This window comes from Gorilla gorilla, chromosome X (genome assembly GCF_029281585.2).
Source record: "Gorilla gorilla gorilla isolate KB3781 chromosome X, NHGRI_mGorGor1-v2.1_pri, whole genome shotgun sequence".
Lineage (NCBI taxonomy): Eukaryota > Metazoa > Chordata > Mammalia > Primates > Hominidae > Gorilla > Gorilla gorilla.
Window position 1 is genome coordinate 117,952,909 of NC_073247.2, and position 72,089 is coordinate 118,024,997.

Consider the following 72,089-nt stretch of genomic DNA (forward strand, 5'->3'; position numbering starts at 1 on the left):
TTTGTGACACATGCCTTTGTGACTGTCACAATGAAAGTTGCAAGACTGACAGGTTTGGGTTGATTTAGTAGAGCGATTGAATATATCAGATAGAGGAGCATGGATTTCCCTATTGGGTATAATACATATACGGACCTAACCATGACCTTTTCTTAAGGACAAAAAACCAAACACCGCATGTTCTCACTCATAGGTGGGAATTGAACAATGAGAACACATGGACACAGGAAGGGGAACATCACACTCCGGGGACTGTTGTGGGGTGGGGTGAGGGGGGAGGGATAGCATTAGGAGATATATCTAATGTTAAATGACGAGTTAATGGGTGCAGCACACCAACATGGCACATGTATACATATGTAACAAACCTGCATATTGTGCACATGTACCCTAAAACTTAAAGTGTAACAATAATAAAATTAAAAAAAAATTTCCAAAAATTGAAAAAAAAAAGAATTTAGGTAACAATTACCATAAGTAAGTTTAAGTCAGTCAGTCTATGTTTTATGGACTGTGATTGGCAAATCTACTTTATAAACCTTCCTATAAAGTGTGGACCACAATTACCACTAAAAAGCAAGGAATAAGAACCTAGGAATGAAATCTGATAATGTACATCAATTTGTAAAATGTTATTGTGTCAGCATGTATACATGAATAAGAGCATGCTTATATCTATCTGAAAAAGATACAGTCAGTGAAACATTTATATCAATAGCCCTTTACCTATACAAAATTAATCTAGGAGAGGCTGATTTTCTTTTTTTGATTTGGCAGTTTTTCCAAAATGTGTGTCTAAAAAGAGATAGTCGTTCTTCTATCACTAAATCTACTTATAAAATAGCATGCCAAATATACCTAAGTATATTTTCATCCCTTCTTTTATTAGGTGAGGGAGTATGCCTTTTGTATTATTTTCTAGCCATCTGAAAACTGCCAAAGATGATTTGGGTGTATAAGACAATGGAACAATTTAGGGTTAAAGACAATTTAGGGTTAGGCCAGGCGTGGTGGCTCATGCCTCTAATCCCAGCACTTTGGGAGGCTGAGGAGGGAGGATTGCCTGAGGCCAGGAGTCTGAGACCAAACTGGCTGACATAGTGAGATCCCGTCTCTACAAAAAATAAATTGGTAATTAATTAATTAAAGATAAAATTTGGGGGAAGAAAATAACTAAAGAGTCTACTAGAGGAAATCAGCTGCTTAATTAAAATTAGAAAATACACACCTAAGAGGAAGAAACAGTTTTATCCATGGATATCTCATTAACTATAGTGACAATGCAATATTTAAAATAAACATAACAGAAAGAAGCACAACAATAAATAAAAATTTAGCTCTTCCTGAAATGAAGACTCTGTGAGCACAAGAGGTAGCACAAAAGCATATGAATAACCTCGTGTGGATTGAAAATGTACATGAAGGTGAGGCATATTAAATATTTTGCTATCATGATAGAATATATGAAATGTAAATAATAAGTTTATGCCGGGCGCGGTGGCTCACATCTGTAATCCCAGCACTTTGGGAGGCCAAGGCAGGTGAATCACTAGAGGTCAGGAGTTAGAGACTAGTCTGGTCAACACGGCGAAACCCCGTCTCTACCGAAAATACAAAACGCCGGGCATGATGGTGCATGCCTGTAATCCCAGCTACTCAGGAGGCTGAGGACTTGAGCCAGGGAAGCGGAGGTTGCAGTGCGCTGAGAAAGCGCCATTGCACTCCAGCCTGGGCAACAGAGGGAAACTCTGTCTCAATAAATAAATAAATAAATAAATAAAATAATAATAATAAGTTTATATAATCTCATTTTGAGGTCAGATTACATGTTCTAAAATCATTATTCATTTTAGTTATTTAATCCTCTCTATTGTTCCTAAATTACTCTTATTTAAATTAATGTACCATTATATGTGTATATTTAAACACAGACCCAAATACACACACATAAACACATATCATAGAAAGGTGTAAATATGAGCTTTAAAATACAATTAACCTCTCAACATATTAGTAGATGATACACATACAATATTGATTTTACTGTTTTATTTTGAGCTTTATAAAAATACTTTTATATGTAAGTAAGAATCTAAATAAAAATTGTTAATTGGAATTTGGTATGTTTGATGCTTTGTGTTTATGAATTCTGATTTTCTTAGGAATTGTCCAGATATCCAAAAAAATTTACTCATTATTTTCAAGGTCTCAAAGTCAATTACAGAACTAAGAAATTAAATTTAGGTTGACGTTAAAGAAAAATACAATCACTGTTGGTATTAGAATTTTGGTTTTATGCAAGCCGGGCTCAATACCTAGGTGATAGTTTGACAGATGCAGCAAACCACCATGGCACACATTTACCTATGTAACAAACCTGCACATCCTGCACTTGTACCCTTGAACTTAAAACAAATAATTTTGGCTTTATAATATTACAGTGAAAACACTTACATAGTCCAAATAGAATAACTGTATACCCACATATTTTGTGGCTTTACCTGAAGTTTGAGAGAACCAATAATTTTGCAAAGACATGGCTTACTGTAATTCAGTTTCTCATGATTACCTTAAACATTTAATGAGAGTAACGTTAGCTTACCTGAGCAGTGAAAGCAGTATACAGGAAATTTAGCAAGTTCAGCTTAATTAGTCTTTTATGAGAAAATAATCCCAAACCATGCAAATGGTTTGGGAAAGGACAAGTGGGAAGGCTATGTGGGGTGTGAGTGCCATAAAGCAGAGATGTCCACATACATTTTTATCACCATTGTAAAAAAAATTTGACACCTCCCAATTGTTCGATATTTTTATAAACTATGTAATACATTATAGTATTTATTATGTGCGTTTAACATATTTATAAGTAGAAGCTTATAAAATAAATCAAAATGAAAGAAATTGAATTTTAAACATTAACTTTCTATGTCCCACTGGATCATCTGGGTACCCATAGGTCTCTGTGGAGACCATTTCTCTATTACCAATTTGGATATTCCACTCTGCTACTTAAAGCACTAAATGGTTTTCTCTTAACCTCTATAATGCTCAGCTTTAGGCAAATAGTGCCAAAACAGTTCCCAAAATGTGAGTTCCAATTTACATTTCTGTAAAAAGTGTATGAACCTTCCAATTGCTCCTTATCCTTATCAATATTTGGTATTTTCAACATTTTATACTTTGGTATGTTTATGTTCTACAACCACTGGTTTTTTTTTATTTTTTATTTTTATTTTTTTATTTTTTTTATTATACTTTAAGTTTTAGGGTACATGTGCACATTGTGCAGGTTAGTTACATATGTATACATGTGCCATGCTGGTGCGCTGCACCCACTAATTCGTCATCTAGCATTAGGTATATCTCACAATGCTATCCCTCCCCCCTCCCCCCATCCCACCACAGTCCCCAGAGTGTGATATTCCCCTTCCTGTGTCCATGTGATCTCATTGTTCAATTCCCACCTATGAGTGAGAATATGCGGTGTTTGGTTTTTTGTTCTTGCGATAGTTTACTGAGAATGATGCTTTCCAATTTCATCCATGTCCCTACAAAGGACATGAACTCATCATTTTTTATGGCTGCATAGTATTCCATGGTGTATATGTGCCACATTTTCTTAATCCAGTCTATCATTGTTGGACATTTGGGTTGGTTCCAAGTCTTTGCTATTGTGAATAATGCCGCAATAAACATACGTGTGCATGTGTCTTTATAGCAGCATGATTTAGAGTTCTTTGGGTATATACCCAGTAATGGGATGGCTGGGTCAAATGGTATTTCTAGTTCTAGATCCCTGAGGAATTGCCACGCTGACTTCCACAATGGTTGAACTAGTTTACAGTCCCACCAACAGTGTAAAAGTGTTCCTATTTCTCCACATCCTCTCCAGCACCTGTTGTTTCCTGACTTTTTAATGATTGCCATTCTAACTGGTGCAACCACTGGTTTTTTAGAGCACTTTTTAATACCAAAGAAAATAAAAGTAATGTCAACAATAATAAAAAAGCGACACTTTAGAGTAGAGTCTTTTCATTCTGAATAGCAATGTTTCTCAAGGTCTTGTGACTTTATAGAACACAGTTTATCAGTTCTCTGTTCTTGATGTTGTTATATTTCAATAAACTATTATTCTTAGTATTATGTCCTTGTTACACATTAGCAGAATTTGTCCCACAATTTTGCAGAATGTTTCATGAACAGAAGCAGTTTTTATAGAGTTGCAATACTGAGAAGCTTTGAGCTTTGAAATTATATCAGAGCTCTTGAGATAACTTGCTATTAGAAATCACATGAATAAACAAGTGGGACTACATCAAACTAAAGTTTCTGCACAACAAAGAAAATAATCAACAGAATGAAAAGGTAACCCATGGAATGGGAGAAAATATTTGCAAACCATGCATCCAATAAGGAGTCAATATCCACAATTAGAAACTTATAAAATTAATACCCACAATAAGAAACATAAAATTCAATGTCAAGAAAAACCTAGCAAGTAACCTGATTTTAAAAATGAGTAAAAGACACTGGGTAGTTATTTTTTCCAAAGAAAACGTGCAAATGGTCAAAAGGTACATGAAAAGGTGACTGTAGTTAATAATATGTAATGTATATTTGAAATTTGCTAAGAAGGTAGATCTAAAGCGTTCTCATCTCACACGAAATGGTAACTATGTGAGGTGATGGATATGTTACTTGGCTTGATCGTGGTAATCATTTCACAGTGTACACATATATCAAATCATTACATTACCCATCTTGAATATATATAATTTTTGTCAATTGTACAAAAAAATCACATTCCAAGACCAAAATAAACAGACATTAATCTGGGAGAGATCGAAGTACTTTGTAGGTAAAAGAGCCTCAGGAGGAGGCACTGACCACCAGTTCCTTTTACTTCTATAAGAGCTAATCAAATTTTTCTTACTTGCCCAATAATGTATTTCTATCCATTTTTGCATTATTATACATTTTGAGGTAATCTCGTGGGTACAAAAAGTTTACAATTGTCATATCTTAAAAATAATGAAGAAAATGTGGTAAAAATAAATTGAATAGCAGATGAAACCAAAATTGTCAGCTTTATTAAGAGGGGAAGATAAATTGCAGGACTTTGCTTGTGAGAGTGAAATGAGACTAACAGAACTCCAGACTTAAGGAAAACTATCCATCAGCCTAGAAGCATATTTCTCTAGTCTAGAAGACACAGAGAGCCTTCAAGTTACACTGCTTTGAGCTTTCTTCACAGTGAAGTAAATATCAGGAATAGGGAAGGACGTTGGGAATTCTCTGCTTGTGTTCTTTGCCCCTTTCTCTACTTTGTTGTTCATTTCTTTCTTATTGAAATGAAAGAACTAGCTTGGGTATATTTTTGTTTATCTAATCATACGGACAAACAAAAGCACTTGAAAAGCACTCCTAAGTTTGCGGCTGATTTTTTAACTTGGCCTATGGTGATTTTATGCTTAATACATTTTTTTTTCAATTTCAGTATAATCAGATTTTGTCTGAGGATTTTTCTTTGGAAATGACCTAAGGAAAGAAGTATAAGAAACTTGAATAAAAGGAGAGATATATTATGTCCCAGGTTCAGATTCAAAATTGTAAAGAATTAATTCTACCTAAAATAAAGTATTAATTCACTGTAATCCAAATCAAAATACTTAGCGTATGTTTTTTTGTGAAGTTTGGCCAGTAGGTCTTAAATTTACCAGAAATAAAGTACAAAAGAGGATCAGAAAAAATATATGTAAGGAACGTTTTAACCACATCTTTATTATATGAAAGATTTGCTGTTGCTTCTCTTTTTCCATTAAAACACCTATCCTAGGGGGTTGAATGGAAATTGAACAGACATAGGTTACCATTACACTTTAAAGTACTTTAAGAGGAACATTTCTTCCCTTTAACTGTATTTCGGTTTAAGTTGGTCATTTTTCTCCTAAGTGAAGGAAGAACCTCGTGCTTTCCCCATCACGGAGAGGGGGCGGAGCATCCTCTAGGAGCTTGGAAGAAAGCTGCGCCCAGCCAGTCTTCGGGGAGGAGCTGCATTACACACAGGCTTCGGAGGCTTCCGTGGAGAAGCTTGGAGGTAATGGCTGTCGTAAATGCTAGTTATTTTCAGAGAGTTCTCGAAGATTTGGAATAAAGGTGAGAAAAGAAGAGAGTGCTGCTTAGGAATAACGGGAAAGGAGTGTCGTTCTGTGAGGGTCGTTGTTTCTGTGAGGGAATTAATATCTGTGTTTTGTGTTCCTTCAGATTATTTTAAAAGTCCACAGTCGGGGAGGTGGTAATCAACATTACACCTGTGGAAAAATATTCTTAAAGAGGTAGCAAAAGCTAACTTTTTAATAGAGCATTTTATGTTTCCATCAAAAGGCAGTGGTGGCTGAGATAAATGATGAAACAAAACTTGGGAGGTTAATCTTCCTTATTTTGAAAAAGGTTGTAATAGTCTTAAAGGAAAAATTAAGTTGTTGGGGATGTTGGTTTTTTATATTACTTTGAATGTGTTGTGTTTCTAACAAATCTTACTGTTTTGGTGGAATATGTTAGTAATTTAAAGTAATGCATAACTGCAAATTCGAGTATCTCTGAGAATTAGTTTGGTTATTTGTCAAGGGATACACAATGACTTAATATAATAGCTTTTTAAATAATGTGCAAAATATGATCTTTGTCTGTACTTCCACCTATCTCTCAAGAGAATTGTACATTCCTATTTGTACTGCAATGGAAAAAATCTAAAAGATCATAACAATAACAGACATGCATTAGTATAATAAAACACAACAAACAATATACTTAGTAATAAAGGATGCCTGATAAAAAAGGATGTCAGGGGAAAAAAGAGGAAATTTTCCACTTCTTTCTTCCACATTTTACTTAGCATGTAGTTTCTATGTCGGCATAGAAACTGAGATGAGAACTTAAAATCATGGGGAAAAGCTACTTTCCCCAAAATAGCGTAAACTCATATATAAACAGGGAAAGGTGTTCAAATATGTGGCTAAATAAATGTAATTTTAAATAGTATATTCAAACATGTATGTGATGAGGAAAAAAATAAAAAGGATTAGACATCAAATGTATGCCGTGAACAACTCAGGGTTTGAGTACTGATGATGTGTATTTTCATCTTTAGATTTTTATGTACTTTTAGATTCTTTTGGAAATGATAATGGAGCTGAAAAGGGAATAATCACTTTTGTTACAGACACTTGAGCAAATAGCCACACACACATTCCATTGTCTTCAGCTGCAGTAGGATTTTTCTATGGGTCTGAGAAGGCTCATTACCTGATTGCTTGTGCTTTTCTTGCAATTCAACTATTGAGGCTATAGTCCAGACTCTGGTTCAAGCAGAACATATTTATTTTTATACTCCTGAGGAATAATTCATAAAATGTTTTAAACATATTATGACATAGTCATATAGGATAGTATATCTATAATGTTGAATACTACGCAGCTGTAAAAGGAATGAGTTAACTCTAAATGCAATGATTAGAATAAATGTCCAAGGTAGTTTCTAAAAATAAGCAAATTGAAGAATGGCCTGTATCATGTAATCCTATTTGTTTACCAAAAAGAATGTGCATGCATTAGTACAGTGTATGCAATAAAAACCTGGAAATATACATGCTACTTTATTAATTGGAGAAATCTGGAAATAATACATGCCACTTTATTAATTGGAGATATAAGTGTTCTTATATCTCCACACATATCTCCAATTAATAGACAGAATATTTTAACCTTCTATGTATTACATTTCCCCATTTTAAAAATTTCATTTTGAAAAGAGCAAGCCTGAATAATTTTCATCATGAGAAAAACATAAAATTTTAGAAATGTGGAAAAAATTTTGTAAAGCAATTCACAAAAAGATGATATGGAAAATAATTATTGGTATGGAAAGATGTTCAAATATATTACTGGAGGAATAAAGGGTCTAGTTTCAAAAAGCTTCCACATTGATAAGTCTCTACATAAAAAAATCTAGAAATATACAGAGCAAATCATTACATTTTGACCATTGTTGTGGAGATTTCCTTTCTTCTTTGGAAATCCAAAAGATGTAGAAAGATATATACAATTTGCATGAGAGATATTATGATGAAAAATATTAAAACGAGAACATTATGATCCCATTTTTGTATAACACATGCACAGAACTCTTAAACTGAGAATGAAAAATTCTGGAAGCCTGAGTGTCTGCAGTTCTGGTTCTGGTCACAAGATGGTGCTTGCCAGGTTTCCTAAGCTTCGTCCAGGCAAATATTTTTATGAAGTGGACAAAGCAATGAAATGTGTTTTGTATTAGCTGACTATGAGAGAGCATGTAGAGTGTGATTGAAATTCCATTCAAAATATTGTAAATATCTAGAAGAAAAATCCCCACCAATAACTGACATGAAGACTCACACAGAAATCATAAAAAATGCTGCTACATAGAGTCTGGCCCATAGTAGAAACAAGTCAATTGTTCTTTCCCTTCTCTCTTTTCTCCACCTCATAATTTTCCTGAAGGATATGATTTTAGCATGAACGAAATAACATAACTGACCCAGAGAGCATTTCATATTATAATAACATGAAGGAAAATAGATGGCATCTACATCACAGATGAGATTTTGCCTCATTCCTGTGTTTTGGAATGACAGCCTGTTAGAGTTTAGGTAGGGAAATTTATTTACACCTTTTCCATTTCATTGGTTTGATTCCCTGCCAGCCAAGCCCCAGAAAGACAGGTCAACCACAGAAGTGCTGAGCCAGGTAAAGACCCTGCTGGACAAGCAGCTGGAGTGAGAATCAAGACAGCTGGACCACAGGACCAGACCCAGCAGGATCCATGTGACAGTGAGTAAGACTCTTCCCATTTCACAAAACATTTCACGGTATAAACATGTTGAGAACTTGGAGAACAATGTATTTTGCTTCCGGCTCTACAGTCATCATAGCATTTTAAATTAAAAGCCACATTTCATGTAAGGATTATGTTAGGTTGAGAATTTGGGGTGTACTTCATTTTGTTTCCTGTTCTACAGCTATCATGTTTGTAATTAAAAGTCATAACTTCCAGTTTTTGGAAAGAATCCATATATTATACCACTATGAAGAAATCATGCAAGAGGCTATGCAGGTGTCTCCCTGAGGCCTAACTCTGTAGTCCTTGACAACTATACTAGGTTGTCATACCATAAACTAGATAACATAGTTATAAAGGTTTCTTAGAACCTGCTTAAGGTCTTATGACCTTCTTGAATCACCTGTACAGTCATGCATGGCTTAACGATGGGGACATATTCTGAGAAATGCTTCAATAGGCGATTTTATCTGAGAACATTATAGAGTGTACTTGCACGAACTTAGATGGTATAGCCTACTACACACTTAGGCTATATGGTATAGCCTATTGCTCCTATACCACAAACCTGTATACCATGTTACTGTACTGAATACTATAAGCAGTTGCAACACAACTGCCTACAGTGGTGAATACTGAATACTGTAGGCAGTTGCAACACAACTGCCTACAACATGGTGCTGTTGTCTCCTAGAATAACAATGCCCTTTTCTGGAATACCCCCTGAAAGACCTACTCTGTGCCTATTTTACGATTAACATTTTTTTTTTTAAGTTGAAGGAATATACTAAAATAAGATTAAAAAGTATAGTAAGTACATAAACCAATAACAGTCATTTATTATCATTATAATAGTATTTGTATATCCAAACATATCTAAATATAGAGAAGTTACAGTAAAAATATGACATAAAAGACAAAAAATGGTATACCTGTATAGGGGAATTACCATGAATGGAGCTTGCAGGACTGGAAGTTACTTTGGGTGAGTCAGTGAGTGAGTGGTGAGTGAAAGTGAAGGCCTAGAACATTATGTATACTACTGTAGCTTGAACACTTAGGCTACACTAAATTTATAAAAAAATATATTTTTTTAATGATAAATTAACCTTAGCTTATGGTAACATTTTACTTTATAAATGTTTACATTTTTAAATCTTTTAACACTTTTGTAATAATACCTTAAAGCACTAACACATTGTACAGCAGTAAAAAAAATAAAATAAAATAATTTCTGTCTTTATATCCTTGTTCTATAAGCTTTTTTCCTATTTTAAAAAATTTTTTATTTTTTTTCTTTTCAAACTTTTTTTTGTTAAACACCAACACACATATTAGCCTAGGCCTACGCAGGGTCAAGATCATCAATATCACTGTCCTCCATTTACACATCTCGTCCCACTGGAAGGTCTTCAGGGGCAGTAACACTCATGGTGCTGTTGTCTCCTAGAATAACAATGCCCTTTTCTAGAATACCCCCTGAATCAAGACCTGCTCTGTGGCTATTTTACGGTTAGCATTTTTTTTTTTTCTAAGTAGAAGGAATATACTAAAATAAGATTAAAAAGTATAGTAAGTACATAAACCAATAACAGTCATTTATTATCATTATCAAGTATTAGGTACGTCACATAATTGTATGTGCTATACTTTTATGCCACTATTAGTGTAGTAGGTTGTTTACACCAGCAGCACCACAAACAGGTGAGTCATGAATTGTGCTTCAGTGTTACAATGGCTGTGACCGACATCACTAGGCAACAGGAATTTTGCAGCTTTATTATAATCTTACAGGAACATCGTCATATATGCAGTTTGTCATTGACTGAAATGTCACTATGCACGACATGACTATATTCTCTTAAATAATGTTTTGTAGTGGTTTAACAAACTTAATTCTTTCCCAGCAACCATCACAAATCCGTGCCTCATAACGCTGTGCTGTCAGTGAGATTGTTGATGCTGAGCCTCATTGTGTCCGTGAGCTCTCCTTTGGTTGCCTTGGATAGAGAGGGCAGTGGTGGCAGCTTAGAAAAGATTAGAACCCAGCATTCACTTACGATAACTCAGAGGGTTGCAAAAGGCCAAATTATCCAAGAACAAAAACAATGTCCCTGATACTGTCAAAGCTCCTCCCACACAATTCCTTTTTTATTACACAACAGAGAAAATAACGATGGGATATTGGGTTTGTGTTATAATACTTCTCTTTTTTGTACCCCCCCAAATATATTCCACACATCTAACCCGACCTATCTGATACCCATTATTCGTTCTTCTGACTTGTATCTTGTCTATATTCTCATCGTCTACCTTCATGCTACTTAGGAAAGTAAATTTTTTATCTGATCTCTTTTCTTCTTTGCCATGTTTTAATGCAATCCAATTATCACCCATTGAAAATACTTTATTCAAGCTACTTTGTGAAGGTTCAGGGGGATAAAAGAGGCTACAACAGACCAGAACCATTTACTATCCCCAGAGCAATAGAATGAGGCTTCTTAAAAAACAAAAACAAAAAACAGCTTTTCTAGACAACTAAGTACATAAAACTCTTTTTATTATTGTATTTTTAAATATATTAATGGCTTAATATTTAATATTTGGACAATCTAGGTTAATATAGAGATACAGGTGACCCATGCATCCTTGCTGACTATGCTATCTAGGATATGGGAGATGACAACCTAGCATTGTTGTCAAGGATTGGACAGTTTTTCTCCGCTGAGCTAATAAAGGTTTCAAACCCACACTGTCTGATTTTTTGGCTGTCTGAAAAATTCAGAAACATAACCATGTCATAATGCCTTGGTGATAAACTCTTACAAGCTAAACATTGGGTCCTGCCAACAGAAATCCATATCTCACCAAAGAACTCTGTGTCATTTTAAAGTTGCTTACCAGGAAAATTTTGACCCAGGCTGACCCTTCTGTTATGAGTCTCTGGAAGAATGATGGCTTCTTTCTTTAGAGTCCCCAACGCAGACAGTTTTCTTTTATTCCATTTGATCATTACAGGAAGAGATGTGTCAAATGCAGCTCTGTGTCTCTAACCTGAATAGCAAGAATGTGGCAGGAGATGTGTTTACCCACTCACTGTGATAACATATGGGGTTGTGAGGGCCTCACCAACTTTACCTAGTTTTATGATTTTTTATAACATTATCTTAAGAGACCTAAACCTCAGAATCATTATCCATTAGCAATGTGTAGGTTCTAATGCTTCCTGGGAAACAACACCTGAACATTAAAGGCAATAAAAATCTAAATTTAAATCTTAATTTCGTGAATATTTTGTGAATAAAAAAGATCAGCAAAAGAGGATAAAAATGCAACTTTCCCATACTGAATTGGCAGCTGCAAACCGCAAAGCACAGGAGCAAGGAATTGCCAATTGTTAATGAGGGTAGAATGAAAATGGCAATTCTCTGTATAACGAATGATTTTCAGCCCCTGTCCAGGAATCACCATATCTGAAAAGGAAGCTGCTGCCAGGCCCCTATAACACAAAAGGGACTTCTCATAACTGATCTAAGGCCAAGTTAATGCTATCATGCAGATACGGTCAGTGCAAAAGTATAGTGCAGGCCGGGAGCGGTGGCTCACACCTTGTAATCGTAGCATTTTGGGAGGCCGAGGCAGGCAGATCACCTGAAGTCAGGAGTTTGAGACCAGCCTGGCCAACATGGTGAAACCCCATCTCTACTAAAAGTACAAAAATTAGCTGGGTGTGGTGGCACATGCCTGTAATCCCAGCTACTCAGGAGGCTGAGGCAGGAGACTCACTTGAACCCAGGAGGCAGAGTGAGCTGAGATCGTGCCACTGCACTACAGCCTGAGCGACAGAGCAAGACTCTGTCTCAAAAAAAAAAAAAAAAAGAAGAAGAAGAAAAAAGCGTAGTGCATGAAAATACTTTTTAATTTGTGTGGGAATGTAGATGGATGTAAGAGATAGAAAGGTCAAGGATAGTAAGCATGGTAGTTGCTGAAGATGGTAGTAGTTCACCAATATGTTCACCATCAGAGACATGAGACTAAGCAACACTCACGCTGGGGTTATTTCTTTTTTTTTTTTTTTTTTTGAGACGGAGTCTTGCTCTGTCGCCCAGGCTGGAGTGCACTGGCGCGATCTCGGCTCACTGCAAGCTCCGCCTCCCGGGTTCACGCCATTCTCCTGCCTCAGCCTCCCGAGTAGCTGGGACTACAGGCGCCAGCCACCGCGCCCTGCTGATTTTTTGTATTTTTAGTAGAGACGGGGTTTCACCATGTTAGCCAGGATGGTCTCGATCTCCTGACCTCGTGATCCGCCCACCTCGGCCTCCCAAAGTGCTGGTATTACCGGTGTGAGCCACCGTGCCCGGCCACGCTGGGGTTATATTCACCAATTTCCTCACAGTTTGAATGTGAGCGACATCATCTTTGGTTCTACCAAAGAAACAGGATTCCAAGCCCAGGAGGGAGTGAATAGTGGTGGAAAGAGGGCATACCTCCTGTTTTGGAGTCAGACTTTGGCTCCGATTTTCTCACCCTTTTCCTAGCTTTGTGACCGTGGCATTAGCAAGAGTGCCCATTTCCTTGTTTCCTGGATCTCTATTAGTTGTATCATTTATTTGCTTCTTAGTCAATTTAGGTAGAAAAATGCCATCTTATTGCTGTTTTATATTTGCATCTCTTTGATTATTAGGGAAGGTGAATATCTTTTATGTATTAGTTTTAATCTTTATTTTGAATATTTGGGTTTTGAGGAGTCCCGATATATAGCACCTCCCTTTCTCCACTGAACAAACTGGATAGATAGATATAAAACAAATGGAGTTGCAGATGGAAGCCAAAATGTCAACATTACAACAGTACAAGAGGAAGAGGAAGTTGCAGGGTATTGATTATTGTGAGAATCAAATGGGCTTATATATTAACTATTATTTTATTTTATTTTTTTGAGATGGAGTCTTATTCTGTTGCCCAGGCTAGAGTGCAGTGGCGCGATCTCAGCTCACTGCAACCTCCACCTCCCGGGTTCAAGTCATTCTCCCACCTCAGCCCTCTGATTAGCTGGGATTACAGGCACCCACCAATACGCCTGGATAATTTTTGTATTTTTAGTAGAGATGGGGTTTCATCGTGTTGGCCAGGCTGGTCTCGAACCGCTGGCCTCAAATGATCTGCCCACCTCGGCCTTCCAAAGTGCTGGGATTACAGGCTTGATAACAGAACTCCAAATTTAAGCAAACCTACCAAAATAGCCTAGAGGTTTGTAGCTGTACAGGAAGGGACAGAGATTCCTGTGGTGGCACCATATGAGCTTGCCCTCAAGGAAGTAAATATTAGGAGTGGGGAAAAATTATACTCTCAGAACACTGTGAATTGTCTATTTATGTCTTTTGCCCATTTTTACTCTGCCATTTATTTCTTATTAATATGTAAGAACTACTTTAGTGATATTTTGCATTGAAAACAATTTTGTTAAGTTTGTTCTTATATTTTCAAATTTGGTTTATTGTGTTTTTGCCAATAAGAATTTTTTTGTTTCCAATTTCAGGATATTCAGATACCTACATATCTCTTTAAGGATTTTGGTTGATGTTTTATGTTTAGAAATGACTTTAGTTGAAAAAAACGATGAAACTTTCTGAAAGATGAATGAGAAGACCTGAATAAAAAGAGAGATATACATCATGTGCCAGGGCCAGAAGAATTAAAATTTCAGGGAATTGTTTATCCACAAAATAATGTATTAATTCATTGCAGTACAAATAAGGATGTAGAGGGGCTTTTTAATAGAGCTTGACCAGTCGGATCTTGAAATCGTTTTTAGAAATAAGTTGCCAAAGTAGGCAAGAAAAATATGTAAAAGATGTTCTTTACTGAGTCTTTATTATATGGTAAAGGCATTTCTACCTTTTGTTTTTCCCAGAAAATCACCCACTCTTGTAGTTTGAATGTAAATTAAACAGACATATGTTGCCATTCCGCTTTCAACTGCTTTAAAAATGATAATCTTTTCGCTTTAAGGGAATTGCAGTTTAACTTGGTGATTCTCTTCCCTTTGAGGGAAAGGTCCCCTGCTATTCCCATCACTGGGAGGGGGCGGAGCCTCGTCGGAGCCGCTCGGAAGGGAGCTGTACCCGGCCAGTATTGGGGGAGGGGCAGCATTTCAAGAGGCTGCAGCTGACAAGAAGCTTCAAGGTAATGGCTGTCTTAAAGCCAGTTATTTTCTGGGAATTTCTTCGGGCCTTGGTGTTAAAGTAAAAAAAAGGAAAGAAAAGAAATAGAGATTGTTGCCTGAGAGAGGTGGGAATGGAATGGTTTTGTTTGAACTGCTGTTATTGGAACGGAATTAATCCTCTGAATTTTTGTTTCGCCCGATATTTTTAAAGTCCTCCGTGTGGGAATGGGCGATCAAATTACAGTTTCTAAATTAAGACTTCGGTGAGACGTGCTGTTCGTGTAATTTTTTACGTGGCACTACATATTTCTATCTTTGTTACAGATTTTATTATATTTTGACTTAAACACATTATTCTACACAAAAAATGATAGAAAAGTGTAAACACACAAAGAGAATGACATATAGGGACACAAATATAAATGTACATGAACATGGAAAGGGATTCAGATATGCCGTCGAGTGATAACACTTGTAAAGATGTATATTCGTTTTCCTTAGGAAGGGAACTAGACTCCCGAGTTAACAGTCAGCATCTCTGAGTGTTCATCTCTGAGTGTTCAGATTATGGAAGTTTTTTTAAAATCTATTTTTCACTACTTTCAGCATTTTTAGAATTGTTTCTATTTGTGCTTGTTTTCATAATAAGAAGAGCAAAATAAAGCCAAAACAGTATACCCATTTTGTTTCAAATACATGAACACACATAGACACCACAGACACGCTCCCATACTCCATTGTCTTTTGCGAATAGTGGAATTTTTCCTGGACCTGATCAAGTGGATAGCCTGGTTGCTGTGTCAACTACAGCCTTGCATGTGTCCTCCCTGCAGCCCGCTCTTTCAGTCCACAGGTACAGCCATGGTCAGCAAGAACCACTTTTCTATATCATCTAAGTTTAAGAGTGAGAAACGGATAGGATTTGGTTTATTTCTATGAACAGTTTTAAAAGTATTATGTACTATGGTGCATCCATACAATGGCACGTTATGTAGCTGACAAGTGAAAGTATGAACTTGTAGTGACTTGAAAAGGTGTCTGAGAAGTAAAAAGAGCAAACTGCAGAATGGTAAGCACCATATTATGTCATTTAAACATAAAAGACTACATTAATACATGTGTAACCAAATCAGAAAAAAATATAAACCAGCCTGCTAATGGAACTATTTGTGCAGTTAAAGAGATAGGGCAGGCTTTACTATCACTATTTTTGAAAAATTCTTAATACATATTTAGCCTTTTTTTAAAACAAAATCAGAAAAAAGATTGAGGTAAAATGTTGCAAAGTTAGGGGAAAATTGCATTTGAAGTGATTCACTAAAAAATCACATTGAAAACACTTAGTAGTATGCAAAAATGTTTAAACCATGAGCTTAAGCAGGACAAAAAGCTGATTTGAAATCATATGCATTCATACGTTTATGTAAAGAAAAAATATGGAAAGATATACAGGAAATAATATCTTTCCAGAATTATACTTTCTTTTTATATATCTTTCTCATATTTTCAATTTTCAGTAACCATGCAATTATTTTTCTGCAATCCGACCATTGGAGGTGAAGAGATTCGGATTCCATTTTTTACGTAATGCATAACAAAACTAAATTTGAGGATGGTATGTTCTAGAAGCCTGAGAAAGCTGCTTGCTGGCAGGATGTAGTTCCCACCGTTCTCCCACAAGGATGTTGTAGTAACAGTTCTGTTTCTCGTCACAAGATGGTGCTTGCAAGATATCCTAAATTTTCTCCAGACAACTATTTTTATGAAGTGAGCAAACAAAACAATGAAATGTATTTTATTATCAGACTATGTGACAGCATGTAGAGTGTGATTCAAATTCCACTCAAAAAATTGTATATGTCTAAAAGACAAACCCCACCCAAGAACTGGTGTGAAGACTCAAACAGAAATCATAAAAAATGCTGCTACATAGTCTGCCCCATAGTAGACACAAGTCAATTGTCCTTTCCCTTCTCTCCTTTCTCCACCTTGTAATTTTCCTGAATGATATTATTTTAGCATGAGCCAAATAACATAACTGACAAAAAGAGCATTTCATATTATAAGAACATGAAGTGAAAATAGATGGCATCTATATCACAGATGAGATTTCGCCTCATTCCTGTGTTTTGGAATGACATGCCTGTTAAAGTTTAGGCAGGGAAATTTATTTACACCTTTTCCATTTCGTTGGTTTGATTCTCTGCCTTTATCAGAGATGCACTTGACATGGGAAATCTGCATGTGATGCCAGGTGAACCTCTGAAAAACAGTGGAACCACAAAAGTGCCAAGCAGGGTAAGGGCCCTGCCAGACAAGCAGTTGGAGTAAGAATTAACACAGCTGGATCTTAGCGCCAGACCCACTACTATCTATGTGACAGTGGGTAAGGATTTTCCCATTTCACAAAGCATTTCATGGTAAAAACATTCTAAGTTGAGAATATGGGATACAACTGATTTCACTCTCGCTCAGTAGCCATAACATTTTAAATTAAAAGCCACAGATTCTAATGTTGGGAAAGAATTATATATGCTAAACTCCTGTAGGAAAAGTATGCAAACAGTCATAATGATGTCTAATTATGGAAGACTTGGATGCCCCAGCCATCTGCCTGAGTCTCATGAAATCCTTAAAAACAATCCTTTCCAATGGGTGGCCGTGGCAGCCATTATGAATCTCTGACTTCTAAGTTTTTTCTCTTAACAAGGTCGTTGTTGTCTGGATTAGTCCAGGGGATGCAGACCCCCAGTATCTGTGTCTGGCTGCCTTGGGTGTACAGGGCAGCACCGTTAGCTTAGAAGAGTCTAAAAAGAATTCCCCTAGAATAAGCCTTGAGAGACTCCAAAGTACAAAAATATTCATTAATAGGAATAGTGTCCCCAACATATTCCCCAGCTTTCCCTGGGCATCTCTCACCACCCTCTCATACACACGTGTATTCATTCCTTAGATGTAATAACTATAATAAGGGCTACAAACTGGGGCATTGTAGAACTACTCTTCTTTTCTTAGATTTTTAAATATTTCCCCCCCAACCACAATATGTTTATTTGTCTTGTGCCCAGTATTTATTCATCTTTTGTCTTCTCCATTTCCATTGTCCATCTTCCTACTCCTTTGAGAGAAGAAATCCGTTTGCTTATTCTCTTTTTCCTTTGCCTTTCCTTTAAATGTATACCCTCTAGTATTGCCTATTTGAAATTACTTATTCAAGCTTCCTTGTGAGTTTTCAGGGAGGCATGAACAAGCTACAGAAGAAGAAAACTCTTTAGTAGCCCTGAGGCAATAGAGGCCTCTAAAACCACTACTTTTCTGGTTAAACCAGACAAACGCAGACCAGTGACCTAAGAATTTTTGTTAGATGATTGAAAGTTCACTGACTGATTTCTAACCTATATCCAGATAATAATTCAGATCTATGGTCTATTTGAAACCTTTTTTCTTGTCCCCTTCTTTTCTATGTCTATATCGACCTCTTGCTTCACACTTAAATTGTCACTGAACTTTAAAAAATTATTCTAACCTTGTAATATATTTTGATATCTGGTAGCACTAGTTGTCCCTCCAGTCCACTAGTAAAGTCAGAACTAGGTCCGAAACCCATGTATCTATATCTGTTTATGAATTTGGAATGCGTAACAACTTTGCCGTAATACTTGCCTGAGGAACTCTGAGGTTTAGATATTGGATCTTCAACAGTGTCTCATATCTCCTTACTAAAGAACTGATAAGTACCTTTATTTAGAGTGGTGGTGTGTCCAGAGTTGGTTCCTTCCGATGGGTTCTTGGTCTCGCTGACTTCAAGAATGAAGCTGTGGACCTTCGCAGTGAGTGTTACAGCTCTTAAAGGTGGCACGGACCCAAAGAGTGAGCAGCAGCAAGACTTATTGTGAAGAGTGAAAGAATAAAGCTTCCACAGCGTGGAAGGGGACCCGAGTGGGTTGCCACTGCTGGCTGGGGTGGCCAGCTTTTATTCCCTTATTTGTCCCCACCCACGTCGTGCTGATTGGTCCATTTTACACAGCGCTGATTGGTCCATTTTACAGAGTGCTGATTGGTCCATTTTACAGAGTGCTGATTGGTGCGTTTACAATCCTTTAGCTAGACACAGGGGGCTGATTGGTGCATTTTTATAGAGTGCTGATTGGTGCATTTACAATCCTCTAGCTAGACACAGAGCATTGATTTGTGCATTTACAATCCTCTAGCTAGACAGAAAAGTTATCCAAGTCCCCACTCGACCTAGGAAGTCCAGCTGGCTTCACCTCTCAATCCCCCCTCTAAACAGGACACCCGAACTGCTGTTGGGAATTGGGCAATGACCGCTCTAGCTACTTCCTGCTGGATAGGGGTGAAGAAGGGGCCCTGCAGTTGTAGTGTCCTCCAGAGGGGAACTCTTTAGGCCAGTCAAAGGGCCAGCAGGTCGGTCCATGGGTCCTCAGTAGAAGTTGCTAGTTGAGCTCATTTGGGGTTCCATTTGTAAGACCATCTGTAGCTTGATGGCCTTGATCCTAGAAGAAACAAATTTGACAAGGAGGTTAAAAATATAGGGCCCAAAGGCGAGTAATAGCAAGATGGCTGTCACGGGACCTAGAAAGGGGAGAAGCCATGTCGCCCAACTCCAGAGGTTGGTATAAGAGTTTGAAAGGTGTTGTCTGATTTCAGAAGCCTTTTCCTGTAAACACCAGGCAGAATCTCATACTATCCCTGACTGGTCAGTGTAAAAACAACACTCTTCCCCTAAGAAGGTGTAGTCCTCCTTTCTCAGCAGTGAGGAGGTCTAGGCCTTGGCGGTTTTGGAGAGTCACTGCTGCCAAAGAGTCTATTTGGGATTGTAGTGTAAGGATAGATTTCATTATTTCTTGCAAACTATCTGATAAATCCTTTGAGAGTGTGTGGTAGTAGGATAATTAAGTAGATAAACTGGCTATTCCAGTTCCTGTAGCAGTAGTCATTCCTAACCCTATAAGTAGGGGTATTAGTTGTATGGCTCTGTACTGACGGACTTGAGCTTCGAGGGGCACTGATAGGGTCTGATTTCCTGGGGCAGTGTTAATGTTGGGACTTAGGAAGATTAAAGTGCAGGTGCCTGTCCAGTTAGTGGGGAGGCAGCTATAGGTTGATGTTCCACATAAGAAGAATATGTCTTGGCTGGGTAGACAGAACTGGTTGTGTATGTTAAAAAGGTGTGTGAGTCTGTTGTTTTCATTTTCCCATACTCATAGAGTACTTGCCAAGGTAGCTCTGGTGAGTGGCTGGAAAGGGGGGTTGGGAGCAAACTGAGTGGCTCCCTGTGTTCTATTTTCCCATTGGAGAAAAAACTATTTTGTATCTACTAGGAACCATTCAAGAGGGTGATTGAAAGAGGGGATGAGAAGCCATTCACTAGTGGTGGGGGCACTGCTGCAGGGGGGTCCAGGGGTGAATGGTCACGCAGGGAGTATGTTTGCCATTACAAAACCTGGACTGTTTGTTAGTAAAAGGATTCCATTAAAGGGGCAAGGAGCGGTGTTAAAGATAAAGCTTATGTAGGTTTTCACTTATCTTTTTTAAGGGGGAAGGGGTTTTTCCTCAGGATCAGCAGGAGGAGCCTTTTTAGTCTGGGATGTTTCCTTCTGAAATAGGAGACACAAATCCTCCAACGGTTTGCAGGTGTATCAAGGCTGGTCTGGCAGATCCTGGGACTCCTGAGCTGACGGTCCTGCAGGTTCCTCAGGGGATGTCCAAAGTTTAACTCGGGTGTGGTGAATCCAAGATTCCACTCCTGCCACCTAAACTGCAGTGGGGGTAGAGAGGATTACTGAGTATGGTCCTTCCCACAAAGAATCCATAGATGGGGAGGTAGAGGGGAGGGATTTGACCAACAATAGATCTCTTGGTTGAAGCAACTCCATTCCCTTTTCTCTGTGATATCCTTCAGGTAGGTTTTTGTACTCCTAGAATTGGGGTGTTGCAGGGACTACTGCATTTTCTTACTAAGCCTTGAGCTTTTAAATGTCTAACAATAACCTGTAATACTTTATGAGCTTCAGGTCTTAAGGGAAATTGCTTTTGATAAGGAAAAGTGGTGGGGTCTTTTAGCCTGATTTGGACTGGGTGGGCATTTTTTGCCCTTCCGAATTGTCCTTCCAATGCCCAGACTTCAAGGTTGATTCCCTCCTCAAATAGGGGACAACAAATGGGTAACTTGTTCCCCATATTCATGTAGATAATAGCTTCAGCTTTGGCTAGTATGTCCCTCCCTAATAAGGGTGTGGGACTTTTGGGCATAAGAAAGGCATGTGAAAAGAGCAAAGTCTCCCAGTTACAAATGAGGAGGTGGGAGAAATACCTGGTTACAGGCTGTCCCTGGATTCCTTGGATGGTAACGGGCCTTGAGGACAGCTGTCCGGGACAGGAGATAACACTGAGAAAGACACGCCAGTGTCCAGGAGGAAGTCAATTTCCTGGCCCTCAATGGTTAAACATATCCGGGGCTCAGTGAGGGTGATGACATGAGCTGGCGCTTGTCCTGGTCACCCTCAGTCCTGTTGTTGGATCATCTGTTTGGGGATTCTGGCCCAGAGAACCTTTGTCCTTTGGGGCAGTGTGCCTTCCAGTGATTGCCTTGGCATCGTGGACATGGGCAAAGAGGCAGCTTGTTTCTTGTTGGACAGTCTTTTTTAAGGTGTCTTTGCAAACCTCACTGGTAACAAGCCCTACTGGGTGATTGGCCTGCTCCATTTTCTGTCCTCTCTGAACCACCAAGGTTTGTTTGTCTGAAGGCCATGACTAAGGCTGCAGCCTTTCTCTGATCTCGCTTTTCTTTTTCGGCCTGTTCCTCTTGGTCCCTATTATAGAACACTGAGGTTGCCAGGTTTAATAATGCCTCCAGATTTTATTCAGGGTCCAGGGCTCACTTTTGGAGGTTTCTCCTGATACCTGGGGCTGATTGGGTAATAAAATTATCTTTTAGGATCAGTTGACCCTTGAGGGAGTTGGATGACAGGGGAGTATATTTTCTTAAGGCCTCCCATAGCTGCTGGAGAAAGGCAGAAGGATTTTCTTCCTTTCCCTGAGTTATGGTGGACATCATTGAGTAATTCATGGGCTTTTTCCTAATTCTCCTTAGTCCTTCTAGAACACAGGTCAACAGATGTTTGCGATTCCAGTTCCCATGATCTGAGTCGAGGTCCCAGTAGGGATCCATTACTGGGGATGGCTTGCTGACCAGTAGGGAATTTGTCCCTTTCTTCAGCTGTCATTCTATCATTTACTTGACTAAGATACCAGGTATCTTCAAACTCTCGGGCTGCAGCTAAAACTGCATTGTTTTCATTAAAGGCCAGGGTTTGATCTAACAATAGCATGAAATCTCTCCAAGTGAGATCAAAGGTTTGCTCTAGGCTGTGTAGGACATCTATATACCTATCAGGATTGTCTAAAAACTTCCCCAGGTCTGCCTTGATCTGCTTTAAATCAGAGAGGGAGAAGGGGACATGTACCCAGGTTGGGCCAAATTCCCTTCCCCCACAGCTTGAAGGGGACATAACCGATAGCCCAGGGGTTTTTGTGGTCCCTTGGAGATTTCTTTGCTTGTTTCCTTCTGGGTGGGGAAGATTAGAGGAGGCCTATCATTAATAGGAAGGGGAGCTGTAGAAAGGCTAGTATATGGAGGTAAGCTGAGAGGTTCTGCTGTGGGATGTAAATTGCATGCTTTGCATAGTTGTGGATTCTCCTTCAATGAAAAGAAAGCTTGGGCATAAGGTATTTCACTCCGTTTGCCCTCCATGTTACAGAAAAGGTCAAGCTGCAGGATAGTATTGTAATTTATACTTCCCTCAGGTGGCCATTTTTCCCCATCAGAGAGAGGATACTGGGGACAGGCCATAGTGCAGAAAAAACATGAGCTACTTCTTTTTCAGGGTTTGCAGGTCAAATTGGTCCCAATGGCTTAGGATACATTTCAAGTGTGAGCCTGTTGATACCTGAGTGTTTCCCATCTGAAAGACAAAACCGCCCGTGGTTTTGGGTTGTTTGTTCCCCCAACAGCCCAAGAACCTGCAACGGTACCTGGACCCTGCTGATCGGAATAGTTGGGCTCACTGACACAGCAGCAGATCCCCCTCTTGCCCAAGAACCTGCAGCAGTCCCTGGAACCTGCTGATCAGAGTAGTTGTGCTAACCAATGCAGCAGCAGAAATACTAGTTTTCCTCCTAGACCACAAGGAGGACCAAGGAAGGTCTGATTTAGTGGCCCTTACCGACACATTCTCAAAAACCTGCACCCTTGCCTGTCCTCATAGAACACAAAGAGGACAGAGAAAAATCGGATATAGTGGCCCTGACACATTCTCGAAAACCTGTTAGAGTCCTATGCGCTCTCCTGTTAGTATTGGGACCTTACCCCTGTCCTATAAAGATGGTATGCCCCAAAACTGAAGTGGAGGGCCATGCCCTGAGGGAGGGAAGGGATCTCCAGGGTTGGAAGAGTGACACCTTTTGTCCTCACTTCTCATCATATGAATAGGAAGGATATCATTTCTGAGGCTCCCCATATCCTAGCTTCAGGAATAGCTTTTGTTAGGCCTGCTAGTCTGAGGATGGATCCTAAAATTCCAGATAGTCCCCCACCATGGGGCTTTGGGCAAAAATTATGTCTTTCTGATTGGTGAGCCCGGGTGCCTAAAGAAGGGAACAGAGTCCTGAGGTTTATACTAGAAATTATTCTTATAGAAGAAACTAGAAAAGCACCAGAGATAGGGAGTGGTTTTTAGAAGTGGGACTAGCCTTGGAGAAGAGAGGTGAGAGGAAATTTGTCTGACAGGCGTTAGGACCCAAGAGGCAAGGGTCAGTATAGATAGGATAGATGAGTGAGTCTCGCTTGGACGACATGACTTTGAGAGTTCTGCTCATAGCCTCAGGGTCAACCAACTTGTTGTCAGGACCCCAGAGCTGAATGGCTTTCCTCTCTGTTGACCTTTGGCTCAGCCCGGAAGTACAGGAAAAGCAGAAGCTTGTTCCAGGCAAACCAACACTCCCAACTCTGAAGCATTGGGGTTTGTTAGAGAGCCCTTTCCCAAAAAGCCTGACACCCATGTCTTTAGTCCGGCAGCCACGCTAGTTGCTTTTAATTGGCCAACAGGTGCCTGGTATTTAGCCCCCAAATTCTAAGGAAAAATAGGACAGAGTAGCAAGAGAAAGAGGTCCAGTGGTACTCACCACTTAGTGATAGGCGATAGTCCCTTCGTGTTTGCCAAGATGTGTCCAGAGTTGGTTCCTTCTGGTGGGTTCCTGGTCTCACTGACTTCAAGAATGAAGCCACGGGCCTTCATGGTGAGTGTTACAGCTCTTAAAGGTGGCACAGACCCAAAGAGTCAGCAGAAGCAAGATTTATTGTGAAGAGTGAAAGAACAAAGCTTCCACAGTGTGGAAGGGGACCCAAGCGGGTTGCTGCTGCTGGCTGGGGTGGCCAGCTTTTATTCCCTTATTTGTCCCCATCCACATCCTGCTGATTGGTCCATTTTACAGAGTGCTGACTGGTTCATTTTGCAGAGTGCCAATTGGTGCATTTACAATACTTTAGCTAGACACAGAGCACTGATTGGTGCATTTTTACAGAGTGCTGATTGGTGCATTTACAATCCTCTAGCTAGACACAGAGCATTGATTGGTGCATTTACAATCCTCTATCTAGACAGAAAAGTTCTCCAAGTCCCCACTTGACCCAGGAAGTCCAGCTGGCTTCATCTCTCAGTGGCAGGAATAATTTTTGTCCTGTCCTGGTTTTTTTTCTATGGGTGTCTCAGAGAATGGTGGGATTAAGGGAGGACTCCTTTTTTTCTTTAAATTCCCCAGGGCAAACCCCAGATGGGTCTTCCTTCTTGCTTGTTTATGCCAGGAAGAACTCTGAAGTTTACTCTGTCTACTGGAACAGGCAGAGTGCAGTAGAGGTTTATTTGTCTATGCACTGTAATGATGGGGTTGTGAGGTCCTCGTCAAACTTGTTTCCATTTTATTCCTTTAAAAAATGTTTCCCATTCCATCATCCTGTGTCTTGACTCCTAATAGTTTTATTTATTGGCATGTGTAAGTTTTGCCTGGGAATATCTACACATTGCCTGGGAAGTATAAAATCTCCAGTGTGGCAGGTTTATCCCTTTGTCCCTCTAAGTCACTAGTTGGTAATTTTTCTTTTTATTCATATACATTTTACCAGGGATTATGGAGTCTCTTTGACCCTGGCAGTGAATCACTAAATCTGGCTTACCTTTTTCTATACTTGGGTTGATCATTATTACTAAGGTTTTCCTGATGTTCTTCCTCTTCAGGTGGGCTGATATTCAGTCAGTTGACATTAATAGGATTGAACTCTTTTTTTACAGTGAGATTCAATTGTTACTTGTCTGTGCTTCTGCCTTGGGGGTCATTGAATATTTTGAATATCTATGAAATGTCTAAGATTCCTTGCTTTACCAATGTCTGTGGCCTCCTCATTGTCTTTGGGAGTGTTCTAACTGGACTGTTTATAGTCGTTATATGGACCTTATGCACTAAAATAATGACATTTATTTATTCTGTGACGACTCTGTTTCCCTGTCATATGTAACTCGGCTTCTGCTTTTAACTGGGTACATATTCTTAACTATATCATTATCTCCAGATTGTAGCATTTTGTTTTCTACTTCTTTCTTCCTCCCTATTTCCTTCCTTCCTTCCCTCCTCTCTTTCCACTCATATGGTTTAGTGGCATGTGAGAACTTCAGTGTGGTTAGAGACTCTGCCAATGGGGATAAATTTCATGTACTGTACAATGCTGATGTCATCTGGTTTCTTGACATATGTCCTGTACTAACTAACTCTCAATGAAAGAGATAATTAATGAAGACATGTGTTTTAACAAAGTTATTTAACTGCATCAAAAGTCACGTGTTGTAGGTGCCCCCCAGGTTTTAAAGCAATTCAGAAGTACAAGTTAATAAAAATTAATAAAAGAGATCAAAATAATTTACATTTTTAACATATTATTTCTACACTACAGAGGGTATTTTTAAACATATCTTGTGGAACCCACAGCCTTCTTTGGCAATCATTGATTCAAAGTACAAATCAAAATCCCTATATGTATCTGGATTACTCTCACAGTAAAATACAAATGTCTTATATTGGTCGTATTCTGATTGAATGACTTTAAGACCCGGGTTTAAAGAGGTATAGTTTACATAGAGTTAAATTCACTCTTTTAGATGTGCAGTTTGATGAGCTTTGAGAAACATATACCATCATGTAACTACCAATACAGAAAGCTGTATAACTTTCCTTTACTCCAAAATGTTCCCTCCTGCCCCATTGTAGTCAATCCATATCTCTGTCACTTCCTGACAACCACTGATTTGATTTCTGTCCCTATAGTTTTTCATTTTCCAGAATGTCATACAAATGGAATCATAAAGTATATAGCCTTTTACATCTGGCTTCTTTCACTTAGCATATTTTAAAAATATCCACCAATGTTGTTGCATATATCAGTAATTTATTCCTTAATGTAGCTGAGAGGTATTCTATCATATGGATGTTCTGCAATTTCAGTATCCAATTACCAGTAGATTTGTAGTTTTTGGCAATTATGATTAAAGTTGTTAAACATTCTAGAATAGCTCTTTGTGTATACATAAGTTTTCATTTCTCTTGAGTAAATACTTAGGAATGGGATTTCTTGGTTTTATGGTAGGTGTGTGCTTAACTACATTAGAAATTGTCAAACTGTTTTCTAAAGTAGCTGTGACATTTTGCATTTCCACCAGCAATGTATGAGAGTTCCAGTTGACACACATCATTGCTAGAAGTCGATACTGTCTGTATTGTATTTTATTTTTAATATTAGCTATTCCTTTTTTTTCAACTTTGAACCTTTTTAAAAAATTTTATTATTATTATACTTTTAAGTTTTAGAGTACATGTGCACAACGTGCAGGTTTGTTACATATGTATACATGTGCCATGTTGGTGTGCTGCAACCATAACTCGTCATTTAGCATTAGGTATATCTCCTAATGCTATCCCTCTCCCCTCCCCCCACCACACAACAGTCCCCGGTGTGTGATGTTCCCCTTTCTGTGTCCATGTGTTCTCATTGTTCAATTCCCACCTATGAGTGAGAACATGCAGTGTTTGGTTTTTGTCCTTGCGATAGTTTGCTGAGAATGATGGTTTCCAGTTTCATCCATGTCCCTACAAAGGACATGAACTCATCATTTTTTATGGCTGCATAGTATTCCGTGGTGTTTATGTGCCACATTTTCTTAATCCAGTCTATCATTGTTGGATATTTAGGTTGGTTCCAAGTCTTTGCTATTGTGAATAGTGCCACAATAAACATACATGTGCATGTGTCTTTATAGCAGCATGATTTATAGTCCTTTGGGTATATACCCAGTAATGGGATGGCTGGGTCAAATGGTATTTCTAGTTCTAGATCCCTGAGGAATCGCCACACTGACTTCCACAATGGTTGAACTAGTTTACAGTCCCACCAACAGTGTAAAAGTGTTCCTATTTCTCCACATCCTCTCCAGCACCTGTTGTTTCCTGACTTTTTAATGATTGCCATTCTAACTGGTGTGAGATGGTATCTCATTGTGGTTTTGATTTGCATTTCTCTGATGGCCAGTAATGATGAGCATTTTTTCATGTCTTTTTTGGCTGCATAAATGTCTTCTTTTGAGAAGTGTCTGTTCATATCATTTGCCGACTTTTTGATGGGGTTGTTTGTTTTTTTCTTGTAAATTTGGTTGGGTTCATTGTAGATTCTGGATAATAGCCCTTTGTCCGATCAGTAGGTTGCAAAAATTTTCTCCCATTCTGTAGGTTGCCTGTTCACTCTGATGGTAGTTTCTTTTGCTGTACAGAAGCTCTTTAGTTTTATTAGATCCCATTTGTCAATTTTGGCTTTTGTTGCCATTGCTTTTGGTGTTTTAGACATGAAGTCCTTGCCCATGCCTATGTCCTGAATGGTATTGCCTAGGTTTTCTTCTAGGGTTTTTATGGTTTTAGGTCTAACATGTAAGTCTTTAATCCATCTTGAATTAATTTTAGTATAAGGTGTAATGAAGGGACCCCGTTTCAGCTTTCTACATATGGCTAGCCAGTTTTCCCAGCACTGTTTATTAAATAGGGAATCATTTCCCCATTTCTTGTTTTTGTCAGGTTTGTCAAAGATCAGATAGTTGTAGATATGCGGCATTATTTCTGAGGGCTCTGTTCTGTTCCATTGGTCTATATCTCTGTTTTGGTATCAGTACCATGCTGTTTTGGTTACCGTAGCCTTGTAGTATAGTTTGAGGTCAGGTGGCGTGATGCCTCCAGCTTTGTTCTTTTGGCTTAGGATTGACTTGGTGATGCAGGCTCTTTTTTGGTTCCATATGAACTTTAAAGTAGTTTTTTCCAATTCTGTGAAGAAAGTCATTGGTAGCTTGATGGGGATGGCATTGAATCTATAAATTACCTTGGGAAGTATGGCCATTTTCACAATATTGATTCTTCCTACCCATGAGCATGGAATGTCCTTCCATTTGTTTGTATCCTCTTTTATTTCATTGAGCAGTGGTTTGTATTTCTCCTTGAAGAGGTCCTTCACATCCCTCGTAAGTTGGATTCCTAGGTATTTTATTCTCTTTGAAGCAATTGTGAATGGGAGTTCACTCACGATTTGGCTCTCTGTTTGTCTGTTATTGGTGTATAAGAATGCTTGTGATTTTTGCACATTGATTTTGTATCCTGAGACTTTGCTGAAGTTGCCTATCAGCTTAAGGAGATTTTGGGCTGAGACGATGGGGTTTTCTAGATATACAATCATGTCATCTGCAAACAGGGACAATTTGACTTCCTCTTTTCCTAATTGAATACCCTTTATTTCCTTCTCCTACCTGATTGCCCTGGCCAGAACTTCCAACACTGTGTTGAATAGGAGTGGTGAGAGAGGGCATCCCTGTCTTGTGCCTGTTTTCAAAGGGAATGCTTCCAGTTTTTGCCCATTCAGTATGATATTGGCTGTGGGTTTCTCATAGATAGCTCTTATTATTTTGAGATACGTCCCATCAGTACCTAATTTATTGAGAGTTTTTAGCATGAAGGGTTGTTGAATTTTGTCAAAGGCCTTTTCTGCATGTATTGAGATAATCATGTGGTTTTTGTCTTTGGTTCTGTTTATATGTTGGATTACATTTATTGATTTGTGTATGTTGAACCAGCCTTGCATCCCAGGGATGAAGCCCACTTGATCATGGTGGATAAGCTTTTTGATGGGCTGCTGGATCCGGTTTGCCAGTATTTTGTTGATGAGTTTTGCATCAATGTTCATCAAGGATATTGGTCTAAAATTCTCTTTTTTGGTTGTGTCTCTGCCAGTCTTTGGTATCAGGATGATGCTGGCCTCATAAAATGAGTTATGGAGGATTCCCTCTTTTTCTATTGATTGGAATAGTTTCAGAAGGAATGGTACCACCTCCTCTTTGTACCTCTGTTAGAATTTGGCTGTGAATCCATCAGGTCCTGGACTTTTTTTGGTTGGTAAGCTATTGATTATTGCCTCAATTTCAGAGCCTGTTATTGGTCTATTCAGAGATTCAACTTCTTCCTGGTTTTGTCTTGGGAGGATGTATGTATCGAGGAATTTATCCATTTCTTGTAGATTTTCTAGTTTATTTGCGTAGAGGTGTTTATAGTATTCTCTGATGGTAGTTTGTATTTCTGTGGGATGGGTGGTGATATCCCCTTTATCATTTTTTATTGCATCTATTTGATTCTTCTCTTTTTTCTTCTTTATTAGTTTTGGTAGCGGTCTATCAATTTCGTTTATCTTTTTGAAAAACCAGCTCCTGGATTCATTGATTTTTTGAAGGGTTTTTTGTGTCTCTATTTCCTTCAGTTCTGCTCTGATCTTAGTTATTTCTTGCCTTCTGCTAGCTTTTGAATGTGTTTGCTCTTGCTTTTCTAGTTCTTTTAATTGTGATGTTAGGGTGTCAATTTTAGATCTTTCCTGCTTTCTCTTGTGGGCATTTAGTGCTATAAATTTCCCTCTACACACTGCTTTGAATGTGTCCCAGAGATTCTGGTATGTTGTGTCTTTGTTCTCATTGGTTTCAAAGAACATCTTTATTTCTGCCTTCATTTCATTATGTACCCAGTAGTCATTCAGGAGCAGGTTGTTCAGTTTCCATGTAGTTGAGTGGTTTTGAGTGAGTTTGTTAATCCTGAGTTCTAGTTTGATTGCAGTGTGGTCTGAGAGACAGTTTGTTATAATTTCTGTTCTTTTCCATTTGCTGAGGAGTGCTTTACTTCCAACTATGTGGTCAGTTTTGGAGTGGGTGTGATGTGGTGCTGAATAGAATGTACATTTTGTTGATTTAGGGTGGAGAGTTCTGTAGATGTCTATTAGGTCTGCTTGGTGCAGAGCTGAGTTCAATTCCTGGGTATTGTTAACTTTCTGTCTCATTGATCTGTCTAATGTTGAGAGTGGGGTGTTAAAGTCTCCCATTATTGTTGTGTGGGAGTCTAAGTCTCTTTGTAGGTCACTCAGGACTTGCTTTATGAATCTGGGTGCTCCTGTATTGGGTGCGTATATATTTAGGGTAGTTAGCTCTTCTTGTTGAATTGATCCCTTTACCATTATGTAATGGCCTTCTTTGTCTCTTTTGATCTTTGTTGGTTTAAAGTCTGTTTTATCAGAGACTAGGATTGCAACCCCTGCCTTTTTTTGTTTTCCGTTTGCTTGGTAGATCTTCCTCCATCCCTTTATTTTGAGCCTATGTGTGTCTCTGCACGTGAGATGGGTTTCCTGAATACAGCACACTGATGGGTCTTGACTCTTTATCCAATTTGCCAGTCTGGGTCTTTTAATTGGAGTATTTAGCCCATTTACATTTAAAGTTAATATTGTTATGTGTGAATTTGATCCTGTCTTTATGATGTTAGCTGGTTATTTTGCTCGTTAGTTGATGTAGTTTCTTCCTAGCCTTGATGGTCTTTACAATTTGGCATGTTTTTGCAGTGGTTGGTACCGGTTGTTCCTTTCCATGTTTAGTGCTTCCTTTAGGAGCTCTTTTAGGGCAGGCCTGGTGGTGACAAAATCTCTCAGCATTTGCTTGTCTGTAAAGTATTTTATTTCTCCTTCACTTATGAAGCTTAGTTTGGCTGGATATGAGATTCTAGGTTGAAAATTCTTTTCTTTAAGAATGTTAAATATTGGCCCCCACTCTCTTCTGGCTTGTAGAGTTTCTGCCAAGAGATCAGCTGTTAGTCTGATGGGCTTCCCTTTGTGAGTAACCTGACCTTTCTCTCTGGCTGCCCTTAACATTTTTTTCCTTCATTTCAACTTTGGTGAATCTGACAATTATGTGTCTTGGAGTTGCTCTTCTTGAGGTGTATCTTTGTGGCATTCTCTGTATTTCCTGAATTTGAATGTTGGCCTGCCTTGCTAGATTGGGGAAGTTCTCCTGGATAATATCCTGCAGAGTGTTTTCCAACTTGGTTCCATTCTCCCCGTCACTTTCAGGTACACCAATCAGACATAGGTTTGGTCTTTTCACATAGTCCCATATTTCTTGCAGGCTTTGTTCATTTCTTTTTTCTCTAAACTTCTCTTCTCGCTTCATTTCGTTCATTTCATCTTCCATCGCTGATACCCTTTCTTCCAGTTGATCGCATCAGTTACTGAGGCTTCTGCATTTGTCATTTAGCTCTCGTGCCTTGGTTTTCTGCTCCATCAGGTCCTTTAAGGACTTCTCTGCATTGGTTATTCTAGTTATCCATTCATCTAATTTTTTTTCAAAGCTTTTAACTTCTTTGCCATCGGTTCGAGTTTCCTCCTGTAGCTCGGAGTAGTTTGATCATCTGAAGCCTTCTTCTCTCAACTTGTCAAAGTCATTCTCTGTCCACCTTTGTTCCATTGCTGGTGAGGAGCTGCGTTCCTTTGGAGGAGGAGAGGCACTCTGATTTTTAGAGTTTCCAGTTTTTCTGCTCTGTTTTTTCCCCATCTTTGTGGTTTTATCTACCTTTGGTCTTTGATGATGGTGACGTACAGATGGATTTTTGGTGTGGATGTCCTTTCTGTTTGTTAGTTTTCCTTCTAACAGATAGGAGCCTCAGCTGTAGGTCTGTTGGAGTTTGCTAGAGGTCCACTCCAGACCCTGTTTGCCTGGGTATCAGCAGCGGTGGCTGCAGAAGAGCGGATATTGGTGAACCGCAGATGCTGCTGCCTGATTGTTCCTCTGGAAGTTTTGTCTCAGAGCAGTACCCGGCCGTGTGAGGTGTCAGTCTGCCCCTACTGGGGGGTGCCTCCCAATTAGGCTACTCGGGGGTCAGGGACCCACTTGAGGAGGCAGTCTGCCCGTTCTCAGATCTCATGCTGGGAGAACCACTACTCTCTTCAAAGCTGTCAGAGAGGGAGGGGCATTTGTCTCATTGTGGTTTTACTTGCATATCCGCAATTACTAATGCTGTTGAGCATATTTTCATGTGTTCACTTGCTATTCATATGTCTTTTCTGATGAGGTGTCTGTTTAAATTCACTATTTTTATTTGGTTATTCAATAATAATCTTATTGAATTTTGGGAGTTCTTTATATATTTTGGATAAAAGTCCTTCATCACATAGGTGTTTTGCAAGTAGTGTCTCCCAATCTGGGTTTTCTTTTCATGTTATTTTTTGAAAAGAAGTTGTTTTCAAGTCCAATTTATTAATTTTTTATGGTCCATGCTTTTTAAATCCTAATAAATCTTTGCCTAGACCAAAATCTTAAAGATTTTCTACTTTTTTTTTTACAAGTTATAATTTTTGGTTTTATATTTAGGTCGCTAACCCATTTTGAGTAATTTTGTATATCTTCTTAGCTGAGGGGTCAAGAAGAATATTTTGGTGTGTGATGTCCAGTTGTTCCATACCATTTGTTGAAAAGACCACCGTTTCTTCATTTAATTACCTTTGTCCAAAATCCGTTGCCTATATTTGATGGTCTGTTTGCATTCTATTGATCTATAGGTCAATCCTATGTCAATAAGAAACTGTCTTAATTACCGTAGCCTTGAAATCAGGTAGTATGAATCTTCTAACTTTTGTATTTTTTTCTCAAAATTTGTCTGGCTATTCTGGTTCCTTTGCTTTTTCCACATACATTTTGGAGTTAGCTTCTCAATTTCTATGAAAAACCTACTGGGATTTTGATTGAGATTGCAATAATTCTACAGAAATGTTGGGGAGATACAACATCCTAAAAATTAGTATTTCAGTTATTCAGTCAAAGAACATGGCATATTTCTCTATTTATTTAGGTCTTATTTAATTTATCTCATCAGTGTGTTGAAGTCTTCAGCATTCAAATCTTGTACATAGTTATCCTCCCTTAGTATTTCCCAGTTTTTGATGATATTACAAATGGTACTCTTTAAAACTTGAAGTTCCAAATTTTATTGTGTAGAAATAAAATAAATTGTTTTATATTGACTTTGTGTCTGGCATTATTATTAAACTTACTTATTGGGTCTCATAGCTTCATAGCTTTTTTTTGGTAGCTCCATTGGGATTTTCTATATACATCATCTTGTCTGTAAATGCAATTTTACTTCTTCCTTTCCAATCCGTACATAATTTATTTATTTTTCAGGCCTTATTGTAATTGGCTAGGATCGCCAATGTAATGCTAAATAAAAGTGGTGAAAGCAAACATCCTTGCCTTGTTTCTGATTTTAGGGGAAAAGCATTCTGTGTTTTACCATATGATGTTAATCATAGGCTTTTTATTTTTTGTTTTTTTGTAGATGCCTTTAATCAGGTTGAGGAAGATCCATTAAACTCTTACTATGCTAAATGTCTTTTATCATTATTTGTGGAATGTTGTTAATGCTTTTTCTGTAAAAATTGAGATGATTTTTTTCTCCATTTTAGTCTGTTGATATGGTGAATAATATTGATTGATTGATTTGCAAATGTTGAACCATCCATACATTCCCAGGATAAACTCCATTCGGTCATAATGTATTATTCTTTTTCCTTATCATCAGCTTTGATTAATAGCATTTCGTTAAGGACTTCTGTGTCTATGTTTATGAGAGATATTGATCTGAAGTTTTCTTTATTTGTTATTTTCTAGTTTGGGTATCAGGTTAATGCTGGTATTATAAAATATGTTGAAGAGTTTTTCCTCCTTTCCTCAGTTAATTGTCATCTGGCTTGCATAACTTATATTATTTGTGCTTCAGTTGGAGCCTGGAGTGCTACAAGATTTTTTTCAACGATTTTCCACTCTAAATTTTCAGTAGTCTCTTCATACTTGTGCCACCAGCAGAGAGTCTCTCTTCTTACTCTTGTTCACATGACAGCGACAGCAGTTGACTGCTGTTATTATCAGGTGCTAGGCTCATGGTGAGGTAGGAAGTACTGTCTGTTGTCCTGTCTAGCCACAGCCTTAGCGGGGCTCTATGAACATGGACCTTTAGGGTAAGGCTTTCTCATCATTCTTTCCTCTTCCCATGGCAGCTAACCTCTGATTTGTATATGTGGTTGGTCTTTGGTCAGATATATTTTCTTGCCTCTTTCTCAGGCTGCTTTTCATTCATGTAAGAACTGGGTTAGAGAGGGTTCCCTCCAGGGCAGAGGTTTTTCCCTTCTACTTCTCCCTGAGCAGCAATGGATCTCTGCCTTTGTCCTGGAAATTAGGGGGTTTCCTATCTTTCCCTCCCAGGCAAGTAAGTTTTGCTTCTACCCTTCCACCAGAAGCAAGGGATTTTTGCCTGGGTTCAGGAGAGGGTTTGCTGCTTCTCCTCTAGTGTCTTAAGGCTTTGCTTCTCATGACAGAAAGGTTCTGTGGGGTTGTATGTCTGTCCCCCAGCAACAGCTGATTACCTTCTGCATACCAGAACCAGTGACGTGGACTCTTTTAGGTCTCCTGCTTTGTCCTGAGTCATTTTTCTGAGCTTCTGGTTAAAGACTGTGAAAAAGAACTTGGCAGTAAGTGTGTACGTGTTGGGGTTCCAGATATTCCAAACTGACAAAACTAACGCATGCTTTACTTTTAAAAGTTCATTAAAATTTCAGCTTGTATGACAGTCACTTCTGTCTCCATGCTTGGACAGAGGTTCATATGTTTTGTCTTTCTTTAAAGGGGCTGATTACCCTTTGGAATTCACTTTAACTCAGTTCCCTGATAGGCTCAAGGAAAGTTATGATTTCGTATGTTATCTACAGATTTATCATTATTAAGTTATGAATGACATTCTCTTACAGCTTTTTATATCCTAAGTGGAAGTGCAACTGGTGCTTTTGAAAAAATATACGTATGGGTCTTATTTGAGGAATTTTTGTTATTAAGTATGCTTTAGGAAGAAGCAGATGCTTTCTAAGGCATACTTGCAAAGACTTGCTTTTTATATAATGGTTATTACTACATTTTTTCATTTAAATTTTTATTATTTGAATTGCTATACATTAAAATCATACTTTAAAGTATAATACACTATACTTGACCATTTTTTGTATACGGTTCTCTGGATTTTAACATATATAAAGATTCATATAACCACCACCACAGTCAGAAAAGTTTCATCACCCTCACAACTTCCTTGGTTTGTCCTTTTATAGCCACACACTTCCCCACCTGTAACACCTGGCAACACTGATCTTTTCACCACAGCTATACTTTTGTCTTTTTGAAAATGTCATATAAATGAAATCACAAGGTATTGTAAACACACCCTAGGTGACCCACCCCTTATATAATCCCCATGGTAAGAAAACACTTTTGGCTTCTATCGTCATTGTCATTATTAATAATAATACTAATGTTGTTATACAGAGTGAGTTGGTTATGGCCCTCTCTTCCAGGAAATAACCATCTAATTATTAAATAAGATCATATGTCAAGTGCTTGAGAACATTGCCTGGCACATAGAAAACTTGTGTAGGTATTAGATATTATTATATCTGTAATGTTATCTATCTTTATCATAAAAATATTAATATTGCAGTATTAGCATTTGCTATTATTAGTTATCCTTTTTGTCCACCTCCTTCTACAAATTGGTGAAATAGAAAATATTGTTCATGGAATTAATCTTTTCCTTTGCATTTCATTTTGAAAATGGTGCCATAGTATAGCATTTCCTGATTTATGTGCAATCTAGAAAATATCCAAAATAAAGCAAAAAAAATTTAACATAATTATCATACTCTGTGGGCATTTGTTTTTTTCCAAACATGTGAAATGAAGGCAGAATGAAAAATACTGCATTATAAAATATATAATAAAATAAATCTCTTCATTTAAATAAAGCCATATATATATTGGCCTGATAATCCTCTTTAGATTATGTATTAATACCTTGAAAGCATTGAAAGGATTAATTGTATAATAAGAATTATGTTATTTTCATTGTAATTTCTTTTTTTTTTTGAGACAGAGTCTCGCTTTGTCGCCCAGGCTGGAGTGCAGTGGTGCTATCTTGGCTCACTGCAAGCTCTGCCTCCTGGGTTCATGCCATTCTCCTGCCTCAGCCTCCCAAGTAGTTGGGACTACAGGCACCCGCCACCAAGCCTGGCTAATTTTTTTTTTTTTTTTTGTATTTTTAGTAGAGACGGGGTTTCACCGTGTTAGCCAGAATGGTCTTGATCTCCTGACCTTGTGACCCACCTGTCTCGGCCTCCCAAAGTGCTGGGATTACAGGCGTGAGCCACTGAGCCCAGCCTTTTCATTGTAATTTGTATAAGATCAACTATTTTGTTCTAGTACTAGAAAAAAAGACTGGAAAACAGAGAGGCTTTGGTAAGATAGAAGTTTAATGTTCCACTAACTTAAAGAGATTGGAATGAGGTGATCCCCATTATTGAGTGGTTTAGGGTCACACGTCCCTAGTGAGTTGCATCCTTTTCCGAAGTCACTTTGTGGTCCAGAAAGGCTGCCTGAACTCTCTATCATGATCAAATTCTGGGAAGCAAGAGAAAGGGGGAAAGTGGAAAAAAAAAAAGCCCAAGCTGGTTATTTATCCCCCTTTAGAGATGCCTTCTCTAGAATCTTCACAGCAATTTCTGCTTGCATTCTTTGGCAAGAAATTCCATCACATGACCATGGCTTGCAGTGAGGGAGTCTGGGAAAGACAATATTTTAGGAGATTAAACTGCCACCTTCAATGCAACTGGTGTTCTGCTAATGAGGAAGAATGCAAAGAGTGGATCTTGGGTGAGCAACTAGAAGTTTCTGTCTCATTCATTACAAATATGATATACGATTGTAAAAAAAAAATTAAACCAGTAACAGAAGTCTATAAAAGATTGTAAGGGAAAATTTCCTGTGACAGAGAGACCGCTACATGTTTGTCAACCTCTGTCTCATTTTTCTCCTGGGGTCACAGGGAGATTACATTACCCAGCCTCTATGCCAGTTGGGGATCCAGGCCTAAATTCTGGTTAGTGGACTGTTAACTAGCAGTGATGTTTGCCAGACCTGACCACTAAAACCTTCCATATGGCTCTCCATCCTCCCTCTTGTTTAGGCTGTTAGCTAGATGCAAAGAATGTAATGAAGGTCTTTAAGACCCAAGTAGATGGTAGAGCCACAGGATAGAAGAAGATTGGGTCTCTTAATGACTGCTTAGGACAGAGAAACTTGCCCCTATTTGGCCACGTGATGCCTTACGTTGAACCTTGACATCAGCAAAATAAACTTTTGGGGGATTGAACCTCTGAGATTTAGGGGTTGTTTATAGCACACAGCATTATATACTCTAATTATTAGAGTCCTCAGTAATACACCAGCCTACAGATGGCTTTCATTGATTTATTGGTATTTTTATTTTAATATTAATGCTTATATAAAGGTGAATGTTAAAATTGTAATTATATATATATGAGTAATACTACATATTATATGATACAGAAGCCAAATAAAATACTTTATTCCCCAAATCATCACTAGTGATAATTACAATTGACTTTCTGAGTTAAATCAGAAATCTATACTTAAATTTAACATAGAATTTTGATGAACAGAATGTACAAAGTTTATTTCGGACCTGTAAATAAAGACATAAATTTTTAAAAATTAATTCCCCTCACATTGAATCACCCAAGTGAAAACAACAAAACATAAGAAACAGAATTGCCAGCCGGGCGCGGTGGCTCACGCCTGTAATCCCAGCACTTTGGAAGGCCGAGGCAGGCGGATCATGAGGTCAGGAGATCGAGACCATCCTGGCTAACACGGTAAAACCCCTTCTCTACTAAAAATGCAAAAAATTAGCCGGGCGTGGTGGCGGGCGCCTGTAGTCCCAGCTACTCGGGAGGCTGAGGCAGGAGAATGGCGTGAACCCGGGAGGCGGAGCTTGCAGTGAGCCGAGATCGCGCCACTGCACTCCAGCCTGGGCGACAGAGTAAGACTTCGTCTCAAAAAAAAAAGTAAAATAAAATAAAAATAAAAATAAAAAAAGAAACAATTGTTAATTATTGATGAGGGCATATGAAATGAGTGCTTTCGTGGTAAGCCAATGATTTTAACATCTAGCAAGAAATAATCACATATGTGAAGAAATCTGTGAAACTTTCCTGAAGGGTTTTAGAGAAGAACTGAATAAAAGTAGAGACGTACCATGTCCTGGAAACAGAAAGAAAAACAAAAGAATTATAAAGAAATAAAGTCTTCCTCAAATAATGTACAGTTTTTGTGTAATCCAAATCAATATCCTTAGCGGTCTATTTTAATGGACTTGACCAGCTGGGTTTAAAATTTACCTATGGGGTTAAGATGCCAGAGATGGCAAGAAAAAAGTATGTAAGGAATATTAGTAACTGTGTTTTGATTATATGATAAAGTGATTTGCTACCTCTTTTCTTCAAGAAATCACACACCCTAAGGGTCTGAATAGAAATTAAGCACACTTGTTGACATTTCACTTAAAAGTTTTTTAAAAAGGAACATTACTGCAGTTCAACACTTCAGCGGTTTCTCTTGGCAATTCCCCCTCCCCTGATCCAGGCAGGGGCTTTCTGTTCTTCATACAGCCAGGAGGCGGACCCTCCTCTGAGCCTCTAGGAAAGGACTGTGCCTGGCCAGTCTTGGGGGAGGAGCTGCATTTCACCAGGCTGCAGCTGACAAGAAGCTTCAAGGTAATGGCTGTCTCAAAGCTACTTATTTTCTAGTGACTTCTCAGGTTCTTAGAGTAAAGATAAGAAAAATAGGGATGGCAGTCTTGCAGTGGTGGGAAAGGTGTGTGGTTTTGAGAATTGCTGGCATTCTGAAGGAGTTAATCCTCTGGAATTTTTGTATCTTCCAATGCTTTAGAAGTCCACAGTGGGAGAAGGGGTGATCAGATTACAGCCTCTAATTTAAGGCTTCAGTGCAGCATGACCGTTCCTGCTAATTTATTGAGTTGGCATCCCCTGTTTATATTGTTAGACACTCCGTTATTGTTTGGATATTTAGGCATTTATTAATTTGCACAGAAAAATAACTTAGAAGTATTTGACAGTATGGGGGGAAATACACCTATAAGTTGATTGATACATAAAAAGACTGTATGTGTCACATGTACATGAGCATGGAAAAGGGATCAAATATGTAGTTGAGTGAAGATACTTGCACATAATATATGCATGTATATATGTGATTTTTAAAATCTGGAGGAAAATAATCTCTCATGTTAACAGCATTTCTGTGTGACCAGGTCACCATTTTAATATTATTTTTTAACCTATTTCAGCATCTTTAGAGTAGATTACTCAGTGATTATTTTTATAATCATGAAAGAAAAATGAAGCTGAAACAGCATACCCATTTTGTTTCAAATACATAAACACACATAGACACACAAAGACATGCTCCCATATCCCCCCTGTCTTCTGCCAATAGTGGAAATTTTCCTGGACTTGATCAAGTGGGTAGCGTAGTTGCCGTGTCAACTACAGGCCTGCATGTGTCCTCCCTGCAGTTTATTCTTTCAGATCACAGATACCAGCATGGTCAGGAAGAGCCATGTTTCTGTATCATCTAAGTTTAAGAGTGAGAAACAGGATTTGGTTTATTTCTATATGCAGTTTTCAAAATATTATATGGCATGGTACATCTGTACAATGAAATACTATGCATTTGGCAAATGCCTGAGAAACAGTATGAGGTGAAAAAAATTATATAATAGAACATACTATATGTTCTCACTTAAGAATAAATATGTATGTTAGTATACCTATGTATGTTACTACATACAAATCAGGAAAAACATATCTATGAAAGTTTTAACAGGATTACTTGCATAGTTGTAGAGACAGGGATGGCTTTACCATTTTCTACTTTTTAAAATTATTAGTATATATTTATCTGGGGTTTGTTACATTTTCAGGGAAATATTGAGATAAAATGCTACAGGCTTGGGGGAAAACCTCATTTAAAGTAATTTATATCAAATTATGTGGAAAATATTTAGGTGAGTGATGTTCAAGCTATGCTCTTGAGTGGAATCTGAAGCTGGTTTCAAATTTTCAAATGAGATACATTTATCTTTATATGTAAAAAACTTCTAGAAATACATATAGTAAATATTGATAGTGGTTATTTGTCTAGAGTTGTACTTTATTTTACATATACCTTTTTGCATCTTCCCAATTTTTAATAAGCTTCTGGATGTTTTCATAATCAGAAACACTGTAGTTGAAGACATTATGATCTGGTTAGAATCCCACACAACAAAACCTTTAAATTTAACATAGAAAATTCTGGAAGCCTGAGAAGACTCCTGGCTAGCTGTATGTAGTCCTTATGGAATAAGGATGGAAACTACATCTGATAGTGAGTGAAGTCCCCTTCAACTCATGAGCAGTTCTGGTTGTCATCATAAGAGGGCACTAGACAGATTTTCTAAATTTTCTCCAGCCAACCATTGTTATGAAGTAGACAAACAAAGCAATGAGTCTATTTTGTATTAGTAAACTATGAGACAGCATGTAATTGAAATTCCACTGAAAAAAAATTGTATGTGTAAAGAAGAAAAATTCCACATGATAACTGATGTGAGCATTCAAACAAAATCTACATTCTGACTCATAGTATACACAAGACAATTGTTACTTCTTTTTTGCCTATCTCCACTCCACCATACTTTTCTTCAGAGATGATTTCAACATAAACAAAATAGCATAAATTTATCCCAGAGAGCATTTCAAATTATAAAAATAAGAAGGAAAATAAACATGGCATCTACATCACAGATGAAATTTTGCCTCATTCCTATGTTTTAGAATGACATGCCTGTTAAAGTTTAGGTAGGGAAAATTCTTGACACTTTTCCCATTTCGTTGGTTTTATTCCCTGCCTTCCTTTTGAACAGCATAGGTTAATATCAGAGAAGCACTTGACCTGGGCAATCTGCATGTGATGCCAGCCAAGCCCTGGAAAGACAGCGCAACCACAGAAGTGCCGAGCTGGGTAAACGCCCTGCTGGACAAGCAGTTGGAGTGAGAATCAAGACAGCCGGACCACAGGACCAGACCCACCAGGATCCACATGACAGTGGGTAAGACTCTTCCCATTTCATAAAACATTTCACGGTAGAAACATGTTGAGAACTTGGAGAATAATGTATTTTGCCTCCTGCTCTACAGCCATCCTAGCATTTTAAATTAAAAGCCATATTTCATGTTAGAATCATGTTAGGTTGATGATTTGGGGTACAATTCATTTTGCTCCCTGTTCTGCAGCCATGACACTTTATAATTAAAAGTCGTAACTTCTAGTTTGGAGAAGAATCTCACTTTTTAAACCATTATAAAGAAATCACGCAAGAGGCTATTCAGGTGTCTCCCTGAGGTTCAGGCCAATGGCCTGACTCTCCAATCCTTTATAATGATCCTATCCAAGAAGTTGTCATAGCAGTAATTCTGAATCTCTGCCTTCTAAAATTATGCTTTTAGAAGAGTCATTGTATTTTTGTCTGGGTCCAGGAGATACAGACCCTATTGTCTTTGTCTGCCTGCTCCAGGTGAACAGTGGAGCACTTGCAGCTTAAAAAAATACAAAGCTGTGTTTTCAACTAGAACATTGCTCCTCAAAGAGTTCTTTTTAAACATGTAGCATTAGAGGCACTTGAGAACTTTTTAGAAATACAAACTTTTGAGCACAAGCCAAACCTTCTGAATAAAACTCTCATGATGGAGCCTAGAAATATAAGTCCTTCAGATTATTCTGACACATGTTAAGTTTGGAGACCCACTGCTATAAGTATGACATTAGGGACACAAAAGTACCAAAGTATGTAATTACATAGAGTTCCTGACATCCCATCACAAGCTCTCCCGCCTCTGCTGCCATGTACATACATTCACTCCTTAGTAAGCATGTTCAATAATGAGGGCAAGTTCTTCAATCTGAGGTATTATAAAACAACCTTTCTGGTTTTTGTCCACCCCTCCCCCCCCGGCAATCTTATATTATGCTGCCTCCTCTGTCTCATGCCCCACTGCGCATTGTTCTTTTATCTCTTCTCCATTTGTAATTGCTCACCTCCCGTTTTGGCGAAATAATTGTATTTGCTGATACTTTTCTTCTTTTCCTTTTCCCTATTTCAGTATCTTCCGGTATCGTCCTATTCAAACAACGTGTTCAAGCATCCTTGGAAAATTGAGGTGGAGAACAGGCCACACAAGCTGTAAACCCTTTGTAGTCATAAGACGAAAGAGGCTTTGTTAAGAGTATTGTTTTGGGTAGAACTGCATTAGCAGTGACAAAGATAGCCACCTCAACCTTTGGTAATAACCCTTGGCACACAAATATAAACCATAATGGAGTCTGAGTATGTCCTATGCAACTGGAAAGACCAGTTATGGCCAGCAAAAGTTTTGTCCAGATCTGAAACTTCATCAAACAGTAAGAGGAAAAAGTCATTTTCTCTAGAAGTTCAAATACTCTCACTAGATGAAAAAATTAAATTGGACAGCACAGAAACAAAGATCCTAAATAAATCTCAAATTGAAGCCATTGCTGCCTCATTAGGACTACAGTCAGAGGACAGTGCTCCACCTACAGAGGAAACTGCCTATGGAAGATCACTAAAAGTGGCACTGGGTATTCTGAATGAGAGAACAAATTTGAGTCAAGCAAGCACTTCAGATGAAGAGGAGATCACTATCCTGTCTCAAAATGTACCACAAAAACAGTCCGATTCACCCCCTCATAAAAAATACCGGAAGGATGAAGGTGACTTACCAGGGTGTCTTGAGGAAAGGGAAAACTCAGCATGCTTGTTAGCATCTTCAGAGAGTGATGATTCCCTGTATGATGATAAATCACAAGCACACACAATGGTCGATACTATTCCAAGTGAAGTGGAAACAAAGTCATTACAAAACTCTAGCTGGTGCAAGACTTTCCCTTCACTTTCGGAAGATAATGATGAAAAAGAGAACAAGAATAAGATTGATATCTCAGCAGTTATGTCTGTGCATTCTGCAGTTAAAGAGGAAAGTGCATGTGTTAAAGATGAAAAGTTTGCTCCACCTTTGTCACCGTTGTCATCAGATATCCTCATTATGCCCAAAGCTTTGAAAGAAGAGAGCCAGGATACCTGCCCAGAGACCCTGGCTGTTCCCTCTGAATGCTCTGCTTTCTCAGAGAATATTGAGGATCCTGGAGAGGGTCCCTCAAATCCATGCTTAGATACCAGCCAGAATCAACCTTCCATGGAATCGGAGATGGGGGCTGCAGCATGCCCTGGGAGTTGTTCAAGGGAATGCGAGGTTTCATTTAGTGCCTCTAACCCTGTCTGGGATTATTCATGTCTTATGAGTAGTGAAAGAAATTTTCAGAGACTGGATTTTGAAGAACTTGAGGAAGAAGGTCAAGCCTCTGACAAGTCATTGCTTCCAAGTCACATTACTCTTTCTCTATTAGATGATGATGAGGAAGACGAAGAACTTCCACGCTTCATTTTACATTATGAGACACGTCCGTTTGAAACAGGAATGATAGTCTGGTTTAAATATCAGAAATATCCATTTTGGCCAGCAGTGATAAAAAGTATCAGACGAAAAGAGAGGAAAGCAAGTGTGCTTTTTGTTGAGGCAAACATGAATTCTGAAAAGAAGGGCATTAGAGTAAATTTTAGAAGATTAAAGAAATTTGATTGTAAAGAGAAACAAATGCTAGTGGACAAAGCCAGGGAGGATTATAGTGAGAGTATTGACTGGTGCATCTCACTAATTTGTGACTACAGAGTTAGAATAGGTTGTGGTTCTTTCACAGGCTCTTTGCTTGAGTATTATGCTGCTGATATTAGTTACCCAGTTAGGAAAGAAACAAAACAGGATACTTTCAGGAACAAATTTCCAAAGCTGCATAATGAAGATGCCAGGGAACCGATGGCTGTAACTTCCCAGACCAAGAAAATGTCCTTCCAAAAAATTCTCCCTGACCGGATGAAGGCTGCTCGGGACCGAGCCAACAAGAACCTGGTGGACTTCATTGTGAATGCAAAGGGAACAGAGAACCATCTTCTGGCCATTGTAAATGGCACAAAAGGATCCAGATGGCTGAAATCATTTTTGAATGCAAATAGGTTCACACCCTGTATTGAAACATACTTTGAGGATGAAGATCAGTTGGATGAAGTGGTGAAATATTTACAAGAAGTCTGCAATCAAATAGATCAAATAATGCCAACTTGGATAAAAGATGATAAAATTAAATTTATCCTAGAAGTTCTTCTGCCAGAAGCAATTATTTGTTCAATTTCTGCTGTTGATGGGTTAGATTACGAGGCAGCTGAAGCAAAGTATCTAAAAGGACCATGTCTAGGCTACAGGGAAAGAGAATTATTTGATGCAAAAATAATATATGAAAAGAGACGAAAACCACCAACAAATGAAGCTCACTAAATGTGCTGAAAGTTGAAACCATGACAGGGAGCTCTCATAGATACTAGTTGAAAAAAATCTCTGAACAATTCTCTCTACTACATATTTTCTGCAAATGGGAGCATGGATAATGTGTTCACGTTTTTTTGAGATCTCTAGGATCTGTGGTTATAATTACATCTTTATTTCCTTTTCTTGCGCTTCTTCAAAGTTAATTTTGTCAACATATTTCAGCAGTTCTACTTTCCCGTACATTTTTAGAAAGCATAATTCCTAAATGATTTCGAAGGGAAAGTACTATTTTGTTTTATGACACTTTTGTGTTGTTAAATATATTGTGCACAATTATTTTAATGTTAAAATTGCACTGGTGTTAGATATTAACGAAGATGATTGGAAAAAAGTCTAAAAGACACATCATTTCTATATGCCTTGCTTAATTTTTATAAAATATTGGGTTTTCCCTTAAGATAGTTGAAGTATTTTTCTTGCCATGCATATTTATTTTTGCAAAAAAATTATTTGCTATATAGAACCAAAGATAGATTCGCTTTGCTATATATTATAACTATACTTGCTTTTGCAATAAAACAACTTGTAATTCAAAAATGAAGATTATCTGCATATAGTATTTATGTGTGTGAATAACATCTTGGCATGCAGAAAATAATTTTGGCTGCTTTGAACAGGATTGTTCATTCTACACTTCCCTGAAATTCCATTTTTGGGAGTGTCTATCCTTCAATGGCTGAATAGTTCCTTAAATCAGACAAGCTCCTGACTGTCTTCATAACCAGCAGTGAGTAGATCTTCTTAATATAGCTGTCTGACCACATGTGGAAGGCAGCTAGACTTATTGTATTTACAGCCTGGCCACTCTAGACATATGAATCCAGGCTGACTGCCTAAGTGCCCATCTCGTTTGATATAAACTGTAGAAAAGGCAAGCACTTTGTTCTGAGTCTTTTATCTCCAAATACATAGTTGTCTCAAACCAAGCAAGCTTTATCAAAATGGCTTATTTGCAGAATAGTTCCAATGATATAAATGCCAACTGGCAAGTCATTCCAAACTGCTTGAAGGAGTAGATGAACCAGAATCTGAGAATTTGGAAATAGGTCACAGAAAAAGCCTCCATTTGGCTAAATATGACAATTATCTGAGTATGGTTAAATACATACAATTAAAAGTCTGAAGCCAATGAGTTGTTTCTTCTAACTTGAAATATATTTTTGTGAGAATAAACGTTAGAAAAGTTAGTTTATTTTGGAAACCTGCCGTGAAAGGAAATTCTAAAGGCTTAACATGAAACTGTCTGCATTTCTACCTGTTAGACAATGGTTGCTCTTGGGCTCTTGTTATACAGTCATATGGCTACATGTTTATGTAAAGTTTGCAAAAGTTTGGTGTTTTGATTTATAATAAAACTGTTATATTATTCACCTTGGATTTTTACTTCATCCTACTTGAAATTGTGCAGCTACATAAGTGGTGTTTCTCCAAATTTAATACACACACACACACACACACAATGTATACATACGATTTGTTTGGAATTTTTGGTTCTTGTAGTTACCATCATTTTAACACTTGCTGTAAGTTATCATTCTAAACAAGTATTCCCTTTCATGTTTATTTTGTATTACTTTAATAGAAAGCCTACCGAATTTTATAAGCTGCATGTCCCACAAAACCTTCTCTGGACCCTGACTAAAAAAGACCAAGACTTCTTGGACATACAGCCTCTATCAATCCACATACCTTCCCCATTGCCCTAAGAAGTAATTTACAACAAACCATCATCACACTGTATGTGGATTTTATACCCTCGATAAAACACACTTTATTTGCTCTATAATTAGTGCATTTTCACACTGCTGATAAAGACATACCAGAGACTGGGCATTTTACAAAAGAAAGAGGTTTAACGGACTTATAGTTCCACATGGCTGGGTGGGGCCTCACAATCATGGCAGAAGGCAAGGAGGAGCAAGTCACAACTTACATGGATGGCAGCAGGCAAAGAGAGAGAGAACTCATGCAGGGGAGTTCCTCTTTATAAAACAATCAGAATTCATGAGACTTATTCACTATCACAAGAACAGCATGGGAAAGACATACCCCCATGATTCAATTATTTCCCACTGGGTCCCTCCCATAACGTGGGAATTCAAGATGAGATTTGGGTTTGGACAAAGCCAATCCATATCATTCCACCCCTGGCCCATCCCAAATCTCATGTCCTCACATTTCAAAACCAATCTTGCCTTCCCAACAGTCCTCCAAAGTCTTAAATCATTTCAGCATTAACTCAAAAGTCCACAGTCCAGTGTCTCATCTGAGACAAGGCAAGTCCCTTCTGCGTATGAGCCTGTAAAATCAAAAGCAAGTTAGTTACTTCCTAGATACAATGGGGGTATAGGCATTGAGTAAATACAGCCATCCCAAATGGGAGAATTTGGCCAAAACAAAGGGGCTATAAGCCCCATGCAAGTCTGAAATCCAGCAGGGCAGTCAAATCTTAAATCTCCAAAATGATCTCCTTTGACTCCATGCCTCATATCCAGGTCACACTGATGCAAGAGGTTTGTTCCCATGGTCTTGGGCAGCTTCGCTTCTGTGGCTTTGCAGGGTATAACCTCCCTCCTGGCAGTTTTTATGGGCTGGCATTGAGTGTCTGCAGCTTTTCCAGGTGCATGATGCAAGCTGTTGGTGGATCTACCATTCTGGGGTCTGGAGGACAGTGGCCCTCTTCTCACAGCTCTACTAGGTGGTGCCCCAGTAAGGGCTCTGTGTTGGGGCTCCGACCCCATATTTCTCTTCTACACTGTCCTAGCAGAAGTTCTCCATGAGAGCCCCACCCCTGCAGCAAACTTGTGCCTGGGCATCCAGGCATTTCCATACATCCTCTGAAATCTAGGCAATGGTTCCCAAACCCCAATTCTTGACTTCTGTGCACTGGCATGCCCAACACCACATGGAAGCTGCCAAGGCTTGAGGTTTGCACCTTCTGAAGCCATGGCCCAAGTGCTACATTGACCCCCTTCAGCAATAGCTGGAGTGGCTTGCACGCAGGGCACCAGCACTGCACACCGCATGGGGATACTGGGCTGCACACAGCACGGAGACCCTGGGCCTGGCCCCTGAAACCACTTTTTTCTCCTAAGCCTTTGAGCCTGTGATGGGAGGGGCTGCTGTGAAGACCTCTGACATGTCCTGGAGACATTGTCCCCATTGTCTTGGGGATTAACATTCTGCTCCTTGTTACTTATGCAAATTTCTGCAGCTGGCTTGGATTTCTCCTCAGAAAATGGAATTTTTTTTTCTATCGCATTGTCTGGCTGCAAATTTTATGAACTTTTATGTTCTGCTTCCCTTATGAAACTGAATGCCTTCAACAGCACCCAAGTCACCTCTTGAATGCTTTGCTGGTTAGAAATTTCTTCCACCAGATACCCTAAATCATCCCTCTCAAGTTCAAGGTTCCACAAATCTCTAGGGCAGGAGCAAATTGCCACCAGTCTCTTTGCTAAAAGATAACAAGAGTCACGTTTGCTCCAGTTCCAAACAAGTTTCTTATCTCCATCTGAGACCACAGCCTGGATTTCATTGTTTATATCATTATCAGCATTTTGGTCAAAGCCATTCAACAAGTCTAGGGAGTTTCAAAGTTTTCCACATTTTCCTGTCTTCTTATGAGCCCTCCAAACTGTTCCAACATCTGCCTGTTACCCAGTTCCAAAGTTGCTTCCACATTTTCAGGTATCTACAGCAGCACCCCACTCTACTGGTGCCAATTTACTGTATTAGTCTGTTTTCACGCTGCTGATAAAGACATACCAGAGACTGGACAATTTACAAAAGAAAGAAGTTTAATGGACTTCCTGTTCCACATGGCTGTGGGGGACCTCACAATCATGGCAGAAGGCAAAGAGGAGCAAGTCACATCTTACATGGATGGCAGCAGGCAAAGAGAGAACTCTTTGCTGGGGAGTTCTTTATAAAATGGTCAGATCTCATGAGACTTCACTATCACAAGAACGACATGGAAAAGACTTCCCCCCATGATTCAGTTATCTCCCACTGGGTCCCTCCCACAACACATGGGAATTAAAAATGAGATTTGGGTGGGGACACAGCCAAACCATATCAATAATATTGTGTTCCTCTGATTCCAATATAATACCCACATTTAGTTCTCTCAGTGGAGCTATCTCTGTCTCCTGGTTCTAATATTTTCATTATTACCTCATTCATTCATTTATAGCGTTGTGGGTCAGGAGAGCAAGTGATCTGTGGCTAAAGCTCTGCTCTGAGGGTAGATTTCAGGCGCCATAGAAAGGAGATGTTACTTCTGTGATCCAGATGAAAATCTAATTTCTAAGATGAGTAGGATGCACTACATCATCATAGTGAGAAATATTGATTAACTTTTTGCACAGACTGCCTGTACTTGAAAACCAGAGCCCAAGTTTCCTCATATTTGGGAGTTCCCAAGTGTCTGTTTGGTTTGTAGTAAAGATTGGTCACCTGATCCCTCTTAAGATGTCATTTATCTTGAGGCATAGTGAAGTAAGGGAGGAATGCCTCAAACATTCATCCATTCTCCTCTTTGAATGAATCATTGAATGGCATTTGAGATGTGAAAATGGATGAATTTGGCTTCCAACACATTGTGGACTCAGATCCCTTGCAGCCTGAGTAGCTGTTAAGGCAACTCTAAGATTGCCCTAAGCTGGATCCCTAATGTAGGTTTGTGTGTCTGATCGGAGAGCCTGACTTGTTATCCACCCTAACCCACTGGGTTAAGGAAACCGTCATCTTTTCTAGTCATAAGGCAGACTGCTGAATATCAGGCCCAGATTCTAATCTGGCCCAGGTCTACAGAGCTGCAAGAACACCACATACATAATGCTTACAGATTTAGATAGATCGATCGATAGATAGATGATAGATAGATAGATAGATAGATAGATAGATAGATAGATAGATAGTTAGATAGATATAGATAGATAGATAGATACGTACATACATACATACACACATAGAAATAGAGATATCCTGATAAGGAAAGAATAAAACCATGAGTCTGGTAATAGCCAAGTGTAAGAATAAATCCCCTCAACTCTCAGCCTAGCAGAAGCAGCCCCCTTAAACCCATGCTATTGGAGAGCAGCCTCCCTGTTCCTGGAGACAAGCCAATAACTTCATCTAAGACACCTACCTCAAAAGAAATTGCTTGTGTCAATATCCAGCACTGACATTTTTAATTGCTTCCAACCCATGACAAAAGTAAGTTGTTACACAGCACAAGGAGCAAGATACAATCTCTAAACAGGTGGAAAATACCCTATATTTAGAAGGAAATACAGGAACTGGCTAATATGCATTAGCATCAGCTAGGATAATATATGTTGGAACAGATTTTGAGGTTGTAAAACTAACAAGGAAAGGAAGCAGAATATGCAATCATAGGGGGAAATTTATTGGCATGGGATCACACACCTGTTATTCAGAGTTCACTGACTTGGAGCTGGCCTAATACGCTGCTAGGGTGTCATCTTTAAGCCTTGACCATGACAGCCCACTCAAACTTTCTTGCCAGAGTACTGAGGAATTGGTGAGGTCAAATGAAGTGGCAGTATTAGAAGTGACTTATTGAGTGAGACAAGAGGACCTGTCTCTGAACTATTTTCCCTAAAAGGGCAGAGAAGATACTTTGATAAGGAATGTGTGATGAGGAGGAACACTAACATTTTTTAGAAGCTTGATGTTGGCTCTCCTTTGCAAATCATGGTTGGAAGTAAACTATGTTGCAATGGAGATGATAAGATTCCAAAATGGTAGGGCCCAGGTGACAGCATGAAACCTCAGGGGCATGGTAGGTATCATTACCTTAATGGAAAGCAAGGTCAGAGTGGAGTCTGGCTAACTTGACTGACAGAAATGTCAGAAGCTGTGACAATGCCTTATAGATAGTAGTATTCCAGGGCTAGATGTACAGACAGCTGGCTGATGTATTACTTACTTCTTTTGTACAAAAATAAAAGATGTGACTTTGGGAGGCCGAGGTGGGCGATCGCAAGGTCAGGAGATCGAGACAATCCTGGCTAACATGGTGAAACCCGGTCTCTACTAAAAATACAAAAAATTAGCTGGGCGTGGTTGTGGGCTCCTGTAGTCCCAGCTGCTTGGGAGGCTGAGGCAGGAGAATTGCTTGAACCCAGGAGACGGAGGTTGCAGTGAGCTGAGAGCATGCCATTCCACTCTATCCTAGGCGACAGAGAGAGACTCCATCTCAAATTAATAAATAGATAAATAAATAAATAAATAAATAAATAAATAAATAAAAGATGGGACCTGGCAAGCCAAAGTCTGATGTTAGCAGCTGCAGTGGAAAATTATGGCTCCCCACCAAGTTTGCAGATCTGCAGTGCAAATTGCCCTGCTACTCAAGCCATATGACTCAGCATAACTGATAATGCTTAAGGTATCTATGGTGGTTAAGCATGAAGTATCTAGCCATTATAAGGGTGCTATAACACATAATTCTGAGGTTCTGAAGAAAACCCATATCTCCTGTAAACTACTTGCCATTTAAAAACATACCCTCATATGCTATTAAGGCATAATAGAAATAGAGTGCCTAATCAAGAGACAGCAAGTGACAATATGACATGAGCTGCCCATCATAAGTTGTACATTTAGATTCACCAAGTGATAAGGGCTGACAGGGTAAACAGCAGTTCACCCCATGACGGAAATGCCATATATGAGATCCAGCGTGAGAAGGCATCAATAAATCAGCAGATTACACAAAACTGCCATGACATTGACCATTGTTGCAATAATGCCTCCTCTCAAAACACTCCTATGACCATGGGTTAGGAGGTTATCTATGACCAACTGATGGAAGAGGAAAATATCAAGCTGAATGCACAGATGTCAGCATTACAGATAGCTGTAAATGTACTGCTCCTACACTTTAGCCTCAGTTGGAGTAGCCCTGAAGATTAGTGTTGAAGGAGAAACTCTTAGTTGGCAAAGCTGTGAACAGTACACCTGCTACTTCACTTTACAAAGGGACTAGTGGCCTGAAGTTGTTTCCTGGACTGTGGAGAACAACTTGGCTGGTGCATCTGAGTCTTGGAATGAGAAGGGCTGGAAACTGAAAAAAAGAAAATCTGGATTAGAGGCACATAGATGGAATTATGGGAATGGAAACAAATCATATGTATCTCTGTGCCTCATTCTTAACGGCCATGCAAGAGAACTGACTGTAGAGAAGGCACTCAACAACCAAGTGGACCTAATGACTCATGCCATGAATGTCAAACAACTATTTTCCTCAGTTATCTTATTTCTGGCACATAAATCCGTGAATTGTCTTGGTGGCAGGGATTAAGCCTAAGCATGAGCTCAACAGCATTGGTTCTTTCTTGTCAAAGGTGATCAAGCTACTGCCACTGCTCAATGTATATCTTTGCAAGAGCAACATCTGATGCTCTGCCCTCAATTCTATACCTTCCTTCAAAGACACCATCCAGCTACTCGGATCCATGTTGAATGCACTGCACCCATAGTAGTTATTCATCCTAACAAAAGTGGATACCAACTTCTATCCCAGAAGATTGAGCGCGACCTGCCTGTAGTGATGTCCAATTTAATAACACATCCTTGTTTGAATTTTCTTCTTTTCTTATTTCACCACTAATTTTTCTCACTCTGACTCACTAAAACCACTTGCCAAATAAACTATTTGCATGCAAACTCTTGTATCAGGCTCTGTTGTGTGGACACTCAGGCAACGACAAACAACAATAATGATGTATATATTTTAGAAAATATAACTAGGTACCACAGTATAGTAACATCATAAACATTTTAAACATTCATAAATGAAAGCTGTTAAAAGTTAATAAGTTTTCCATTTCTGGATAAGACAAAGTATACACATTTCCACCCCATTCCCACTACTAAAATCAGTAACCTAACTTTTCACCTTAGGAATCTAGAGAAAGTAGAGCAGATTAAATCTAAAATGAGCAGTAGAAAGAAAATAAATACTAGAGCAGAAATCCACAAAGCTAAAAACAGGGGAAAATAGAATAAATTAGTAAAATCTAAAGGTGTTTCTTTGAAAAGATTAATAGATTTGATAAGACATTAGCCAGGGTAACCAAGAAAAGGGGAGAGAGAAAGAAAAGTCACAAATTATCAATAACAGAAATAAAACAGGAGACATCACTACTAACCCTATGGTTGTTAAGGATAATAAAATATTATCAACACCATTATGCACACAAATTTAATAATTTAAATGAAATGGACCAAGTCCTCAAATATTTTTAAAGAAAATATCATTTTATTTTATAACATTTCATTGAAATACACTTGATATTTTAATATGGAATTCACATTTTTTACATGAAAAGGCACCGGTGTCAGATATTAAGCAACAATAATTTTTAAAATTCAATTATTTTTTTCAGAAATATTAATTGAATTTTTTACCTTATTGATATAAACTCTTAGATTTTCTTTTTAAGAAAATTTCTGAAAATTCAAAACAATGGCAGAGAAACTTTCTTATATATTATCCCTAATTTCAACAGTTTTTGCAAGAAAACAACCTGCAATTAAAGGATAAAGTTGATGCATTATCTGTATGCAGTCTATATGTGTGTGAATAAAATCTCAGCATGCAATAAATCATTTGGGTAGCCTTCAGCAAGATTGTTCATCCACATTTTCCTGAAATTCCATTTTTGGGAGTATCCATTATTTAACAATTGAATTGTTTCTTAAAACAGCCTTTTTGGCTGTCTTCCTCACTGACACTCAGGAAGATTCTCTTAATATAGCCATCTACTCCCATGTGGAAGGCAGCTAGCATCATTGTATTCATGAATTGGCTGCTCCTGACCTATGACTCCACACTGACTTAAGAGTTCCTATAGTCTAATATAAACTGTAGAAAAAGCAAGCACTTTATTTTGAGTCTTTTAGCTCCAAATAGTCATTTGTCTCAAACCAAGCAAGGTTTATCACGTTGCTTATTTGTAGAATAGTTTCAATTGGTTCCAGTAATACAAATGCTGACTAGTAAGTCATTCCAAACTGCTAGAAGGAGTAGATGGACCAGAATCTAGAATTTTGAAAACAGCTCACAGAAAAAGCCTTCATTTGGTGAAATATGACAATATCTTAATATGGCTAAATATACACAATTAAAAAGTTAAAATCTGAAATGAATTGTTTTTCCTAAGGAAATACGGTTTTTGTGAGAATAAATGTTAGAAAGTCTAATTTATTTAAAAAACTGAATGTGAAAACAAATGCTAAGGTCTTAACCCAGATCTACCTGCATTTTTACTTCGTAGAATAAGTCAACTGCACCTCATTTGTGATGACATTGACACATATTCTTTTTTTCACAGTAATGACTATGATAGTTGAAGTCTATCCTCCTGGATTTATAGGGGGAATAAGACCTCTTTCATAATTTCCCTTTCACTTTGCAAAAGCTCCCTTAATAAAAATTATATCGCATTTCCTGTTGGATGGGAGATTACCCACTTACCTGTCACTCAGTAAGTTAATGTTTTAATAGACATTCATTCAAGATAATTGCAAATAAAAATTGTAATATACACATTTACAATGTGGATTTCAATATGTGATGTAGAAGATTAAAAATTATTTATTGGAGGCTGGGCACAGTGGCTCACACCTGTAATCCCAGCATTTTGGAAGGCCAAGGCAGGCGGATCACGAGGTCAAGAGTTCAAGACCAGCCTGACCAATATGGTGAAACCCCATCTCTACTAAAAATACAAAAATTGGCCGGGCGTAGTGGCGCACACCTGTGGTTCCAGCTACTTGGGAGGCTAAGGCAGGAGAATCACTTGAACCTGGGAGGCAGAGGTTGCAGTGAGCTGAGATCGCACCACTGCACTCCAACCCGGATGACAGAGCGAGACTCCGTCTAAAAAAAAAAAAAAATTATTGGAATCACTGAAATTGTGGAGTAGGGAACTCCAAGGATCTGTCAACCCACAGGGGCAATAAAGATGCTAGCAAAAAGTGTCAGAATCAACATTTTTTTGGAACTCTAGAATTGAATCTCGCACTGAATTGATTAGGTTTTATCATCAAAACAACTTGGCAATAATAAAGCCAATATTTTGCCCGTGTACCCCCCTTTCATCATATATCATTCAGTTGCTGCTATGGTCTTTGGCAACAACCATGTACTATGTTCTGGGAACATAATTTGGCATAGGATAATTGTCTTAAACTCTGGAAATTGCTTCTCTTTTTTACTCATACCCATGAAGAGCTTTCTAGAATACCAGCTTCAGGACCATAGAAATTTTTTCTTTTGTTCTGTTCCATCTATAGTGCCTTGAACAGTGCCTGGCACATAAGAGGTACCCGGTAAGTATTTGTTAAATGAATTGAAAGAATGAGTAGTATAGATATCAAATCTCTTGAGTCCTGCTCTGTCTTGTATGTGAAAAAAAAGTAAAATTCCTGTGATTTCTGAGACCTTAAAAGCACTGTCCAGTTCTAACAGCACACATCTCAGAATGCAGCTGCTGAAGCAAGCTCAGCACCATCCAAGCATCAGGGACACTTTTGGCCAAAAATAAATAGAAAAAAAGATACAGTGCAAGACTTTAAGTTTTTTGGGTTTTAATTTAATTTCACACAAAAGCAGAATAATTTTATTAATTTTTGGAATTTATTTATTGGAAATTCATAAGGAAAAATAGTCTTTTTTTTCAAATTTGGAGCATCTCCATATTGTTGCCATTTTATTATTGGTCTATCTAAATGTGATCTTATGATCTTAGAACCTCTAATGTACCACATTGAGAAGCATAGCTGGACATAGGATGGGAAGTAGAACAGGGAGTAAACTTACAGCAAGAGACTGAAACTACAGAGACAGCAAGACTATGCTTGTAAATGGAGAGTCTGCTGCTAGAGATGTGGGAAATCTTGCTTCTGAGAGTGTGGAGAAGTGGCTAGATGAAGTTTAAAGTCAATTCAGGACTGTAGTATCAGAAACACAAGGTTCAACAGACAAGTAGGAAAGTTTAAATATGCTGGATAGGAAGAAAACTTACCTCTAATTGTATCTGGTGGCAGGAGGGTGCAGCTACGCACTTCGTTTACCAAAAACTTAATTAATGGTTAAGATATGTGTTAAAATAACAAAAACCTGGTGGAACATTGGAATGAGAGTGGGTTGGAGATCCTCCATGTTCCTTACTGCTTGCTTCACTGTTGAAGGAAACTGATTTCAGAGTAACACTCCTAATCTCTCTCCCAACTTTCCTTCCTTAGGAAGGATGATTGAAGAGCTTGGTGAGCTTTGGGAGAAAAAATTAAGTATGACTGGATCAGACCCTTCTTTTGTTTTTGGCTGTCTGCAAGGAGGGTTCATTCTGGTTTTCTCTATGCCATAATTTAAAATGGACCCGTCCTGTGCTGCTGAAAGATGGTGAAAGCAGTGATTTTCTAGCAATGCCAGAGACTGGATAAGTAAATCTGTTTAGTTCAGGGAGCAAGTATTTGCAAGCATTTTGGGTACAGATTATTAGCAATAAAGCTAACATTTTGATGTCTATCTCTCTGTCACTCAAGTCTTATTTTTTAGTCGATTCTGACCTAGAGAACACAAAGAAGTACTTAACAAATCTCTGTTGTATTAATCTCAGACAGAAAAAAAGGTAGTTTAAATCTCTGAGTTTTCTAGAAGGATTTAATATAAATATAAATAATAAGCATGAAGAGAAATGTGAGAAATACAATTTTTATGGATTATTACATTTTAGAAACTTTGGGGGATATTTCAGACAAAGTTTGAAATATAAAAATCATTCTACCGGACATGAGAGCATATTCCTCTTTCTGTGGGATTTCCCTTGAAAGGCTTTTGTCAGTTCTATTCTTTAATGAGCAAGATGAAACAATTAGTCTGAGATAGTTCTAATCCCAAAGTGTAATTCAAAAGCAATTACCTTCAGATGTATTTACACATCATTTAATATAAATATCATTTAATATAAATGGAACATTTGATTTTATTTGGGATTTTAGGATACAAAGAAGTATTAAATGAGAAGTTTAAAAAAAATCCTTTATCTAAATTTGGAAACTAAATTTGGAAAGTTTGTGGTAAGTTATTGGCATGGACTGATATAAAATAATAAAACATTTTGCTTCTGGATTGAGAGTCCAGCTGATAAATATGTGGTTGAACTACTTAGTATAATAAAATGTGAGGGTTTTGTTTTTAATGCAAGGGAGAGTCTTATGCGGCACATTTGTGAGAAACAGAATTCTTCCATTGTATTACTGGGACTGTTCATTGAACAATGGAGAGTATTTTACATATCTTTACTTGCCAGGGTTTCTGTCTTCTAATGCCAGCCTTGGTTATTGGCTTCTGGGTATTCGCAACACTGATATTTCATTCTCTTTGGAAAGAAGGCATTGGTTTGTTGGTTGTGTGTGTGTTTGTGAGATCAAAGTAGTGGTAGAAATGTTTGGAAATTAGAATATCAGTTCTGGTTCCAGGTAATATAAAATAAAAACACTTCATTCATCTCTGCCACTGAATACAACCATAAAACTTGAATAGAATGCATAGAGCAGTTATATAAGGACTCTGAAATGTAAATAGCAGAAGGCAATTTGGGAAAGAACACCCACATTCAAAGTATCCTGAACTGGCAGCAAGTTTAATGTTTTCTTGTTTTGGCATCCTCCAACTCAAATGTAATGCACTCGGAAACCCAGAAGTGAGCATTGTGGCACAGAAAAATGAGAACTCCAGAGAACGCCATCTAGTTCTGGCTGAAGGAATTGCAAATGCCTAATATTCTGAGAGAGCACAGATAATCTCCCTTTTTCTTTCCTTCTTTGATACACACCTCACACCATATACGAAAAATTTTGACAAAATACATCATCAAATTAAATGTAAAACCTAAGACTGCAGAACATCTAGAAGAAAAGATAGGCCAAAGTTTTCTTAGGTGTAACACCAACAGCAAGATTCATAACAGAACAAATAAATCAACTGGACATGATAAAAATTAAAGCTATCCTCCTCAAGAGACATTGTTAAGAGAATGTAAAGACAAGCTACAGAGAGAAACTACTTTTAAATTAGATATCAGATAAAGGTCATATATCCAGAATATATTTTAAAAACCTCAGAACTCAATATGAAGATTAAAACCCTAGCATAAAATAATATCTAAAAACTCAATAAGATAAACAACACAACATAAAATGAGAAAATTTTCAACAACCATTTTGTTAAGGATGATATACACGGTAAGTTAGCACGTCAAAAGATGCCTAACATCATTAATTACTAAGGAAATGCAAATTAACACCAAACTAATTCAACCATTGTGGAAGACAATGTGGTGATTCCTCAAGGATCTAGAACTAGAAATACCATTTGACCCAGCCATCCCATTACTGGGTATATACCCAAAGGATTATAAATCATGCTACTATAAAGACACATGCACATGTATGTTTATTGTGGCACTATTCACAATAGCAAAGACTTGGAACCAACCCAAATGTCCATCAATGATAGACTGGATTAAGAAAATGTGGCACATATACACCATAGAATACTATGGAGCCATAAAAAAGATGAGTTCATGTCCTTTGCAGGGACATGGATGAAGCTGGAAACCATCATTCTGAGCAAACTATCGCAAGGACAGAAAACCAAATACCACATGTTCTCACTCATAGGTGGGAATTGAACAATGAGAACACTTGGACACAGGGCGAGGAACATCACACACTGGGGCCTGTCGTGGGGTGAGGGGATAGGGGAGGGATAGCATTAAGAGAAATACCTAATGTAAATGATGAATTAATGGGTGCAGCAAACCAACATGGCACATGTATACATATGTAACAAACCTGCACGTTGTGCACATGTACCCTAGAACTTAAAGTATAATAAAAAACAAAAAGAAAGAAAAAACATAAAATAAAAAAATAAAACCACCATGAATTAGCACAGTGCACTTATCAGAATGGGTAAAAGTAAAGGATTGACAATGCTGAATTCTGGTGAGGATATGGAGAAACTAGAACTCTCATACACTGCTGGTGGGAATGTAAAACGGTACAGACACATTGGAAGACATCTCGGTGGCTTCTTAAAAAGTTAAACACACATCTATCATATGATCTAGTCATTCTTCTCCTAGATATTTACCTGAAGGACATGAAACCATACATCCATAGAAAGATTTGTGCACAAACGTGCGTAGCAACTTTATTTAAATTAGCAAAATACTGTAAATTGGGAACAACCCAAATGTCTAGTAAGAAGTAAATGAATAAAATATAAACTTTGATATAGCTACATCTGTTCAGCTAGCTAACTATCATCTATCAATATATCTGATTAATTCAAATGAATGGTTGGCGTATGCTACAACACAGGTGAATCTCGAAATAATTATTATAAATGAAAGAAGCCACACAAAATAAAGTAGCTACTATATGATTATATTAATATGACATCACAGTAAATGCAAAATGTATAGGTATCTGGGGAAGAAGACAGGAGTTGCAGGGACTAGAAACAGTAAGACAATACAAAGAGGAATGAGGAAACTTCTGGGAATGATTGAAATATTCACTATTTTGAGTGTGCTGATAGTTTCATGGGTTTATACCTGTGTCAAAAACTAAATTATATAATTTTAATACATACAGTTTATTATATGTCAGTTATACCCACTTAAAGCCATTTAATAAAGTAATGAAAAATACATACCATGCAAATACTCAGCAAAAGAATTCTAGAGTGGATATATTAACATCTGAAAACTTAGATTTCAGAACAAAAAAACATTAACAGGTATAAAGATGGACATAACATTAGTAAAGGGTAAATCGATCAAGAAGATCTAAAAATCCTAAATGGTATGTGCCTAACAACTAAGTTTTAAAATATATTTAGCAAAAAACAAAAATTAAATGAGAAATGGAAAATATACAGTTATAATTGGAGATTTTAATAAAATTATCTTAATTAATAGAATAAAGCGTTTAAGCTTGAAGCAGATCTAGACAAAACTATTAACTAACTGATCTGATTAATACTTATAGAGCACTCCACACAACATCTTGCATAATAAACATTTTTTCAAGTGCACATGTGTCATTTACCAAGATAGACCGTATTTGGACCACTAAACAAATGTCAACAAAATTAAAATAATTAAAATTGCACAAAGTACCTACCCTGACCAAAATGGAACCAAACTAGAAATATATTATAGAAATGTATTTCACAATCCTCATCATTTCAAAATTAAACAGTACTCATAAATAACTCAATATGTCAAAGGGGAAGACTTAAGAGAATTAGAAAATGTATTACAGGGAAAAGATGAAACATAACAATTCTTATTTTTTGAGATGCTTCTAAAGTAATACTTAGAGGGAAATAGAAAGCATTACATTTTCAGAATAACAAATAATAAAGATTTCAAATCAATTATGTAAGCTTCCAATTAAGAAACTAGAAAAAGAAGAGCAAATTATACCTACAGAAAAAAGAGGGATGAAATAGTAAAAGTAAGAGCAGAAGTAAAAGTAAGAACCAAAAAGCAGAAGATCAATAAAGAAAATGAATGAAATCACAAGTTTATTGTTTTAAAAGGTAAAAAAAAACTATAAAAAAAACAAATTACCAATTATAAAAATAAAGGGTGTAACATCACTACAGATACTACAGGCATTAAAAATACAATAAGGGAATATTATTTAAAAGTTTATGCTAAAAAATTTAACAACATTAATGATATGAACTAGTTCGTTGAAAGAAACTATCAAAGATCACTCAAAAAGGAATTTATAGCCTTCATAGTTCTATACTTACTAAAGAAATTATATTCATAGTAAATGTCTTTCCAACAATAAAAACTACAGATCCCAGTATCTTCACTGGGGAATTCTATGAAATATTTATGGTATAAATATCACTAATTCTATAGAAATTTTTCTGTAAAACAGAAAAGAATTAGTTTACATCTTATTTTATGAGAACAAAATTTCATTGACGACATAAAGACAACATTAAAAGAAATGAAAACTACAGACCAATAACTTATTAATGTAGATGCAAATATCCTTAAGAAAATATCAAGTGTAATTATTAAAAGGATGTATAAAATGATGATATATTATCAAAGATAAGAACTACCCAAGAATCCAAACTTGCTCAAACATTCAAAAATCAATGAATGCAATTTACTATATCCATACATATACAAGGGTGTCTCAACCAATACATAAGAAGCATTTCACAAAATTCAACTTCCATTTGTGATAAAATCTTCCAACCTCTTGAAATAAAAAGGGACTTCCTCAAAGTTGTAATGGGTACTGATGTAAAACGATAGAAGACTGAATGCTTTTTTCCTAAGTTTGGGAGCTACGCAAGGATGTCTGCTCTCACCAAATATATTTAACATAATACTGGTGTTCCCAGATATTGCAATAAGGAAAACAAAAAAGATTAAAAAACAAAGATTTGAAAGGAAGAAATAAAACTATCTTTATTTTCTATGCCATGACTCCTTATACAATGCCAAAGAGCTTATTAAACAGCTATTCTGTCTAATAAATTGAGTTTAGCAAGATTTCAGGATACAAGGAAAATATACAAAAATCAATGATTATTTATACACCAGCAACGAAAACTGGACATTGAAATGAACAATAAGTAATTTAACAAGTGCATCAAAAGACGAAATACTTAGGCATAAATCTAACAGATTATTTGCAAGACTTCTATGCCAAAAAGTACAAAACCTTGCAGAGAGAAGTCAAAGACCTGAATAAAAAAAGAATTATAATGTGTACACAGATTATAACTCTGTGAGAGGAGTTATAATTGGAATTCTAAAAATGTCTAAAAAGTCTCAGACTGGAAGTCTAAAAATCAGATATCATTCTTCCCCAAATTGATCTATTGATACTTAGATCAAAATTGTTATCAAACACCTATTGTTATCAAATACCTATTGTTAATCAAAATTCCAGTAGGCTTTTTCTCTAGAAATGGGAGTGCTGATTCTAGAAGGCATATGGATGCCATAATTTGAATGTTTGTGCCCTCAAACCTCATGTTGAATTTGATCCCCAATGTTGAAGGAGGGGTGCCTAATGGGAAGTGTTCTGGTCATCAGGATTGATCCCTCATTAATAGATTAATACTCTCCCTGGGAAAGGGAGTAAGTGAATTATCACTCCAATTAGTTCCTGAGAGAGATGGTTGTTAAAAAGAGCCTGCCAGATGACGTGTTAGTGGGTGCAGCGCACCAGCATGGCACATGTATACATATGTAACTAACCTGCACATTGTGCACATGTACCCTATAACTTAAAGTATAATAATAATAAATGAATAAAGAAAGAAAGAAAAAAAAAAGAGCCTGGCACCTCCTTCCCCTCTCTCTTGCTTCCTATCTCACTATGTGATCTCCACACAGCTAGCTCCCCTTTGCCTTCCATTATGAGTGGAAACAGCCTGAGACCCTTACTAGATGCAAATGCCCAAACGTTAACTTTTCCAGACATCAGTATCATGAGCCAAATAAACCCCTTTTCTTTATAAATTACCCAGCCTCAGGTGTTCCTTTATAGCAACAGTAAACAAACTAAGAAAATGGAAAAGCAAAGAACTCAGAATAGCCAAAACAATTTTGAAAGTGAACAAACTTGGAGGACTCACTGTACCTGACTGCATGATTATATAAAGCTACAGTAATCAAGACAATGTGCTATTGGCAAAAATATAGGCATGTAGAACAATGGAACAAAAGAGCGCGTCCAGAAATATAACTGTATACATAATGTCAGTTGTTGTTCATCAACGATACCAAGGCAATTCAAGAAAGAAAAGATAGCCGTTTCAATAAATGGTGCTTGAACATCTTACATGTGAAAAAGAAGTGACCCTTGACCTATACATACCTTACATAAAAAATTAACTTGAACTTATGAGTGCAGGGACTATATATGGGAAATCTCTATACTTTCCACTCAATTTTACTTTAAACCTAAAACTGCTCGGAAAAAAAAGTGTGTATATATACATTTATAAAACTTTAAAAAATTTTAAATTAACTTCAAATGGATCATAGACCCAAATATAACAGGAAAACTATAAAGTTTCTAGGGGAATACAAAGGTGTATATCACAGTGAACTTTGTTTAGGTAAAGATTTTTTAAATGGGACACAAAAATCATGAATGATAAAAAGAAACAAAGTAAATTATATTTCATCAAAACCAAATATTTTATTTTTTCAATAGACACAATTGAGAAAATGAAAAGGCAGGCCACAAACTGGGATAAACTTTGGCAAAACATATCTTCACACACACACACACACACACAAACACACACATAACTCAATTACAAGAAGACAACATCCCAATAATAGCTTTAGAAAAGATTTGAGTAGACACTTCACCTAAGAAGATACAAAAATTGCAAAAAAACATATGTTATGGCAACATACATGACTTACCACTTTAGTCCTATTAGAATAGTTAAAAATCAAAGAAATTAACAATGGCAAATGATGATGAGGATTCAGAACAACAGAAACTGTCATTTATTGCTGGTGGCAATGTGAAATGGTACATCCATAGTCACTTTGGAAAGCAGTTTGGCAGTTCTTAAAAGAATAATCATAAACTAAATACTTTTTGTTTTTAATGTGGTACGTGTGAGTTTTCTAGCACTTCTTGAACTGCTTGATGCCTTTTACCCTTTGTGGAAAGTTCTTGAACACATATCCTACAAATATTACATTTTCCAAATGATCTCTCCCCTCTCCATTTCACACTAATTAAATATCTCTTAATTTTTTGTCCTGTAAATCACTCATTAACTCTTCCACATTTTCCAACTTTGTTGTCACTCCATGTTGCTGTCTGTATTATATCTTACCTCTCTTTCAAATTGCTTTTATACCACTTACTGTGTCTAAGCTGGTATTGAATAAAATCCTTGGGTACATTATTTTAAAAGTCGTTTTAGGTATTTCACTTCAAAAAATTTTCTTCTGGGATAAAGAACTTTCTTTTGGATCAGTTTTAATTTTTTTAGTTCTATCAGACTCTGCTCTCTAAATTTAAAGCTATGTGCTTGATACATAAATTTTCATATCTAACAATTCATTGAATCGATATGAGATAGCCCTCAAAAAACTTTTGAGAGTGGTTGTTCTTAAATTGCCTTTGGTCGGGTATAATTTATTACTGTTGTGGTGTGTCTATTCACTTATGTTCAATATATCATTTTATATCCCCTAAGAGACTTTAAAAAGTAAATTTTTAGGTGCCTATGTAAACACAAATGAATTATCCATGTAAAATCTTACAATATGATGTGAACAATAATTTTTACTGTCATCATCTATGTCACCTGTTATCCTATACATATAAAAAGACTTACCATAAGGAATTGGCTCACACCATTATGGAGACTAAGAATTCCAAGATCTGCAGTAGGCAAGCTGGAGACCCAGAAAATCAGTTCTACTCCCAGTCCAAGACTTGAGAACCAGGATAACCAATGGTGTAATTTCCAGCCCTGAGTCCAAGTTTGCAGGCAGGAGAAGACCAGCTTCTTAGCTTGAACACAGTCAGGCAAAGAGAAATAGTTCTTATTTACTTAGAATTTTTTTCTACTCAGGCTTTCAATGGATTGGATGAGGCCCACCCACATTGGGGAGTGCAATCTGCTTTCCTCAGTCTACAAATTTAAATGTTAATCTCATCCAGAAACACCTTCACAGACACACTCAGAAATAATGTTTAACAAACTATCTAGGGGACCTGTGGCCCAGTCAAGTTGACACATAAAATTAACAATCACAGGTCTACCATTTATCAGCTTGGCACCCATACACATCTCCTTAAACCATACTTAATCTCCAAATAAAGACAACAATTAGGTCATAATTCTCCCTAACAGGATGTACCTATCCTGTGTACAACCAAAAACACACTAACCCCTTCCCCAGAAAAGGAGGTAAAGCCCTTGAGTGATGTTTACTCCTCTCCTTGATATCCCATAACTTAAATACTATAAAGTAAATTTAACAATACTTAAATACTATTATGCACAGTCAACATATCTTATGTTACATGATAAGGGAATAAGAGACGTACAAAAATAGATGTACATATGCACATATTCATGAAATAAGGAAGAATAATCATATCAACTGCAGCCATTATTTCTGTAACTTGTCACATGGTCCTAGCTGGTCTTTATAACCCCCTTCTTCTGCTACCCCTTCTGTATTCCCTTTGCCTTTAGCAAGCACTTCAGCTGGTTGTGGCTCTTTATCTTGTGGGGTGACCCAAACCTGCATTTTTGAAGGGTCTGGGTCATTAGTAGCCCTGTCTGGATTCAGTTGTTATAGTTTTCTATTCACTTAAATCACAGGGCTTGGTAAAACTAAGAGACACCCTAAGGGAGGGGTCCCCAGTTCCCGGGCTGTGGACTGGTACAAAACTGGAAACGGTTTGTGACCTGTTAGGAACCAGGCTGCACAGCAGAAGGTGAGTGCGGCGTGAGTGAGCATTAGCACCTGAGCTCCTCCTCCTGTCAGATCAGCCTTGGCATTAGATTCTCATGGAAGTTCACAAACCCTATTGTGAACTGCTCATGCGAGGGATCTAGGTTGCATGCTCCTTATGAGAATCTAATGCCTGATAATCTGAGGTGGAACAATTTCATCCTGAAACCATCCACCCCCATCGCCACCACCCCGTCTGCGGAAAAACTGTCTTTCATAAAACTGGTCACTGGTGCCAAAAAAACTGGGGACTGCTGCCCTAAGGGACTTCCTGTATTCCAGACATAGTCTTCCATACCTCTATTGTGAAGTGGAAGTCTAATTTCCTCTTAGTGGTCAGGATCAATCACCCCAGCCAGCACAATAGCTCACTTCTTTGTGTATTGATTTGGAGGCAGGAAGAGTTAAAAGTGGTCAGGTGGCAGTTGTTTTTTCCTGGCTGTATTCAGATATAACTGACAAGTAAACACTATATATATTTAAGGTGCAGAGCATGACATATTGATGTATGTATACATTGTGAAGTAATTACGACAATCAAGCTAATTAACATATTCATCACCTCATATAGTTATCTTTCTTGTGGTGATAATAATGAAGATCACTCTAAGCAAACTTCAAGTATGCACTATGTTATTATTAAGAAAGTGATTTCATTTTCTTTGGATATATATACAGAAGTGGGATTACTGTATTATACGGTAGTTCTATTTTTAATTTTTTAAGGAATCTTCATTCTGTTTTTCATATACTAGCTCTATAATTTACACCCCATTATTTTACTCTTTTTGATGCTATTGTAAATGGGATTGTTTCTTTAATTTCCTTCTTAAATACTTTATTCTTAATGTATAGAAATACAATTCATTTTTGGCTGTTGATTTTATATCCTACAACATCACTGAAATTGTTTATTCTAAATTTTTTTGGTGGAGTCTTTAGGGTTTTCTACAGGTATGTATATGGTCATGTCATCTGCAGACAGAAACAATTTTACTTATTCCTTTCTAAGTTGAATGCCTTTTTTATTTCTTTTCCTTGCCTAATTGCTCTTGCTAGGGCTTTTAGAACTACAGTGAATAAAAGTGGCAAGAGTGGGCATAACATTGGTCCTGCAATTTTCTTTGGTGGGAGATTTTTGATTATTGATACAATCTCCTTATTCATATAGGTCTGTCGAGATTTTGTATTTCTTCATGATTCTGTCTTGGTTAAGTTGTGTGTTTCCAGAAATTTATTCATCTGATTTGGTTATCCAATTTGTTAGCATGCAATTGTTTATAGTAGTATCTTTGTATTTTTGTGGTATCAGTTGTGATGTCTCTTCTTTTATTTCTGATTTTATTTATTTGAGTCTTCTCTCTTTTTTTCTTAGTCTAGCTAAATTTTTGTCAATTTTTTATTAAAAAGAAAAGCAACTCTTTTTTTTCTTTTTTTTTTTTTTTTGAGACAGAGTCTTGCTCTGTCACCCAGGCTGGAGTGCAGTGGCATGAACTCGGCTCACTGCAACCTCTGCCTGCTAGGTTTGAGCGATTCTCCTGCCTCAGCCTCTTGAGTAGCTGGGATTACAGGCGCGTGCCACCATGCCCAGCTAATTTTTGTACTTTTAGTAGAGACAGGGTTTCACCATGTTGGTGAGGCTGGTCTTGAACTCCTGACCTCGTGATCTGCCCGCCTCGGCCTCCCAAAGTTCTGGGATTACAGGCATAAGCCACTGCACTCGGCTTTTTTTTTTTTTTTCCCGTGAATCCTGGCTATGGGAAAAACTGTGAATTTTGTTGATCTTTTCTATTGTCTTCCTAATATCTATTTTGTAGATTTCTTCTTTGATCTTTGTTATTTCCTTTCTTCCACTAACTTTGGGCTTAATAAATCCTTCTTTTTCTATTTCCTTGAGGTATAAAGTCAGTTGTTTATTTGAGATTTTTATTTTTTTTTTTGCTTGCTTCTTTCTTAGAACTGCCCTTGCTACATCCCGTAAGTTTGGTATGTTGTGTTACCAATTTTATTAGTCTCAAGATATTTTCTGATGTCCTTTTTTATTTCTTCCTTCTCCATTGGTTGTTCAGGAGTGTGTTGTTTAATTTCCAGATATTTTTGAATTTCCCATTCTTCCTCCTGTTACTGATTTGTAGTTTCATACTATTGTGCTCAAAAAAGATGCTTGATATGATTTCATTTTTCTTACATTTGTTAAGACATGTTTTGTTGCTAACATATGATCTATCCTGGAGAATGTTGCATGTGCACTTGAGAAGAATGTGTATTCTGCCACAGTTGGATGGGATATTCTGTATATCTCTGTGTTAGGTCTATTTGTTCTAAAGTGTGGTTTAAGTCCAATGTTTCCTTATTGTTTTCCGTCTGGATAATCTGTTCATTGTTGAAAGTCATGCATTAAAAACAACTATCCCATGATCATCTCAATAGGCTCAGAAAATGCATTTGACAAAATCCAGCATCTCTTTTTGAATAAACCCTTCAGCAAGACTGGCATAGAAGGGACATACCTTAAGGTGATAAAAGCCATCTATGACAAACCCACAGCCAACATTATACTGAATGGGGAAAGTTGAGAAGATTCCCCCTGAGAACTAGAACACGACAAGGATGCCCACTTTCACCACTTCTATTCTGCATAGTACTGGAAGTCCTCATCAGATCAATCAGACAAGAGAAAGAAATAAAAGGCATCTAAATCAGTAAAGAGAACATCAAACTATTGCTGTTTGTCAATGACATGATTGTATATCTAGAAAACCTTAAAGACTCATCCGAAAAGCTCCTAGAACTGGAAAATGAATTCAGCAAAGTTTCAGAATACAAAATTAATGCACACAAATCAGTAGCTCTGCTACATACCAACAGCGACTAAGCTGAGAATCAAATCAAGAACTCAACCCCTTTCACGTAGCTGCAAAAAAAATTAAAGTTAAAATACTTAGGAATATACCTAACCAAGGAGGTGAAAGACCTCTACAAGAAAACTACAAAAAACTGCTGAAAGGAATCATAGATAACACAAGCAAATGAAAACATATCCCATGTTCATGGATGGGTAGAATCAATATTGTGAAAATGACCACACTGCCAAAAGCAATCTACAAATTCAAGGCAATTCTCATCAAAATGCCACTCTTATTCTTCACAGAACTAGAAAAACAGTTCTAAAATTCATATGGAACCAAAAAAGAGCCCACATAGCCAAAGCAAGACTAAGCAAAAAGAACAAATATGGAGGCATTGCGTTACCCAACTTGAGACTATACTGTAAGGCTATAGTCACCAAAACAGAATGCTACAGGTATAAAAAAAATAGGCACATAGACCAATGGAACAGAATAGAGAACGCAGAAATAAAGCCAAATACTTAACAGCCAAATGATCTCTGAAGAAGCAAACAAAAAACATAAAATGGGGGAAAGGACACCCTATTCAATAAATAGTGCTGGGATAATTGGCAATCCACCTGTAAAAGAACGAAACTAGATCCTCATCTCTCACCTTATGCGAAACATCAACTCAAGATGGATCAAAGACATAAATCTAAGACCTAAAACCATCCAGATTCTATTATAGAAGACAGCATCGGGAAAATATTTCTAGACATTGACTTAGGCAAAGACTTCATGACCAAGAACTCAAACGCAAATGCAACAAAAACAAATGTAAATAGATAGGACTTAATTAAACTAAGACGCTTCTGCACAGCAAAAGATATAATCAGCAGAGTTAACAAACAACCCATCAAGTGGGAGAAAATCTTCACAATCTATATATCCGAAAAGGAACTAATATTCTGAATCTACAAATAACTCAAATCAGCAAGAAAAAAGCAAACAACCCCCTCAAAATGTGGGCTAAGGACATGAATAGACAATTCCCAAAAGAAGATATACAAATGGCCACAAGCATATGGAAAAAATGTGCAACATCACTAATGATCAGGGAAATGCAAATGAAAAGCACAATGCAATACCACCTTACTTTATATTAATGTTATACTTTATAAACATATGTAATATATGCTATATATTATACATTATATATAATAATATAGTTCTAATATATTTCATAATATAATTATAATATAATATATTATAATTTTATATAATATGTAATTATATAATATATAAATATACTTACATATTATATATTACATAATTATATAATATATAAATATACTTATACATTATATATTATATAATTATACTTATATATTATATATTATTATATATTACATTTATATATTATATAATATATTATAATATATTATATATATAAATATAATATATATTATTTTATAATATATTATAATATATATAAATATAATATATATTATTTTATAATATATTATAATATATATAAATATAATATATATTATAATATAATATATTATAATATATATAAATGTAAAATGTATTATAATATAATATATTACAATATATAAATATAATATATGTTATAATATATTATAATATATATAAATATAATATATATTATAATATGTTATAATATATATAAATATAATATATATTATAATATAATATGTTATAATATATATAAATATAATATATGTTATAATATAATATATTATAATATATAAAAATATAATTTATATTATAATATAATATATTATAATATATATAATATATATTATAATATATTAAACTATATTATAATATATATTATAATATATATAATATATATTATAATATATTGAATTATCTTATAATACATATTATATTATATATATTATAATATATTGAATTATATTATAATATATATAATATTATATATATTATAATATATTATAATATATATTATTATTATATATATTATGTAATATATATAATATATATATTATATATAACATATATTATATATATCATACATAATATATAATATATATTATATATAATATGTATTATATATAATATATAATATATATTATATATATAATATATAATATATATTATATATATTATATATTATATATATTATAATACATAAAATATTATCTATACTATGATATATATAAATATTATATATCTTATAATATATATAAATATTATGTCTATTATAATATATATTGTAATATATTAAATATTATATATTATAATACATATTATAATATATATTATATAATATATATTATAATATATATTATAATATATATAAATATAATACATATTATAATATATATAAATATAATATATATTATAATATATCTTATAATATATATAAATATAATATATATTATAATATATATTATAATATATATAAATATAATATATATTATAATATAATATAATATATATATAATATAATATATTATAATATATATAAATATAATACATATTATAATATATTATATATATAATATAATATATTATAATATATATAAATATAATACATATTATAATATAATATATTATAATATATATAAATATAATATATATTATATACGTTTTTTATATATTTGATATATTTATATATTTTATATATTAAACTATAATATATGATATACAATATATATTATAAAGTTATATATGTTATAATATATATGTTATATATGTTTTATATATTATATAAGTTATATATAATATATGTATTATATGTTATATATAATATATGTATTATATATTATATATGTTCTATATTGTATATCATATATTATACTTTAATATATAAAATGCATAAAAGTATCAAATACATAAAAAACATACATATTATATTTATATATTATAATACATTATATTATAATATATAATATATAAATGTAATATATATTATGTGTTATGTAGTATATATGATATAGAATAATATATTATATATACTATATATCATATTTAATAAGATATACAGTATATAAAATAAATATATAATATAATATATAATATGTATAATATAATATGTAATATATATAATATGTATAATATAATATATAATAATATATATAATATGTATTGTATATCATAGATTATATAATATAATATAAATATAAATATAATATAAATATAAATATGATTTATAAAAAAATAATATATAGTATGTCATGTATTATATATAAGTATAATATAAATATAAATATAATATATAATATATATTATATATTATATAAATATGATATATAATATGTATTATATATTATATAAATATGATATATAATATGTATTATATATTATATAAATATGATATATAATATGTATTATATATTATATAAATATGATATATAATATGTATTATATATTATATAAATATAATATAAATATAATATATTAGACATTATATTTATATATAATATATAGTATATATTAGATTTATATTTATATATAACATATAGTATATGTTAGATATATTTATATATAACATATAGTATGTGTTAGATATATTTATATATAACATATAGTATGTGTTAGATATATTTATATATAACATATAGTATGTGTTAGATATATTTATATATAACATATAGTATGTGTTAGATATATTTATATATAACATATAGTATGT

General features: G+C 36.5%; 1 protein-coding gene across 29 annotated transcripts; it reads left to right on the forward strand.

Moving 5' to 3' along the window:
• Positions 1 to 5,952: 5,952 nt before the first annotated feature.
• Positions 5,953 to 46,346, forward strand: PWWP3B (PWWP domain containing 3B). 29 transcript variants are annotated; one of them, XM_055375511.1, is made up of 6 exons: positions 5,953 to 6,097; positions 8,741 to 8,868; positions 14,888 to 15,061; positions 39,041 to 39,171; positions 41,385 to 41,570; positions 42,622 to 46,346. In XM_055375511.1, the coding sequence occupies exon 6, from the start codon at positions 42,835 to 42,837 to the stop codon at positions 44,923 to 44,925; it is 2,091 nt and encodes a 696-aa protein (XP_055231486.1). In that variant the 5' UTR covers positions 5,953 to 6,097; positions 8,741 to 8,868; positions 14,888 to 15,061; positions 39,041 to 39,171; positions 41,385 to 41,570; positions 42,622 to 42,834; the 3' UTR covers positions 44,926 to 46,346. The 29 variants fall into 29 exon arrangements, with proteins under 29 accessions (XP_055231486.1, XP_055231477.1, XP_055231488.1 ...); XM_055375502.1 differs by having other exon boundaries at positions 14,927 to 15,061; XM_055375510.1 differs by having other exon boundaries at positions 5,995 to 6,156; positions 14,933 to 15,061; positions 39,067 to 39,171.
• Positions 46,347 to 72,089: the final 25,743 nt, after the last annotated feature.

What these genes read in the sequence shown, in the direction of transcription:
- PWWP3B (XM_055375511.1), top strand. Translation starts at nt 42,835, where the DNA reads ATGGAGTCTGAGTATGTCCTATGCAACTGGAAAGACCAGTTATGGCCA.